Source organism: Haliotis asinina, chromosome 7, assembly GCF_037392515.1.
Source record: "Haliotis asinina isolate JCU_RB_2024 chromosome 7, JCU_Hal_asi_v2, whole genome shotgun sequence".
Lineage (NCBI taxonomy): Eukaryota > Metazoa > Mollusca > Gastropoda > Lepetellida > Haliotidae > Haliotis > Haliotis asinina.
Genome location: NC_090286.1, coordinates 2471005 through 2530087, shown reverse-complemented (window position 1 = coordinate 2530087; position 59083 = coordinate 2471005). Strand labels below are relative to the sequence as shown.

At 41.1% G+C, this 59083-nt stretch overlaps 2 protein-coding genes across 4 annotated transcripts in view; both read left to right on the top strand.

The window, feature by feature from the left end:
• The window catches only part of LOC137292170 (receptor-type tyrosine-protein phosphatase epsilon-like), a 20093-nt gene extending 738 nt beyond the window's left edge, over positions 1-19355 (top strand). For 2 of the 3 annotated variants that reach the window (XM_067823725.1, XM_067823727.1), the window contains exons 3-27: positions 3162-3332; positions 4788-5000; positions 5588-5722; positions 6201-6347; positions 6749-6895; positions 7038-7172; positions 7460-7594; positions 7898-8000; positions 8551-8627; positions 9195-9541; positions 10032-10119; positions 10850-10926; positions 11226-11262; positions 12767-12864; positions 13889-14014; positions 14310-14455; positions 15003-15138; positions 15543-15686; positions 15902-15935; positions 16209-16273; positions 16575-16700; positions 17252-17377; positions 17465-17607; positions 17891-18026; positions 18506-19355. In XM_067823725.1, the coding sequence (XP_067679826.1) occupies positions 3162-3332; positions 4788-5000; positions 5588-5722; positions 6201-6347; positions 6749-6895; positions 7038-7172; positions 7460-7594; positions 7898-8000; positions 8551-8627; positions 9195-9541; positions 10032-10119; positions 10850-10926; positions 11226-11262; positions 12767-12864; positions 13889-14014; positions 14310-14455; positions 15003-15138; positions 15543-15686; positions 15902-15935; positions 16209-16273; positions 16575-16700; positions 17252-17377; positions 17465-17607; positions 17891-18026; positions 18506-18577 (3164 nt within the window). In that variant the 3' untranslated portion in view covers positions 18578-19355. The remainder of the gene's footprint in view (positions 1-3161; positions 3333-4787; positions 5001-5587; positions 5723-6200; positions 6348-6748; positions 6896-7037; positions 7173-7459; positions 7595-7897; positions 8001-8550; positions 8628-9194; positions 9542-10031; positions 10120-10849; positions 10927-11225; positions 11263-12766; positions 12865-13888; positions 14015-14309; positions 14456-15002; positions 15139-15542; positions 15687-15901; positions 15936-16208; positions 16274-16574; positions 16701-17251; positions 17378-17464; positions 17608-17890; positions 18027-18505) is intronic. The other variant, XM_067823728.1, reaches the window with a different exon arrangement.
• A 6259-nt stretch (positions 19356-25614) lies between these two features.
• On the top strand, positions 25615-56765 carry LOC137292171 (receptor-type tyrosine-protein phosphatase alpha-like). Its single transcript, XM_067823729.1, has 28 exons — positions 25615-25666; positions 35759-35893; positions 37421-37627; positions 39383-39613; positions 43217-43351; positions 43473-43619; positions 43742-43888; positions 44001-44150; positions 44404-44541; positions 45771-45873; positions 47060-47121; positions 47320-47381; positions 47448-47588; positions 47961-48048; positions 48664-48740; positions 48865-48901; positions 50015-50112; positions 50582-50707; positions 51008-51156; positions 51740-51875; positions 52169-52312; positions 52411-52447; positions 52582-52646; positions 53123-53248; positions 53638-53763; positions 54678-54817; positions 55286-55418; positions 56234-56765. Exons 1-28 carry the CDS (start codon positions 25615-25617, stop codon positions 56303-56305), a joined length of 3264 nt encoding a protein of 1087 aa, XP_067679830.1. The 3' UTR covers positions 56306-56765.
• The last annotated feature ends 2318 nt before the right edge of the window (positions 56766-59083 follow it).

Genomic DNA, 59083 nt, shown 5'->3' with positions numbered 1-59083 from the left:
CGCCGTGGTAGCAAGATACATACGAGCAGTGTATGTGGGACATGCTTCAAATTGCTTACAACTGATCCATGGCTGACAAAATGGCCACATGTCTGGCGTTCTTGTACTTCTTGAAACTGCATCCAGCTATTTACAGCTATTACCTTTATTAATATTCAAGCTGAATATTTCAGTCCACGCCATACCAATATATCAGTAAAACGTATCACTACACAAATTGGTTTGCCAACCTTACTTGACCATAAATTCAAATTGCAATGACGTTTCTTGGTATGATTATTTTGACCCTTCGGGTGCTCCAAGCTTTGGTTGTGGAGACACAAGTGCTACAATCAAAGGGGAACATCATGTGCCCGTCGTTAGTCAGATATCAAGTTTCAAGATACAGTTCATACAGCTCGTTAACTTGAACCATTTGGTTTCATCGTTGAAATATGCGACTCAACTGACAGCTGCATAAAGATGGCAACCTACTGGTATGCGGGATGGCGGCGTGTCCCCGGGGGTTGCTGCAAGAGTCGTTTGTTGTCATCCAGAAACTATCACAACACTTCATTCGTTCATGTCAAGTGGCATGTTAAAATGTCGTCGTTTGTCCAACAGAACAGTCTGATATTGCCTAATATCGGACGCGTACAGAGTGAGGCACCCTATGAGAAGTCCTTTGTTACCCTCAGTGCTTCAATGCAGGACGAATAGTTTGGCGTGAAGCCTTACGTCTTTGGATTTGACGTCAAGGGAAGGGTCCACTGGCCGGACCCAAGTCAATGTGTTTGTTCAGTACTGATGTCCCGTTTGGTGGGGGTCTATTGATGGTGTGGGGTGCCTCTCACTATTACCATTACCTATCTTTGAATACCTCCCCAGTCGTCATGTACGTTCCGCTGCAACTCAACCTCGGTAAGCCAGGAGTTTAGATCTCAATCCTTTTTGGACACTGTGGGTCGGGGAATACGACAGAGATTTCTTCAACGTGACCTTAGCTATAACACATTGCATGTACAGGTTGCATCCTAGTTTACGTGACCTTAGCTATAACACATTGCATTTACAGGTTACATCCTAGTATACGTGACCTTAGCTATAACACATTGCATGTACAGGTTACATCCTAGTATACGTGACCTTAGCTATAACACATTGTATGTACAGGTTACATCCTAGTATACGTGACCTTAGCTATAACACATTGCATGTACAGGTTACATCCTAGTATACGTGACCTTAGCTATAACACATTGCATGTACAGGTTACATCCTAGTTCACGTGACCTTAGCTATAACACATTGCATGTACAGGTTACATCCTAGTTTACGTGACCTTAGCTATAACACATTGCATGAACAGGTTACATCCTAGTATACGTGACCTTAGCTATAACACATTGTATTTACAGGTTACATCCTAGTTTACGTGACCTTAGCTATAACACATTGCATGCACAGGTTACATCCTAGTTTACGTGACCTTAGCTATAACACATTGCATGTACAGGTTGCATCCTAGTATACGTGACCTTAGCTATAACACATTGCATGTACAGGTTACATCCTAGTTTACGTGACCTTAGCTATAACACATTGCATGAACAGGTTACATCCTAGTATACGTGACCTTAGCTATAACACATTGCATGTACAGGTTACATCCTAGTTTACGTGACCTTAGCTATAACACATTGCATGTACAGGTTGCATGCTAGTTTATGTGATCTTAGCTATAACACATTGCATGTACAGGTTGCATCCTAGTATACGTGACCTTAGCTATAACACATTGCATGTACAGGTTACATCCTAGTTTACGTGACCTTAGCTATAACACATTGCATGTACAGGTTGCATCCTAGTTTACGTGACCTTAGCTATAACACATTGCATGTACAGGTTGCATCCTAGTTTACGTGACCTTAGCTATAACACATTGCATGTACAGGTTACATCCTAGTTTATGTGATCTTAGCTATAACACATTGCATGTACAGGTTACATCCTAGTATACGTGACCTTAGCTATAACACATTGCATGTACAGGTTACATCCTAGTTTACGTGACCTTAGCTATAACACATTGCATGTACATGTTGCATCCTAGTTTATGTGATCTTAGCTATAACACATTGCATGTACAGGTTACATCCTAGTATACGTGACCTTAGCTATAACACATTGCATGTACAGGTTGCATCCTAGTATACGTGACCTTAGCTATAACACATTGTATTTACAGGTTACACCCTAGGTTACGTGACCTTAGCTATAACACATTGCATGTACAGGTTGCATGCTAGTTTATGTGATCTTAGCTATAACACATTGCATGTACAGGTTACATCCTAGTATACGTGACCTTAGCTATAACACATTGCATGTACAGGTTACATCCTAGTATACGTGACCTTAGCTATAACACATTGTATTTACAGGTTACACCCTAGTTCACGTGACCTTAGCTATAACACATTGCATGTACAGGTTACATCCTAGTTTATGTGATCTTAGCTATAACACATTGCATGTACAGGTTACATCCTAGTTTACGTGACCTTAGCTATAACACATTGTATTTACAGGTTACATCCTAGGTTACGTGACCTTAGCTATAACACATTGCACGTACAGGTTGCATCCTAGTTCACGTGAACTTAGCTATAACACATTGCATGTACAGGTTACATCCTAGTTTACGTGACCTTAGCTATAACACATTGCATGTACAGGTTACATCCTAGTATACGTGACCTTAGCTATAACACATTGTATTTACAGGTTACACCCTTGTTCACGTGACCTTAGCTATAACACATTGCATGTACAGGTTGCATGCTAGTATACGTGACCTTAGCTATAACACATTGCATGAACAGGTTGCATCCTAGTTTACGTGACCTTAGCTATAACACATTGTATTTACAGGTTACATCCTAGGTTACGTGACCTTAGCTATAACACATTGCACGTACAGGTTACATCCTAGTTCACGTGAACTTAGCTATAACACATTGCATGTACAGGTTACATCCTAGTTTACGTGAACTTAGCTATAACACATTGCATGTACAGGTTACATCCTAGTTTACGTGACCTTAGCTATGACACATTGCATGTACAGGTTGCATCCTAGTTTACGTGACCTTAGCTATGACATATTGTATTTACAGGTAACATCCTCGTTAATCTCACCTTACTGGAGAAAGTGTCAAATAAAACAGACACGGCATCGTCTGTGTGTACTGTAACGAAGAACACCAGTGGCGACTACACATGGTGGCAAGTCGACCTTCTTAACGTCACCTCAGTGAGTGACGTCATCATCGACCTTAGAGCTAACAGTAAGTGCCACTGATTGTTACGTCACCGGAACATCAGGGAAACGTCGGTGAGCTGCCTGTTTGGCTGTAGTATATGTTAGATTAATCCAACAGAGGTTGGCGTTTGTTAATCCCATGAAATAGTCTACACCACTGTATTCATCTTAACTTGGTCTTGTGTATTTCAAACGTACCATATTTTCTCTAAAAACCTCTAGCCTCTAATAAGCGCCTGGAGTAAAGCAGTTGTTTGAAAAACAAGCGCCGAGTGTCTGAAAACAGCTGGTCTGTTTTGAAACAAATGTATACTTCCTTCGTCCAGATTAATTAAGAAATAGCATTCAAACTTGATGCAACACTCTCGAACAATTAATCACGGGAATCTAGTAAGCACCATAAGCGCCGTTCCTCTAATAGGCGCAGGGTCTACAATAAGTGTCGGGCCTCGAATAAGCTACGGGTCAGGAAGCCCATTGAAGAAACAAGCGACCGAGCGTTTATTAGAGCAAATAGGGTATGTCTGTTTAAACCACGACGACATACACCTCTAATCAAAGCACATTCGGGTGTCTCTAAGTGCTAAATCGAAGATTGTATGCAACTCTATTTATTGATGCACTGATGGATTATGAGCTGTACATCTTGACACGGACCAAGAAGTCCAAGGCCATATATAAAATGTTGTCGTTCCGATTACATCCGTTTAAAATTTAGCGCAGGTATGTAAGATTGTTTTACATGTATGTTTGAAGTAAAGTGCGAGTTCATCGCTAAGCGGGCGTATTATTGCTGCATTTTGGCGGTGTAAGTCTGTGTGATCCTCCCCATCGCCCCAGACCATCGCTCATACAATTAAAGTGTGGATGTCCCTCCCTAACTATACGTGGACTAGTTTCACCGATTCACTCAACCTGAATTATATACATAATTATAATATAATATTATAATTTATTTTCTAATTAAATACAACTGTCTTCTACCGGTGTGTAACAGCCATTTATATTGAGAAAGCTCCAACCAGACAAAGCACATGGAAGATTAGTATTATTTACTAGATCGATAGCATGTACTAGGTGACAACAGCTTGGAGAGTGAGTCAGAGAGTTAACATATATAGTCACACTGGCAATACTTCGCCCACATCGTGACGTCAACAGTTATGAACTCATAATAAACACAATCATCTTGTAAAACGAACTGCCAACGAGGGCGGTAAATGTGAAATAACTAGAATAACATAGATACAGAAGTAAACCTAGTCTACAACTGTCACATTCGATAAACAATAATAGACAATACAAATATGAAGACAAACAGGCTGGCGATTACTAACAACTAAAGAGACGATGCGGACTTACAGTACTTTTGAACAGCTTGTGGAACAAAACGATGCATGACATATGACTTTTTGAATTTTACAAATATCTGTTACACATAATATCTTACATCATTTAACTGTGTTGAAATTTCTTGTAGATACAGTAGGCCTAAATGGGACCCAGGTACAGCTCAAAAACACCAGTAACTCCTCCGTCAGTGGTGACAACTGTCACGTCACAGAGTTGCCTGAAATACTGCGTGCATCATGTGCCAATCACGGACGCTTCATCCTCGTGAACACCTCTTCCAAGAACGACGAACCAAACAACTCAACACACATGATGGTCGTATGTCAAGTGGAAGCTAATGGTAAACACAACACATACTGGTGAAAGGAAAAAAAAGTAAAAGTAACTAAATATCAATATAAATATTAGATATATATACAGCTACTGCGACAGCTTTTTCCTTACGTACCCATAGGGGACAAACCCGTGTAAGACTGGTATCACACATATGTGTGAAATTGACTTCTAATTTCTAATTTCGTGATTGGCTGGCTGGTGATGACCTATGGTCAAGTGATGACGGACAACTTTCCTGATTACGATTCACTGATAGGTTATCCGTGCTTCAGTTGAACAAAAGCATGTGAAAATTACCCCAGCCCCTCTCCCCCCGCCACATACACACACACACACACCACACACCAAAAAGAAAAAAAACGTGACACGATAAAAGGTATTTAATAGACACTAGCTTAGTAATGTCTATGTCTGTTGCAACAAACTTGAATTGTCTCATTTATCACATGAAGTTGAAGCTGTTGCAGCCTCTTTTGATAATTGACAAGAAACTTGAAACTCAGACGGTTGAGACTGTAAATGTTGTCTGCATTGCAATAAATCCACATTCGCCCGAGTCCGATTCTGACAGATTCCATTGTTACGTTCCAGTGTGTGCACCCGGCACCTTCGGAAACGACTGCAGCAACTACTGCCACTGTGCTGAGGGCGTGTGCAACTACACCAACGGAGACTGTCGAACCAACGTCTGTCAGCCTGGTTGGCAAGGAAGCACATGCAGTCAACGTAATGTTACCTCATGTACACTCTTGGGAGCAGGCTTATTGCTTTGGAGTGGTGTTTACCACTGTAGTTGTTTGTTTGTTTGTTGCTGTCTCTGAGGACATCTAGAACATCTAGACTAAATTTCCACGAATTCAGTGAGTTGAGTTTTACGCCGCTTTTAGCAATATTCTAGCAATGCCATGGCAGAAGACACCAAAATTGGCGTCACACATTTTGCTCGTGTGGGGAATCAAACTTGGGTCTTCGTCGCGACGAGCTAACACCATACCCACTAGGCTACACCGGTTTTCAACTCTACGTGTGTAATATCAATACATGTGTATTTGGATTTGAAGTTACGTGTTGGTACTAAGGAAGTCAACGAGGGTGACATAGTTCCAGTTTGAGATCTTGAAGTCTGATTTGGCGGGGCTGGGTTTGGGTTTGAATACTGGAACGCTGTCAGTGTAATTGACTGAATATTGTTTTCACGTTACAGATTGTGGCAATGGAACGTACGGAGTTAACTGTTCAAGTCAATGTGAAAACAGGAACTGCACGGGCGACAACTCTACCTGCGATCCCGTGACCGGGGAGTGTGTTGGGGGATGCAACCCGGGGTGGAACGGAACGAGCTGTACACAGAGTATGTCAATATTGTTTTCATGATATCTCCCATTCTTTAAGATTGAACCAAGGTTATCTTTATGACTTACGATCACCTTAGTGCTCTGTGAAAGGGGGCACTGGTTGGTTTGCTGTTTAACGCCGCACTCAGTAATATTCCAGCTATATGGCAGCGGTCTGTAAATGGTGAATGTGACCAGACAATCCAGTGAACAGTACGAGTAGCGAACTACACTCTTGGGATACGAAACCATGACCTGCGTCAAGACACCCTGACCACCCGATCAAATTAGGCGAATTTTATGCAAGCATACGATGCTGAAGATCAATTTGATCTGAACGGCTCCATCCCCCAGAAAGCAGATACATATATCATCAAAATGGTTGATTGTCAGTACAAAACGTATTGTCTGTACATAGGATGTGAAACAGACATGGAATATGGTGTAGGATGTGCCAGAAACTGCAATGCCCGGATGTGTAAGATGAACAGCAGCTGCTCCGTGGAGACAGGGCATTGCGATGGAGGATGTGAGCCAGGGTGGAAGAGCGACGATTGCTATGAACGTGAGTAGGACTATTGGATGATGTTGATCTGTTTAACAAAATTTTCAGGTACTTTCAAATTACTGGAGGATCTTTGGTAGTCGATGTGAAGTGCTGATATGAATGCACGCTATGTCATAGCAGGTCGCGGATCTGATTTCAGGATGTGGTTTCAAGACGTATGGTCTGAACTGTACCGGAAAGTGTGGACAATGTGGCAATAATACCACGTGCGATTACATAACGGGAACATGTACAAGTTGTGCTGCAGGATGGACTGGGGACTTCTGTAATGAAAGTAAGGACTGTCTTCTCCGTCTCCTAAAGACGTCATATATTGAATCTTGCGAGAGTCACGCTGTTTCACAGCAACAGTCGAATTCATTCCGATGTGTATCCCGAACAGGGCCTAGATTTCGAAGTTATCTTAGCGCTAAGATAGTCGTATGGCACTTATATGACTATCTTAGAGCTAAGAGAGCTTCGAAAATTGTACAGACAATCTCGATAAAACTCTAAACAGAATTTATTTCCGACTTAATCATTTTAAGCCATGTTTTTCTCGAATATATTTTTACGTTTAAGCGTGTAAAAATGGTACTTACGGCAAGAACTGTGAAGAACGTTGTGGCATGTGTATGGGAGGCGAGTGTAATCACGTCACCGGAACATGCACAGAGGGCTGTTTGACAGGGTACACGGGAGATCGATGTATGACAGGTATGTTCACAAAGCAATCAGCCTGATAGTCAGTGTTAATTTTATTTGCTGTATAACGCCTCACTAAACGGTATTCCGGCTATATGGCAATATGTAAATAATCGAGTGCGGACCAGACAATCTAGAGATCAACAGCATGAACATTAATCTGTGTAGTTATGTCAACTAAATCAACCAGCCTGACCTTTCAACCTGTTACGACAAGTATGGGTTACTGAAGGCTAATTCTTTTCCCGGATCTTCAGGGGTCCAAGTATTGACCACAAATACTATCTACATATGCACATCTGTCTGTAATTCCAGTTGCTGGGCCGTCACAGGACAGGGTCATCATCATAGCAGCGGCAGCTGGAGGAGGTGGTGGTGTTCTTGTAGTTGTACTGATTGCAGTGGGAATATGCCTGAGGTAGGGGACTGTACAGATTACAGTAGTAGCATAAATAGGGTGGGTGACTTATTGATTACAATAGTAACGTAAATAGGGGAGTAGGGGAGTGGCTTATTGATTACAATAGTAACGTAAATAGGGGAGTGACTGTATTAATTACAATAGTAACGTAAATAGGGGGAGTGACTGTATTGATTACAATCGTAGTGTAGATAGGGGTAGTGACTGTATTGACTACAGTAGTAACGTAAATAGGGGAGTGACTGTATTGATTACAATCGTAACGTAAAAATGTGGGTGATTTTATTGAGAAAAGTTGCAAGGTGAGTAGGGTCGATGGACGATTGCAGAGATCACAAATATTAGTGTATGACAACTCACTGTAGGTACTGGACCAGCTTACTGGGGAATGGAATGGAAATATGCTCGTGTTTGTTTTCCGCTGCTACCAGTTGACAATCCCAGACGTTCTTCTCTGAGTTGTATTTAAGAGGGGGTCATTTGGTTGAAGTGTTTGGCTCATCTGAAAGACACAGGTTTCTATGATGTATGCTATTTTATACAACAGAAGACGCAGGAAGAGGAAAAACCCTCATCCAACTTCAAATGGATACACTACAGTTTCTTCAGAAAAGGCACCTGAGGGTATGCACTTGTTTTTGCTGCTTTTCCTGGAATGTCATTTGTCAACGTATCGTGCTACATTGTTAATGCCTCGCGTTGCCATACCACATCCTCGATATCTCCAGGGTATACGTTCCAATAAGTCTCCACTATGCCCTGGACGCATCTACAGCTCTGCCCGATAAATTTATTACCTTCAATTGCTGGCTCCACATTTTCACAGTAGCCAATCACCTAGGCCGCCGTTATAACCGAGCTTGCCAGTGTCAACAAAGGTAGCGGTCGCAACTGCGAAGGTTTGCAACCTCCCCTTCGACATCGACAGATATTTCGGAAATGGTGATTTCATTATATAAATATTATTAACTTCAGACAGCCTTTCCGGAGAATGTCTGACATTGCTTGTACACATCTAGAGGCTGTTTTAAGCTGTTAGTAATAAGCCGTGCCACAAATATTCAAAAGACTAATGTCCGTATCGCCGTGAACGCAGGCAGCATCTCCGCTTTTCAGGAATAGCTAGACTCCGATTTGCCGTATTGATAGAATAATGAAACATGTATAATATTAAGGTTCCCCAATCTGTAGATGTCCCGCCAGTCGTGTACACCAACGTGGCATTCAAGAACGGTGAAGTGGAGCTAGATGACCTCGTCAAAGAGGTGGTGGTGGAACAAGGTGATGCTGCTCCTGACTCAGTTGATGATGTTGACGAAGTTGTTGGGGTAGGTGTGGTTGAGGCTGAGGTGGAGGATGCTGAGGTGGAGGATCTTGAAGGTGACGTGGACGAGCAGGAGATGGAGGAGCCGGAAGAGGAGAGCACCTACTACAACCTTGAGAGTCCTCTAGTGAATACGGAGCTGGAAGTGGACCAGCTTGGAGACCGGATCAGGAAGATACAGGCTACTAAATATGGCTTCCAGAAGGAGTTTAGGGTTTGTGTTATATCTGTTTCCTACACTCACAGAGAAAGATACTACTGAAATACTAACTGAATCAATCATTGGATAATGAAGATTTGATTATCACTGCAACACATTTCAGCATAGCAATTAAATCAAAACTATTTTAACTATAGATAAGCATACAAAATAAAAACAGGCTAAAGATTGCTGACAACTGAATATAGATCACCATGCTAGGGACCAGGGGGACTTGAGGTACATTTGCTTCCATATATAATGATACACTGAGCAGTCCAGCCAGCCTCTTCCTTCTGTGATTCATGAATTCATACGATCAACACAGAAGATTTACTTGGAGAAAACTGACAGCAAGATTTATCAAGGAAATCACTACCAAACACATCGGAATCAGCTCGTCACTCACTGTTTGAGCAACATATCTGTTTTCTTCGTGAGATCGTTAGCTCAGTCTTCATTACAAAGTTGTGAAATACTTATAGTATGTGGGTCTTCTTGGCAGGTGTTATTCGTGGGGTTCACGAGACCGTATGGAGAATCGCAACAAGAGGGCCAGCAAGGGAAGAACAGGTTCCAAAGCTATTGCCCTTGTAAGTGATCAATATATACTCATGGGAACAAATAAGGGAACACTTGAAAGTACACGTAATGCTTTATTCTTTTCCAGGTTTCTTCACAATGAATGTTCTACTTTGTGATTGAAATTCTTGAAATAATTATAGGAACACTTGCACGTTCATGTTTAAGATGATTATTAAGCATCCATATCCTGTGCTCAAAAATAGTCATAACGGAGCGTTTGATACAGAAACGCTGTAATAGTCCTAGGACTTCAAACACTTCTGTTATAAAGGTCGTTTATTCAGAATTCATATGGCCAGCAAATACAGAGATGCCATGAGAGATAAGCCTACTGACATATTTTACACTGATGCTATATGTTTACGACTATTCATACCTTTAGCGAACCTCTGTTAGGTATGTTGAGTACATGTCTCTACAGACTGGTTGACAGTCTCCTTCTACTCAGTACTCTCCCCTTGTCTCATAACCGGAAAACATTACAAATCTCCAGGATAATCCCGCCAGTTACCCACCTGGTGAATCTGTGTACCGAATTAAAGTGAGTGAGTAAGTTTAGTTTTACGACATTTTAGCAGTATTTGAACAATATCATTTAGGGAGACAGCAGAAATGGGCTTCACACGTTGTAACACTTCACACGTTGTAACACAGAGTGAATTAGGCATACGTTCTTGATTAATGAGCTTTTTAGCGAGTGAGTTGGTTTTCTGGTATGAAATACCCGGTGTGTTTCAGATGACTATAACCGGGTACTGCTGTCCAAGTCCCCGGAAGATCCACACTCTCACTACATTAACGCCAGTTACATAGATGTAAGCAGCAAGTGTCACGAACACATAAACAAAAATTTATGTACCAATTTATGTAAATGCAAGTAGGTTTAAGACAATAATGTCAAATTCATAATTCATAAATGGAAGCCGATGGGGCCGTGGCAATGTGTAAGCTAATACTGTGCCTCAAAGGTGTTCATTGGTGAGCACATCATTTATCCTGTCAGTACATATCATACAGTCCTGTTGATGGTAATTCCCTCAATAGACAGCTTCATTGTATAACGATTGCATGTCTTATTGTGTACTTTGTACTGACTACAGCCGTTTTCGTGCAGGGGTTCACACGGAAGAAGGCGTATATTGCAGCACAGGGTGAGTCATTTAAAATGATGTATTCACGTGTAACAAGAGTCAGTATAATCATCGGGAAGTTGGATGTTAACACCACCAAGAACAATATTGTTGATTCGTGTCAATATGTACTTTTGTACCAAAGTATAGTCTGGTTCATAATTATTGAGAATTTTTCTTCTTACTTTGAGCTATCCTAACACCTCAACTGATTCACTGATACTTAAAACTAAGTAATGGTATAAGGGAGGTAACTTATCTTGGCCTACTGAGTATAGTACAATTAGAGTTACCTCCCCTGAATTTGTAGCAGACGTCATTTTCCTCAGCACTGTCAACAATGTCTGCTGAAGATAAAAGAAGGTTGATTTTTGAGTTGTGTAATCAAGGAATTGATGATGTAAATACATTGGCAGAGAGAACAGGAACTGCTCTTTCTACTGTGTATAGGATTAGGAGGAATTTTAAAGAGGGAAAGGATTTTGGGCACCAGAAAGGAGCAGGGAGACCCAGAAAATTGGACTTCTCAGATCGCGTCCGGCTGGGAATTTTAGCGTCTAAAAAGCAAAGGGCAAGCATCTCCAACATCAGGTATGAAATGATAGAAAGGGGATCAACAGTTGTATCAAAATCTACAGTTAGAAGAAATTTGATTGATCTTGGATGGGAGAAAAAGACTGGAAACAAGAACATAAAGACAGGCGTGTTGAGTGGTGTTTGGCACATGAAAACTTTGACTGGGAAAATGTGATTTTTACTGATGAAAGCTCAATATGGGTATATCCCAATAATGTGAAAATATGGACAAAGTCTGCATCAGCGCCGTTGTATCAACGACCTAAATACAGCCCAAAGTTTCATGTATGGGGAGGGATATCCTTATTAGGAACGACCCCGCTGTGTGTGTTTGAGGGAAATCTGACAAGTCAACGCTACACTAACATATTAGATAATTTTCTCCTTCCAAGTGCACATGTGTTTTATGGAAATGACTGGATTTTGCAGCAAGATAATGATCCTAAACACATCGCAAAACATGCCAAGCAGTGGTTTCAGGAGAAAAATGTGACTGCATTACCATTTCCTGCATATAGTCCTGACTTAATCCCATTGAGAACATTTGGGGGATGATGAAGGAATGTGTGAATCAAAAGGGGTTGACAGAAATTGAAGACATGAAGAGAGAAGTGGTCCGATACTGTGACAGCATAACTCACGAAACACTAACCTCTCTGATAGGAAGTATGCCTACCCGTCTTAGACTGTGCCGTGAAGTTCAAGGAGACTTGATAAAATATTGAATTGTTACCTACACAACATGAAAAGGTCAGTTCACTTTCACAATACATTCAATTTTATCTGATTTGTTCTCGTTTAATAATATGAAATGCTTTAGCTATTCTCAATAATTTTGAACCATACTGTAATTTACATGTACGTTTCTTCTGTTTCAGGTTGCTCGTCACTTGTGGACGGAAGACTCAAATTAAATATATACACACAATTATGATTTTCGTGTTCCCAGCGCCGAACGATCAGACTCTTCATGATTTCTGGAGGATGATTTGGGAGATCAACTGTTCCAGGATCGTGATGCTCACCAACCTTGTCGAAACCGGCAAAGTGTGTACCCAGGCAAAATTATTGTTAAAACGGTAACTGTATTAATCCGTGGAGACAGACAGGGCGGTTAATGTATCCAATAGATCTAGAATGCTGCATGCACTATATATATTCCTGTGATTTTCTCTGTCTGAGGTATGTAATACATGTGGCACTTTGGAATACCTTTCAGTCGACACACAACACAACTGGACAGGTTCATCATATATCTGCAGAGCACTGGTTACCGTCATTTCGATTACTGTAATAGTATCGTCTGTGGCGCTCCTCCGTCCTTTACAAACAAAGTCCAATGATTGTAGAACACCGCCGCTAGAATCATCTCAAAAAGTTAGAAACGAGACCATATAACATCAATTTTATGGCTTCTATCCTGGATTCCAGTCTCTCACAGAATCACATTCAAGGTCCTTTGCCTAACCTACAAGTGCCTCAACAAATCAAGCTCTCTATGTTCATGCTGGAACTGTCTTCCTCGCATGATCCGTATTCCAGGAACTCTAACAACTTTCAAAACAAGCCTTTTGTCCACTGAATATTCTCTAAACTGTGCGCCTTGAACATAAATTTAGCATAGAACTAGCGCCGAAGATATGGACTGCTATGCTATGCTATGCTATGCCATGTTCATATGCTGTGTGTTTTATCCAAGGTGGCCATGTGATTTAAAGCTTCCGGTTTTCACACAAAAGTTTGATAGCGGCTTCCTACGAGGAATGTGTACCTCGTTCTGTCCTAAGCCTAGTAATTACTGGGATGCTACTAAAGCCTGCTTTACAGTACTTGTTCGTTGTTTACATAAATACGTTTATAGATTGTCGTGTAATTATGTAACAATCGAACGTACTTGGCAAGTGACAAAATACATATATGCCAGCCACTGCATAGCAATGCCCTGCTATTATCCATATAGTATTTGATGTTTACCACACTTAAGTAACAGGTATGTAACTATTTTCTAATCCATAATATGCAACAAGCGTTCTGTTCGACATTCTGACCTGCACACCATGGCATATTTCAGGTGAAATGTGTACCCTACTGGCTGGACAAGTCTGACCTGGACGCTGGCCTGTTCACCATCTCTGTGACCAACACATGCTGCAGATCGCACTGGGTCATCAGGGATCTTGAAGCCAAGTCTAAGGAGGTGTCTATGATTTTAGCTTACGTCGGGCTCCCCTCTAATATTATCCGGGTGGTTATACCATTTACTCGTCAAGCTGTGGACAGTTGATCGATTCCCGGATTAATAAAGTATGTGACGTTAATTTATGGTGTCAAGCATATGTATTGTTAACAGCGCTTCATTCCACTCTTCGGACGTCTCTCATTAACACACGATCTTCCCGGCACGTTCTTGGACATTTACAGAAATCATATGTCTCTAATGCGACAGTCATCCCTGTAAAGAACCGTTGCTTACTCATGCACTCACATTCCAGACCGGAAACAGTCGTCACTTCCGCCAGTTCCACTTCGTCGCTTGGCCCGACCATGGCACCCCGGACAGCACAGCTCTGACGGAGTTTCTGTGGCTGGTCAGGGAGACTCCCAACCCACAAGACAGTCCTCTGCTTGTCCACTGTAGGTAGGGCAGCAATCTTGCCTCTTAACTACATGCTGCAGTGCCACAGCAGAACGTATGAAACTGCTGGTTGGACACAACAGGAAGCATAAATATATTTGCCATAAACGTGTAATATTTATGGCTGGTTAAAATGATCGATAACTGGAATCATCTTCAACAAGAAAAGCGATATGAAATTTGTGTTATAGATAATAACGTATATTAACTTTTGTGACTAAAAACAGTTTCACACGATATGTTTTTGAGTCATCGTCTGCTTCTAAATCATGTTCAGGATGTTGTTTTGTTAGCAATGTCACCACTCATACGTTATATGAAATATATTAATTTCATTTTAAACTTTGACCATGCCCTATGTCTCTGATACAGATCGATAACCGATCGATATGCAGTTAACGATTATCTAGTCACCCCTACCTTGACTGTGCAATGAGACGTGTTCTGCAATGGATAAAGCAAAAACAAAAAATGTCATTTCGTTGAAATATATTAATTGTATTCAATTACGTCATTCGTAATGAATGATTGAGTGCCTTTCCATGTCCAGCGCTGGTATTGGCCGGACAGGGACGTACATCGCCTTGGACTACCTGCTGGACCGGGTTGTGTCTGACCAAAAGGTGGACGTGTTCGGGTTTGTGTCACAGATGAGAGATCAAAGGAAGGGGATGGTGCAGACGAGGGTGAGAAGCACTTCGTCTTGTTCTTTGTCTCAATCAGAATCGGGCAGACAGGCTCGTTTTGGGTTTTTGTCAGTGAGTCAATTTTCATGATCACGGGTCGACTTATTAATGGCTGGTGTCCTACTGGTAGTGTTGTCATCACTGATACCATTCACTAGTGCCGACACGAACAGTCACAAATCTGCGTCATATAGCAGCGACGATTGAGGCGGTCAATGAAAAGAACTAACACACCAAACCGAAATTCAACATGCAAAGAGGACGGAAGAACCCAAAGAACACCCCACTCTAAACAAGCACATAAGTGACACTGAAAGTAAAGCATTGATGTTTATGAATTCATATATACATATTTCATATTTCTTTCTGTAAGAAATACATGTACTCTTGTCTTGTTTCATCAGGAGCAGTATGCGTTTATATACACAACTCTCCACCAGGCTCTGACATACGGAAACACAGCCATGGATCCATCAGACTTCAGCCACAAGAGGACCACAGACAAGACTTTCCCTATGGGTTCCATGGATATAAGACTCTTCCTGGAGGTACAAATGTGACTTTGTAGATAGGGATAACTGACGTTTTTTAAAAGTGTTTAGCATATTTGTAAATTTTAATATCTATTTCTGATCACAAGTGAAAAGAAAATAACCTTCACGCGTGCAATAAAACTGCTTCCACCTTCTCATTTGTCCATTTTGTAAGTGGGACAATGTGTTGATACTGTCCGTGTTCCATATTGCATTATTGGTTATTTCAGCACACAAATCAGGAAAGAAGGGTCGCTTCATCAGGTAAACCACTATTCATCCCAGTTGTTTTGAGTTTGTCATTGTGGTTCGCAGCCGTGATTTGTAGGTCATCCACATCTGTCAGTATTGGACGTTGTTAACTGGCACGGACTTTCTGTCCTTCGTGTTAGTGAAACTGCGTTTGTTACTAAGTTCGGGCTTCGTTGGCATGGAAACGTACACTATGAGATATAGTTCCTGACTTTTCATACTAGCAATGTTGCCAATATTAACCAATATAGTTTTATGTGTGTATTTTCCGGCGTCTTTATCCAGCCAAGGAGACAAAAGGCAGGATATGGTTGGATGGGAAGACAGAACTCTGGGCCGTCTTGTCACCAGTGAGTAGCCATGGCAACAGAGATACATGTATTGTACATGAGCTACCTTAAAACCAGAATAGTCACGATATGGCTGAAATATTGCCAAAGTGACTTCTAAATTGTAACTCACTCTTCTAAACCAGAACATGTATCTGAAAAAAAGTCTATACAACACAAGTGTACTTTAATGTTGATAACATAATATACTTTCTACAAAGATGTACTGGATGTTACCGTATAGTCATTCTGATTTTGACATGAATATTTGGGCAAGTGCCCCATGTACTCTATCTAAACAATCCTCTAAATATTCCTCTAGTCCTGGCTCCGTGCCAGAGGATATGTCGTCATGGAGGTTCCATCTACTGCTACTGCTCCAGTGTTCTGGAGGCTCGCGGCGGACCAGGGATCGACCACTGTGGTGACAATATTGCTGAATTTCAAGGTGACATAGTTTTAGACTCTTTCAATATCGCTGAAAGGGGAAGTTTTGACAATGTAACGTTTGGAATATGTTTAAACTCCTTCATCAGGTGAATGAAAACGTGTGAGCAGATAAATGTATCATTATACGATATCGTCAGCTAGTCACAAATATCTACAAAACATATTTGATTCGCAAAATGAAAGTTAGTAGTGAAAATGCTATCAACGGATTAATGAATAGCTATGAGGAATTTGTACGCGACAAAAGAGGAATACATTCCTCTACCACCAGCCAATCACTTTCATTAAAGAGGTTTAATTGGCAAACGCGGCATACCCCCGTCACGCGACGGCTGCTTGTAAACATGACAGACAATATAATGGTCTATAGATCAGAAAATGTGAGCATTTCGCTAAATGTTTACACACCTCAGTTGCTTTACAAGAGCAGAAATTCTGCTGCGTGGAAATAAATGCATATTTTTAACAGTTTATTCAGCATAACACATTGTGATAAACTTTCAGAAGCTTTGAAATAGGTTAACAATCTAATATAGTGATATGTTCCAGAATGTTGGACATTTCCTCCCTAACGCCGGGAACAACGTTGACCTTGACCCAGTCAAAGTCAGTTGCAGCGCAGAGACAAACGTCAATCCTGACATCACTTGTAGGAATTTCAAGCTAGAGACGAGGGTAAGAACTAGTGTGGAATTAGCGATCAAAATATGTTTGACATAGCCGATAATGCAAAGGATTCATATAACACATTATCTCATGCAGGGATCTTCAAGACCGACGTCTGTGCAAGTGTACCTCATGAGGCCTTTGTCAACCGTAACCCATTCCTCTCTCCTTGAACTCATGGAAGCTATCGACCTTTCTGCAGGGGGAGATAACTCCCATCCTGTCACGGTTGTCTTCAGGTGTGTAGTGGTGTTGGTAACATAGAATATTTTACGAAATGTATGTGAATGAGTGTGGTTTTACGTCGCACTCAGCAATATTTCGGCGGTCTGTAAATAATCGAGTCTGGACCAGACATTCCAGTGATCAACAGCATGAGCATCGATCTGTGCAACTGGGAGCGATGACGTATCAACCAAGTTAGCGACCCTGACCACCCGTTAGCCGAAATGTAAATGACGATGTGATGATACGACCATACAACCGACCGTTTTAACTATCCTAATTGTGTCTTTATTTCAGCGAGGCAACACGGCTGCAAGCTGTTCTGTTCTGCATCCTCAACACCATCATTCAAGGCGTGAAGCACGACAGCACTGTAGAGATCTATAACAACATCAGAAGCATGGCTCACCTCCTCCAAGACGACCTCACGACGGTATGTTGACGGTATGACCAATATACCGGGAACTTATAATTATCTGGTGCAACACGACCCAAAATACACAATGAGAGGGCACTGGGATTAAAACCATTTTCTGGCGGCAAATACCAAATGTTCCTAACACTATGTATTCCTGTGAACAACGGAATAGTTCGGAGATACCAAACGATTTAGCCACTGGAAAAATCATTGTGTTTGTCGTTTTAATTAAGCCTGGGAAAACTCGCATTTTTTAGAAATAGTTTATCGTCATTTGTTGATTTCTCCCTTTGCACATGTGTTCTATTCTCATACTGCAGTTACAATCGTGTAGTCATGTGATCATATTGCGCTCAAAACGTATAGAAAGGCTGTTTTGCTGAGGAATATCTAGTCACGGAAGACACGGCCATGTGTCATTTGTTTAGCACCACTGACCTAGTTTGAGACGAAACTCGAAAATGTGTTGTTCATGTTTGTACCATCTTTTTCAGGAAGACGTACAGTTATGTTTTGACGTTGCCGCAGCCTACCTAGAGCCAGAGGGTGTCTATGCCAACCTGTAAAGTTACAGCTGCCAACTCACACACATCTTCTATTCTAAACTGTAAAGTTACATTCATGAAAATACACTGATACTGTTTATGTTAGCTGGAAAGCTACAATCATGTACACAGAGAGTTGTACGCAGACATGTATGGAGATCTGGACAACTATACACATATATTAATTTGTGTGTGTAAATCAGCACACATGTAGATGAAGAGTTTGCGTGCTTATCTGTAAAGCACACACGTGCACAGAGAGTTTGTGTGCTTACATGTAACGTTACACCCATGTACAGAGTGACTTTGTGTGCTTACCTGTAACGTTACACCCATGTACAGAGTGACTTTGTGTGCTTACATGTAACGTTACACCCATGTACAGAGTGACTTTGTGTGCTTACCTGTAAAGATACAATTATGTACATACACTGAGAAATACAAGTACTGTTTACGTGTACAACTGCTTACAGAACTGCCGTCAACAGGAATGTATTCTACCTTGTTCAGGAACTCTGTCTTACATATCCATCATTTATGTGAACACTGGAAAGGAAAATCCGAACAGGCCATTTTCTTGAAAACATTTCTATTTGCTGAGACGAAACAATTTCGTCAAATGTAAGATGTTAGAAAAATACGCTTTTTCTCCAAAATGTCCAAATGAGTGTACAGCGTCGGTTTTATGTACAAATACATCTTTGGATAAACTGTTTGGAGGTACGCGAAAAAAATCTATCAATTGAATGTTTCTGCATACACCTAATATTTGTAAATAATAAAAAAGCTTTAAATCCGACTGTTGTTATCTGGTTTATCTATACTCTATGAAACGTGGGCTGTCATGTAACTGAAATTCAGCTCTTAAAGTTCCCCTAGACACACCTAGACACACCTAGACACACCTAGACACACGTCTTTTCTGATTTCAGTTCTTTATGATTAATGAACTTTGTACAGGACACCTTTATGTGCACGATGAACATGATTCACCATGTCAGCAGAAGGTGATTGACTGCTCACTGTGTTGTACAGGTGGTAGAGGTGTATCAAATTTTACAAGGCGGGTCGCTATCCTAGACAGCGATAGTCAGGATGTGATGTATCCGACATCAGCGGAGAACAAAGCTATCTGCGACATTCCTGGAGTGTAGGCCAGATTCTTCTCATGTTGATGGGTTTGTAAAGGCGTGACGATATCGTATGTCTAGGGCGTATTACTCACGGATCACGCTTGTAGCACCCGGAGTGATGTATGGTGATGTGCACAAGTGTAGGTTCTGGCAATGGGGACTGTACGTTTGCGGAGTATTATTATTATGATAATTATTCTTTTTAGTTTTAGCACAATCAGGAAGTGCGGTATCCAATCACTGGGGTTCTGCGCCGTTACTAGTGCCTCGTCTGTTCACATGACGCCGTCTCAAGAGGGGCCTACAGAGCGCCAGGCAACAAACAAACAAACAAACTAACAGACAGACAGACAGACAGACAGACAGACCGACATTTGGGACAAGCTTCCTGTTTCGTGGACGCCTGATATCATCACAGACTTTAAATCCTATGTTTAAATATATTTCACCTGCCAGGTTGTAATCATTTGACTATCATAACTGAAAGTTTCTATTTTGGACTGTGTCGTCTCCCAATGAGGAAGTCTTTCGATTCGTTGCGTCCATTATGTAAGCTCTATTCTAAAGCTGACATGGCGTCTGAGAACACGACAAACCTGCCAACAAATGTGATTTGCACTTTCAGCTCTGAAAGAAATAATACGGCTCTGGACGGGGGACATTAAAAACAATTTTCACAGCCAGTAAACACGGTTACACCGATAACATAACGACGGCTATCTGCTCAAAGGGACCATTACCTTTCAAAACACTCACGGTGCACTGTTGCGGAAACAAAATACAAACTGATGCTTTACGGGGGAGAAAATTAAAAGTAATATCAGCAATAATTAAGCCATGTCGTGACTAAACTGGTGGAACAGAGATATTTGTGAATTGTATAAATAAAATGTGTATTTATCCATGGATGTAGAATACAGAATATCTATACACCTTGACATGTATGTACTTATCCTGACATTTATCAGTAAATCCTGCCTCGACCCTGCAGCAATGTAAATCGTATGTTAATTATACTAAAGAACTGTTGTGTTTGGGTTTGAAGATAACCGGTCGCTGATTATGAAAATGTTTTAAAGCCACGGTCAACACCCATTCAGTATTAATGGTCTTCAAACAGAAATAAAGCGACAGACAAACAATGCGTTATTTGTTTGACAGGAAGAAGAGACCCTTTTCTCAAGTTGGGCATTTTAATATCTACATCTAACTCTAACTTGGTAATAAAAGATACACGCATATATTCATAAACACAAGTAACTATAAGGATCCGAAAAGTCATTTATATTTACAGAACACTTGCCTTAGGTTGTCTAAGAGCCGAAGCTTTAACTGCAGCATTACCCAGCTTGCCTCGTACTAATGACAGTAAACACAGTGCACAATGATAAAAGCTTCATTTTTACATTTTACAAAAAGAAAACAAACAAACAAATGGTTATTCTGTGGTGATGTAACTTGAGGAAAGGTGATAAGGAGAAAGATCAAAGTCAAAGATAAGCAAATGTCGTTGGTTACTTCTTCTGCAATGGGATTTGATACACAGATAGATAGATGATCAGCAAGTCTTGATGGATCTCTGTAGTAGGTGGATATGAGTGCAAATACGAAGTGCTCTCTATTTAGAGGGTAGGAAGAATCACGATTCCGGATAGTAAAGACTAGGATAGTCCAGACTGGAGATAGTTCAGAGGTTGATCGTGGATAGTCATGACAGAGGGCTATCAAGACAGAGAGATAGTCATGAGAGAGGTAATCAAGACAGATGATAGTCAAGGAGGAGGGTAGTTAAGACAGAGGATAGTCAAGACAGAGGGTAATCACCACGGAGGATAGTCAAGACAGAGGGAAATCAAGTATGGAGTATTGTTGTGCAGTAATTTCCAGCACATGTAGGTGGTGTGAAAGTCAGGCGGTACCTGGAGGGCAGGACAATGTCATACTTTCACTTTTCACAAACACTGATTTTAATGAAGCATTCATGAACGTTGCATTTTTCCTTTGCACTAAGAGTTATAAGGTGTCATGTTATATTTAACTGATGGGGGACTCTACAACCTATCCATATTCATTAACCCAGTTACAAGAGATGTCTTTGGACCGAGACTATATTGCTGACCTTCAACTCTGTTGGAATATAAAATAGAAAAGACAAAAGTCTGCAGATCCTTGGTGCAGAAATATATTTTCTATTCTATATATAATCTCCAACCGCTAAGAATACGTAGTCTCTACTATGCTTAGAAAAAGACTTGATGTAAAATGCTAAATAGCCGTGACAGAAAAAGGGTTATGGGCTTTTTGTTATCTTTATCGACATTTAGAATAATTATATCTGAGCTGTTCATACGACATTTATATGACAGATCAACCAATTTCAATGGGTCAGTGACAGAGGAACCAGAACACCCAGTCTGTCTGTGACAATTGTTGGGACACTTCTATGAAGGATGACGATTTAACTAGTGATGTTCAGTGTGATCTACAGTAGTTAAAGTAACAAAACTTCATACTTTCTGATATCCCATGAGTTCCACTAGAGTAACAGTAACATCGCATTACGAATATAGTACTGTAACATTTCAGTGGCTGAGTGAGTCAATATTTAAGGTCACATTGCCAAAATTGCGGCCATGTCGTGACGAGAACAAACTTGACATAGAATGGAATATATCTATATAAACACCTGTCGACGAAGGACAGAAAAACAACAAGAATATCAGAATTAGGATAAAAACTAGCGTGGTAAAGGTAAAACTAAGAGCACTATTTGGACAGTACAATATAAAACCTGGTTATAGATCCACGAAGTCTAGGCTACTAGTTGGCCGTCTTTCATTTTATTTAAGTCGCCCTGGCTGAGCGGGCTAGGCGGTTGACTTTGTGTGCTGGCGATTAGATCGCCAACAACAGATGGTAGATCACCATACTAGGGGGACATTCGTATCATTTCAAAAATACACATTGGTATTAATTCCCTGGTGAATTACATCATACTGTTCAGTTTAGCATGGAAGGGGTACGCATTTCCAGTTTCCCGAAAAACATCCAGACGTGAGGAGGGATGCGTCAAAGACATGTTCAAGTACCAAGTCTGCAAGCAGATATCTTCTGATAACTGAATAAGAATGCATTTGAATGTTTACTCTTTACCAGCATTTAGGCACAATACAGTTGATTAGATGATACTCCGTTATACTGCATACACACCGTATTATCTGTGAATTCCACACATTGTGCTGAAGGGTTAATCAAGTGCCTAGGTATTTTCAGGTTTGCACTATGCCGCTCAACCAAATATACTGACTGAATGATTTGAAATCAACATACTAACAGATTGAAATGGGTATGTAGCCAATAACATCCGACACTCACACACACAAACACACAAACACACAAACACACATACACACACTAACACACACACACACTAACACACACACCTCTCTCTCTCTCACTCTCTCTCTCCCTCTCTCTCTCGGGCTTTCTCTCAGTTAAGCTTACTCACTGCTCCATTGCCTATATTTCAGCCTTTATTGAATTATATCGGGTCATCGAAAGAAGTAGTCGACTGGAGTCCAAAACAGCAGGGAAAAAAACCCTACACGAAGGATGACTTATTACACCGGGACTTCGCGTGGTTATATTTAGAGTTACAAGCCATTGTGTCATGGTAGTAAGTAGGGCTGAGGCTGTTTCTCACACTTTCTCTGCTTGGAGGTCAGGGGAACGGTAATACAATCGAGAATTAAATGAAACACTTTATGTTGACAGTTTTATGCTTTTATTTCTTGTCATTATAACAAGACAGGTTGAACAATGATACGTAGATATGACCAAAGCTTCCCTTGAATCTTTTCCAGCGATGCAGTGCTACATGCACAACTAAATGTACACCCCTTCTCACGAACAACGTAGTTTGTCCGGGTGACAGAGAGCACACATCCCAGCGCAAGGGAATGGTGTACAGTTTAGACATGTGCCTGTAGACACTCTGCTTACTCCCAGCCCTCTTATAATTTCCCCGGTCACTCTCCACGCCATCAGTTATTGATGGGTAGCACTGCCTCAAGAAATGGACAGGTCAATCATGACTTAGCTGCCATCTATGCCATGGACAGCTTTCTCCATTGGAACATCTATTTTGTTTATCTGACATATCGGTTTCCATGGCTTCACTCAACAGTTGCATCTTTTCCAAACTTTTGCAAAGCACAGCTCAATGTTGACAGTCATCTTGCATCACACAGTTGTTGTGATTTGTTTATAAACATGCAAAGTTCACGTCATACAACAATCATTTTTCACGTGCGATTACTGTACAATCCGTATGGTCACGAGCAACTGCAAGTGGTCATGCACTCTCGAGACATCCGTTATTATCATATTAACATTGATTGTCCGCGATATATCTCCCAATATTCTTTTTCAATCGTGAATCAAAAATGAAGGTGCTTAACTTATTTTTGAAGAGTATACTTGTAATACTTGAACAGTCAAATTGGCAGTTCACCAATACTTCCAATCAGTGTTTCAGAATTGAATGCTAAACTGACAGTACACCGGAGCCTGTGATTAACACAGCGCGAATCTATTCTTTAGTTGTGTCACTGCACATTTGTTTTGGTCCATTGTTTGTTCTGATGGTTCATAACTTGCTAAATAAGTCATCTTTTTTTGGTCCAGGGGTGTCTCCCACATATCGTCTGTAACACTAGTACTCTTACTATCTGCTGTTCCTTTCAGTTCTTTAGAGTTCAGTAGCTTAGAAAAGCAACCTAATACAATCCATTCTCAAAATACTACAAGATGCTTTCCTGATGACCGATCAGTGTAGTCCAGTGCACCTTCGTCCAAATGAATTGCTTTTCCTCCTGTTGCCAAGATGTGTTTCCTAAACACATTGCATCTTTACCGTGATTATGCTTTGTCTGGTTTGAGGAACCACGATTAATACATAAGCCAATATAAGCATGACGAACCTGTATGCGACAGATTATGCTTGATAAGGAAGTATAACATTTTCGTGCACCCGCCAGTGAGACAGTTTCCTGTTCCGTGTACTTTGAACTTATAGAGAGCAAGGAAGGTATGCTGCTGCAAAGACGAGCTGATGGTGCTATAAAACGCACACAATCTGTTGGGGGCCACTTCAATACAACGATTTAGATGGATCAAACAAGCATACGCTATGACACAACGTTTATACTCGCAGTGAAGCTTTCTCAGTAACTTACAGAACGTTACGATACTAAACTTCACAGGAACTTGTGTGAGTAACATCCATTGGCGACGTACACATGTGCCTGCTCGCGACGCTAACACGTATTGGCGGGTGCTTGCCTTGAACCAAATTATTATGTCTCAGGAAGCCTGCTTGATGCCATTGACTTCTACTTCTTACTGTGTGATATTCACTCTACGAAGACACACCCTACTATTCTCTCTAGACTGTCATAAGATATCCTCAGGAAAAACATCTCTAACTAGTTACTTGATAATAGTAAGATTTATAACCAGGTTCTGACTGCCAGGTCAAGATGAACACGTCGATATATTTACGACCAGTGTCGCAAGTGAGTGAAGTAGTTAGACATAGCTATACCACAGCCAAGTTTGTAGGTCACAGAAATATACATGCCTCGCGTACTTGTAGATAAAACGAAGAAGTCTATAGTGATACCGGTACAGCGTATATGTATATATATTCGGCACATGTAATGCAACGACCGGAATGGACGTAGATAGGGGTCGTTGCGCCCGTAAAACGATCATGAAGAACGTGTTCTTCTGAGAGGATGGTTCGAGTGGATGTTTATTGATCACTATGAAAGAAAAGTGAAAATGCAGAGCTCTTGTTGATAACGTTCGTGTCCTGTTTACGAGGACTCAGCAATAAGCTTCCCGGTTTGTTTATTGTGTAACATGGAGGTGCTCGGGGTGCTGCTTTGTGTCTCCATGCTGAACATGGCGTCAGGTAATGTCTAAAAAATATTCGAAGGGATCGTGGTACAAGTGTTTACAGTGTTTTACATTGCAATATCATATGTTTCATATTTAAACCTCGTTTTCAATGAGAATGTGTTATGGTCTGAGGATTTGTATTTTCATTTCGAAATATTCAGATGAACTAGGTCTTGACGTCCTCACTGAGTTATGTAAATGTTTTTATCTTTGTAGACTAATGCTTCTGTTGCAGACAGTTGTCCTGGTGGTACATACGGTTACCAGTGTCACTGTCTACCTCTGATGTAATACTTCTGTTACAGACAGTTGTCCTGATGGTACACACGCCCACCAGTGTCACTGTCTATCTGTGATGTAATACTTCTGTCACAGACAGCTGTCCACATGATACACACGCCCACCAGTGTCACTGTCTATCTGTGATGTAATACTTCTGTTACAGACAGTTGCCCTGATGGTACACATGCCCACCAGTGTCACTGTCTATCTGTGATGTAATACTTCTGTTACAGACAGTTGCCCTGATGGTACACACGCCCACCAGTGTCACTGTCTATCTGTGATGTAATACTTCTGTCACAGACAGTTGTCCTGATGGTACATACTGCTACCAGTGTCACTGTCTATCTGTGATGTAATACTTCTGTTACAGACAGTTGCCCTGATAGTACACACGCCCACCAGTGTCACTGTCTATCTGTGATGTAATACTTCTGTCACAGACAGTTGTCCTGATGGTACATACTGCTACCAGTGTCACTGTCTATCTGTGATGTAATACTTCTGTCACAGACAGCTGTCCACATGATACACACGCCCACCAGTGTCACTGTCTATCTGTGATGTAATACTTCTGTCACAGACAGTTGCTCTGATGGCACACACGCTCACCAGTGTCACTGCCTATCTGTGATGTAATACTTCTGTTACAGACAGTTGCCCTGATGGTACACACGCCCACCAGTGTCACTGTCTATCTGTGATGTAATACTTCTGTTACAGACAGTTGTCCTGATGGTACACACGCCCACCAGTGTCACTGTCTATCTGTGATGTAATACTTCTGTCACAGACAGCTGTCCACATGATACACACGCCCACCAGTGTCACTGTCTATCTGTGATGTAGTACTTCTGTTACAGACAATAGTCCTGATGGTACATACTGCTACCAGTGTCACTGTCTATCTGTGATGTAATACTTCTGTTACAGACAGTTGCCCTGATGGTACACACGCTCACCAGTGTCACTGTCTATCTGTGATGTAATACTTCTGTTACAGACAGTTTCTCTGATGGTACACACGCCCACCAGTGTCACTGTCTATCTGTGATGTAATACTTCTGTTACAGACAGTTGCTCTGATGGTACACACGCCCACCAGTGTCACTGTCTATCTGTGATGTAATACTTCTGTTACAGACAGTTGCCCTGATGGTACACACGCCCACCAGTGTCACTGTCTATCTGTGATGTAATACTTCTGTTACAGACAGTTGCCCTGATGGTACACACGCCCACCAGTGTCACTGTCTATCTGTGATGTAATACTTCTGTCACAGACAGTTGCCCTGATGGTACACACGCTCACCAGTGTCACTGTCTATCTGTGATGTAATACTTCCGTTACAGACAGTTGCCCTGATGGTACACACGCCCACCAGTGTCACTGTCTATCTGTGATGTAATACTTCTGTTACAGACAGTTTCTCTGATGGTACACACGCCCACCAGTGTCACTGTCTATCTGTGATGTAATACTTCTGTTACAGACAGTTGCTCTGATGGTACACACGCCCACCAGTGTCACTGTCTATCTGTGATGTAATACATCTGTTACAGACAGTTGCTCTGATGGTACACACGCTCACCAGTGTCACTGTCTATCTGTGATGTAATACTTCTGTTACAGACAGTTGCCCTGATGGTACACACGCCCACCAGTGTCACTGTCTATCTGTGATGTAATACTTCTGTTACAGACAGTTGCCCTGATGGTACACACGCCCACCAGTGTCACTGTCTATCTGTGATGTAATACTTCTGTCACAGACAGTTGCCCTGATGGTACACACGCTCACCAGTGTCACTGTCTATCTGTGATGTAATACTTCCGTTACAGACAGTTGCCCTGATGGTACACACGCCCACCAGTGTCACTGTCTATCTGTGATGTAATACTTCTGTTACAGACAGTTTCTCTGATGGTACACACGCCCACCAGTGTCACTGTCTATCTGTGATGTAATACTTCTGTTACAGACAGTTGCCCTGATAGTACACACGCCCACCAGTGTCACTGTCTATCTGTGATGTAATACTTCTGTTACAGACAGTTGCCCTGATGGTACACACGCTCACCAGTGTCACTGTCTATCTGTGATGTAATACTTCTGTCACAGACAGTTGCCCTGATGGCACACACGCCCACCAGTGTCACTGTCTATCTGTGATGTAATACTTCCGTTACAGACAGTTGCTCTGATGGTACACACGCCCACCAGTGTCACTGTCTATCTGTGATGTAATACTTCTGTTACAGACAGTTGCCCTGATGGTACACACGCTCACCAGTGTCACTGTCTATCTGTGATGTAATACTTCTGTTACAGACAGTTGCCCTGATGGTACACACGCCCACCAGTGTCACTGTCTATCTGTGATGTAATACTTCTGTTACAGACAATAGTCCTGATGGTACATACTGCTACCAGTGTCACTGTCTATCTGTGATGTAATACTTCTGTTACAGACAGTTGCCCTGATGGTACACACGCCCACCAGTGTCACTGTCTATCTGTGATGTAATACTTCTGTTACAGACAGTTGCTCTGATGGTACACACGCCCACCAGTGTCACTGTCTATCTGTGATGTAATACTTCTGTTACAGACAGTTGCTCTGATGGTACACACGCCCACCAGTGTCACTGTCTATCTGTGATGTAATACTTCTGTTACAGACAGTTGCCCTGATGGTACACACGCTCACCAGTGTCACTGTCTATCTGTGATGTAATACTTCTGTTACAGACAGTTGCCCTGATGGTACACACGCTCACCAGTGTCACTGTCTATCTGTGATGTAATACTTCTGTCACAGACAGTTGCCCTGATGGTACACACGCTCACCAGTGTCACTGTCTATCTGTGATGTAATACTTCTGTTACAGACAGATGCCCTGATGGTACACACGCCCACCAATGTCACTGTCTATCTGTGATGTAATACTTCTCTTACAGACAGTTGCTCTGATGGTACACACGCCCACCAGTGTCACTGTCTATCTGTGATGTAATACTTCTGTTACAGACAGTTGCTCTGATGGTACACACGCCCACCAGTGTCACTGTCTATCTGTGATGTAATACTTCTGTCACAGACAGTTGCCCTGATGGTGCACACGCTCACCAGTGTCACTGTCTATCTGTGATGTAATACTTCTGTTACAGACAGTTGCCCTGATGGTACACACGCCCACCAGTGTCACTGTCTATCTGTGATGTAATACTTCTGTCACAGACAGTTGTCCTGATGGTACATACTGCTACCAGTGTCACTGTCTATCTGTGATGTAATACTTCTCTTACAGACAGTTGCTCTGATGGTACACATGCCCACCAGTGTCACTGTCTATCTGTGATGTAATACTTCTGTTACAGACAGTTGCCCTGATGGTACACACGCCCACCAGTGTCACTGTCTATCTGTGATGTAATACTTCTGTCACAGACAGTTGTCCTGATGGTACATACTGCTACCAGTGTCACTGTCTATCTGTGATGTAATACTTCTGTTACAGACAGTTGCCCTGATAGTACACACGCCCACCAGTGTCACTGTCTATCTGTGATGTAATACTTCTGTCACAGACAGTTGTCCTGATGGTACATACTGCTACCAGTGTCACTGTCTATCTGTGATGTAATACTTCTGTCACAGACAGCTGTCCACATGATACACACGCCCACCAGTGTCACTGTCTATCTGTGATGTAATACTTCTGTCACAGACAGTTGCTCTGATGGCACACACGCTCACCAGTGTCACTGCCTATCTGTGATGTAATACTTCTGTTACAGACAGTTGCCCTGATGGTACACACGCCCACCAGTGTCACTGTCTATCTGTGATGTAATACTTCTGTTACAGACAGTTGTCCTGATGGTACACACGCCCACCAGTGTCACTGTCTATCTGTGATGTAATACTTCTGTCACAGACAGCTGTCCACATGATACACACGCCCACCAGTGTCACTGTCTATCTGTGATGTAGTACTTCTGTTACAGACAATAGTCCTGATGGTACATACTGCTACCAGTGTCACTGTCTATCTGTGATGTAATACTTCTGTTACAGACAGTTGCCCTGATGGTACACACGCTCACCAGTGTCACTGTCTATCTGTGATGTAATACTTCTGTTACAGACAGTTGCTCTGATGGTACACACGCCCACCAGTGTCACTGTCTATCTGTGATGTAATACTTCTGTTACAGACAGTTGCTCTGATGGTACACACGCCCACCAGTGTCACTGTCTATCTGTGATGTAATACTTCTGTTACAGACAGTTGCCCTGATGGTACACACGCCCACCAGTGTCACTGTCTATCTGTGATGTAATACTTCTGTTACAGACAGTTGCCCTGATGGTACACACGCCCACCAGTGTCACTGTCTATCTGTGATGTAATACTTCTGTCACAGACAGTTGCCCTGATGGTACACACGCTCACCAGTGTCACTGTCTATCTGTGATGTAATACTTCCGTTACAGACAGTTGCCCTGATGGTACACACGCCCACCAGTGTCACTGTCTATCTGTGATGTAATACTTCTGTTACAGACAGTTTCTCTGATGGTACACACGCCCACCAGTGTCACTGTCTATCTGTGATGTAATACTTCTGTTACAGACAGTTGCTCTGATGGTACACACGCCCACCAGTGTCACTGTCTATCTGTGATGTAATACATCTGTTACAGACAGTTGCTCTGATGGTACACACGCTCACCAGTGTCACTGTCTATCTGTGATGTAATACTTCTGTTACAGACAGTTGCCCTGATGGTACACACGCCCACCAGTGTCACTGTCTATCTGTGATGTAATACTTCTGTTACAGACAGTTGCCCTGATGGTACACACGCCCACCAGTGTCACTGTCTATCTGTGATGTAATACTTCTGTCACAGACAGTTGTCCTGATGGTACATACTGCTACCAGTGTCACTGTCTATCTGTGATGTAATACTTCTGTTACAGACAGTTGCCCTGATAGTACACACGCCCACCAGTGTCACTGTCTATCTGTGATGTAATACTTCTGTTACAGACAGTTGCCCTGATGGTACACACGCTCACCAGTGTCACTGTCTATCTGTGATGTAATACTTCTGTCACAGACAGTTGCCCTGATGGCACACACGCCCACCAGTGTCACTGTCTATCTGTGATGTAATACTTCCGTTACAGACAGTTGCTCTGATGGTACACACGCCCACCAGTGTCACTGTCTATCTGTGATGTAATACTTCTGTTACAGACAGTTGCCCTGATGGTACACACGCTCACCAGTGTCACTGTCTATCTGTGATGTAATACTTCTGTTACAGACAGTTGCCCTGATGGTACACACGCCCACCAGTGTCACTGTCTATCTGTGATGTAGTACTTCTGTTACAGACAATAGTCCTGATGGTACATACTGCTACCAGTGTCACTGTCTATCTGTGATGTAATACTTCTGTTACAGACAGTTGCCCTGATAGTACACACGCCCACCAGTGTCACTGTCTATCTGTGATGTAATACTTCTGTTACAGACAGTTGCTCTGATGGTACACACGCCCACCAGTGTCACTGTCTATCTGTGATGTAATACTTCTGTTACAGACAGTTGCTCTGATGGTACACACGCCCACCAGTGTCACTGTCTATCTGTGATGTAATACTTCTGTTACAGACAGTTGCCCTGATGGTACACACGCTCACCAGTGTCACTGTCTATCTGTGATGTAATACTTCTGTTACAGACAGTTGCCCTGATGGTACACACGCCCACCAGTGTCACTGTCTATCTGTGATGTAATACTTCTGTCACAGACAGTTGCCCTGATGGTGCACACGCTCACCAGTGTCACTGTCTATCTGTGATGTAATACTTCTGTTACAGACAGTTGCCCTGATGGTACACACGCCCACCAGTGTCACTGTCTATCTGTGATGTAATACTTCTGTCACAGACAGTTGCCCTGATGGTACACACGCTCACCAGTGTCACTGTCTATCTGTGATGTAATACTTCTGTTACAGACAGTTGCCCTGATGGTACACACGCCCACCAGTGTCACTGTCTATCTGTGATGTAATACTTCTGTTACAGACAGTTGCTCTGATGGTACTCACGCCCACCAGTGTCACTGTCTATCTGTGATGTAATACTTCTGTTACAGACAGTTGTCCTGATGGTACACACGCCCACCAGTGTCACTGTCTATCTGTGATGTAATACTTCTGTTACAGACAGTTGCCCTGATGGTACACACGCTCACCAGTGTCACTGTCTATCTGTGATGTAATACTTCTGTTACAGACAGTTGCCCTGATGGTACACACGCCCACCAGTGTCACTGTCTATCTGTGATGTAATATTTCTGTCACAGACAGTTGCCCTGATGGTACACACGCTCACCAGTGTCACTGTCTATCTGTGATGTAATACTTCTGTTACAGACAGATGCCCTGATGGTACACACGCCCACCAATGTCACTGTCTATCTGTGATGTAATACTTCTCTTACAGACAGTTGCTCTGATGGTACACACGCCCACCAGTGTCACTGTCTATCTGTGATGTAATACTTCTGTTACAGACAGTTGCTCTGATGGTACACACGCCCACCAGTGTCACTGTCTATCTGTGATGTAATACTTCTGTCACAGACAGTTGCCCTGATGGTGCACACGCTCACCAGTGTCACTGTCTATCTGTGATGTAATACTTCTGTTACAGACAGTTGCCCTGATGGTACACACGCCCACCAGTGTCACTGTCTATCTGTGATGTAATACTTCTGTCACAGACAGTTGCCCTGATGGTACACACGCTCACCAGTGTCACTGTCTATCTGTGATGTAATACTTCTGTTACAGACAGTTGCCCTGATGGTACACACGCCCACCAGTGTCACTGTCTATCTGTGATGTAATACTTCTGTTACAGACAGTTGCTCTGATGGTACACACGCCCACCAGTGTCACTGTCTATCTGTGATGTAATACTTCTGTTACAGACAGTTGTCCTGATGGTACACACGCCCACCAGTGTCACTGTCTATCTGTGATGTAATACTTCTGTTACAGACAGTTGCCCTGATGGTACACACGCCCACCAGTGTCACTGTCTATCTGTGATGTAGTTCTTCTGTTACAGACAATAGTCCTGATGGTACATACTGCTACCAGTGTCACTGTCTATCTGTGATGTAATACTTCTGTTACAGACAGTTGCCCTGATGGTACACACGCCCACCAGTGTCACTGTCTATCTGTGATGTAATACTTCTGTTACAGACAGTTGCTCTGATGGTACACACGCCCACCAGTGTCACTGTCTATCTGTGATGTAATACTTCTGTTACAGACAGTTGCCCTGATGGTACACACGCCCACCAGTGTCACTGTCTATCTGTGATGTAATACTTCTGTTACAGACAGTTGCCCTGATGGTACACACGCCCACCAGTGTCACTGTCTATCTGTGATGTAATACTTCTGTTACAGACAATAGTCCTGATGGTGCATACTGCAACCAGTGTCACTGTCTATCTGTGATGTAATACTTCTGTTACAGACAGTTGCCCTGATGGTACACACGCCCACCAGTGTCACTGTCTATCTGTGATGTAATACTTCTGTTACAGACAGTTGCTCTGATGGTACACACGCCCACCAGTGTCACTGTCTATCTGTGATGTAATACTTCTGTTGCAGACAGTTGCTCTGATGGTACACACGCCCACCAGTGTCACTGTCTATCTGTGATGTAATACTTCTGTTACAGACAGTTGCTCTGATGGTACATACTGCTACCAGTGTCACTGTCTATCTGTGATGTAATACTTCTGTTACAAACAGTTGCTCTGATGGTACACACGCCCACCAGTGTCACTGTCTATCTGTGATGTAGTACTTCTGTTACAGACAGTTGCCCTGATGGTACACACGCTCACCAGTGTCACTGTCTATCTGTGATGTAATACTTCTGTTACAGACAGTTGCCCTGATGGTACACAAGCCCACCAGTGTCACTGTCTATCTGTGATGTAATACTTCTGTTACAGACAGTTGCTCTGATGGTACACACGCCCACCAGTGTCACTGTCTATCTGTGATGTAGTACTTCTGTTACAGACAGTTGCTCTGATGGTACACACGCCCACCAGTGTCACTGTCTATCTGTGATGTAATACTTCTGTTACAGACAGTTGCTCTGATGGTACACACGCCCACCAGTGTCACTGTCTATCTGTGATGTAATACTTCTGTTACAGACAGTTGCCCTGATGGTACACACGCCCACCAGTGTCACTGTCTATCTGTGATGTAATACTTCTGTTACAGACAGTTGCCCTGATGGTACACACGCCCACCAGTGTCACTGTCTATCTGTGATGTAATACTTCTGTTGCAGACAGTTGCCCTGATGGTACACACGCCCACCAGTGTCACTGTCTATCTGTGATGTAATACTTCTGTTACAGACAGTTGCCCTGATGGTACACACGCCCACCAGTGTCACTGTCTATCTGTGATGTAATACTTCCGTTACAGACAGTTGCTCTGATGGTACACACGCCCACCAGTGTCACTGTCTATCTGTGATGTAGTACTTCTGTTACAGACAGTTGCTCTGATCGTACACACGCCCACCAGTGTCACTGTCTATCTGTGATGTAATACTTCTGTTACAGACAGTTGCCCTGATGGTACACATGCCCACCAGTGTCACTGTCTATCTGTGATGTAATACTTCTGTTACAGACAGTTGCCCTGATGGTACACACGCCCACCAGTGTCACTGTCTATCTGTGATGTAATACTTCCGTTACAGACAGTTGCTCTGATGGTACACACGCCCACCAGTGTCACTGTCTATCTGTGATGTAGTACTTCTGTTACAGACAATAGTCCTGATGGTACATACTGCTACCAGTGTCACTGTCTATCTGTGATGTAATACTTCTGTTACAGACAGTTGCCCTGATGGTACACACGCCCACCAGTGTCACTGTCTATCTGTGATGTAATACTTCTGTTACAGACAGTTGCTCTGATGGTACACACGCCCACCAGTGTCACTGTCTATCTGTGATGTAATACTTCTGTTACAGACATTTGCTCTGATGGTACACACGCCCACCAGTGTCACTGTCTATCTGTGATGTAATACTTCTGTTACAGACAGTTGCCCTGATGGTACACACGCTCACCAGTGTCACTGTCTATCTGTGATGTAATACTTCTGTTACAGACAGTTGCCCTGATGGTACACACGCCCACCAGTGTCACTGTCTATCTGTGATGTAATACTTCCGTTACAGACAGTTGCTCTGATGGTACACACGCCCACCAGTGTCACTGTCTATCTGTGATGTAATACTTCTGTTACAGACAGTTGCTCTGATGGTACACACGCCCACCAGTGTCACTGTCTATCTGTGATGTAATACTTCTGTTACAGACAGTTGCCCTGATGGTACACACGCTCACCAGTGTCACTGTCTATCTGTGATGTAATACTTCTGTTACAGACAGTTGCCCTGATGGTACACACGCCCACCAGTGTCACTGTCTATCTGTGATGTAATACTTCCGTTACAGACAGTTGCTCTGATGGTACACACGCCCACCAGTGTCACTGTCTATCTGTGATGTAATACTTCTGTTACAGACAGTTGCTCTGATGGTACACACGCCCACCAGTGTCACTGTCTATCTGTGATGTAATACTTCTGTTACAGACAGTTGTCCTGATGGTACACACGCCCACCAGTGTCACTGTCTCTCTGTGATGTAATACTTCTGTTACAGGCAGCTGCGTTGAAGGAACATACGGCTATAAGTGCGGTTACCAGTGTCACTGTCCTTCAGAAAAGTGTAATCCTAGCAGTGGCTGTGTTCCTGGAGATTGTGACACAGGTTGGTCGGGACAGACATGTCAAAAAGGTAAATTACTTTGACAGAGTATGCAAATGTAACAAGTTTTTAACGACAAGTGATTCTTGGTTATTTCTGCAATAAAAGACACAACAAACATGTCTCATGTATTGTCTAGAAACTTAAAAATTCTAAGAGACATTCAGTCTGACATGAATTCACAATTTAACTGTGTGCTGCACATATTTATTCTATTCAGCAAATACTTGTCATAATTCTGCTTGGATAGTGAGTGAATAAGCTTAGTGTTACTCCGCTTTTAGTGACACTGCAGCAACATCACAGCGGGGAGGCCCAGTTATAGGTTAACACATTCTACCCATGTGTCACCCCTAGGCTACCCATATCGCCCCCCCGTAACTGACGTGACAGGTGAAACAAAGTTATCGGGTGTTATTAAGAATGTAACAGTCAGTATATTCCCGGAAGTGTCATTTTGTATCACAATATATCTGCGATATGTTCGATGCCAGTGTGCAATGGAGGCAATGAGGCTGCCTAACACCTTGTGAGTATCTCTAGCGACACGACAGAGTGTCCGGATTATTATGACTTGACTCCAGTTCAGCAATGGCGCGGATAAGAACATGAAGCGTCCATGGAAAATAATTACTGCAGTCTGCAATGTTGTGGAGTCTACACGGTTCGTTAATTCAGCGATTCTCGCAATAAATCCGAGTTGTTGATAATCTGTATGGAGTAAATAAGGGCCCTTAAATGAGGATAATCCTGATCAGCGTGACTATGCAAGGATCACACGAATCCTTTTCTGTAAACATTGAAAATATAATATATCATGTGAAGCAGAGTCGAGTTGTCTTATATATTTATATGACATATATTTTAACATTTATTGACAAATCGTCGTTGACGTTATAATTTTGATACACCTTGCGACATGTTGGACTTTGCTTTCAATGAATATCCTTGTCTGTTATAACGAACTAAAGTGGTTGGACTGATATGAAACAGGGGGAGATTGCTTGATTAAGAGATTCTAAAATGCATATAATATCCCTTGCCCCCAGTCGTATTTTGATGCGAACAAAAAGTCCTTTTAATCTGTCAATCACATTGGCTACATTTCGTACACATACCTTAATTGGTTAATTGAAGCGACTCAAATTAATTGACCAAACTCATTAACGCTTTAAGCAGTCTTGTAATCCCAGAAAGGATAACACATGTGACAATACTTCCTGACCCCTACAACAAGTCCCTAGACACTATGATTATCTAGCCTTTCAGGGCTCATGACAGGAGGCATGAGGTCTGTCACCTTCTTGACTCCATAGTGCATCTGACCGTCCTGCCTATTTATAATGTCACCCTGGACATAGTGCCACAGTTTCTGCTCTACAAACAGTGGCATTATAACCAGGGTACACTGTTGAAGACAATTAACTTTAGACATAGGTCACAACACGTATATGTTTTAGTCATGTGTATTTTGGTGTCAAGTATATTGTAGCATATCTTTGTCACCGCACGATTTAGAGCAATGGTTCATAAATGATTCCCTCTATTTTGTCACAGGCAATATAGCACTCAACAAACCCACATCAGCCAGCTCAGAGCATCAGCATGCATACAATGCTGTAAATGGTGACAACAGCGCTAACAACTATCAGCAGTGCTTCCATTCAGAGTGGAATGACAACAATATAACAGAGGCATGGTGGAGAGTGGATCTGGGGGAGATCGCCAGAATACGTCATGTCACAATATACTTTAGAAGAGACTGTGAGAAAAAGAGATGACATTTGACACCATGTTTGAGTTATATATACGTTAAAGGGTACAAATCTCTGATTTCGTTCCGGTTGTCTGACACTGTTAAGGTGAGGCACTGTGAGGTTGTTCGCTGCCTAACACAAATGAACGTGACAACAAACTAAACTACCGCCTAAGAATTGAAAGAAATGTAGTTCAACATATGTAAAAGTATAGAAAAAACTCGCATCGAATTTCTTATACCCCGCCTTAGAAGTGTGACGGGCGAGCAAAGTTTCTTTAATCTTGCAATAACCTGTCAGTTTGTAGGCAGTTTGGTGATACGGAATATATTCACGAAATATACCAGTATTAAAGTAAGTCAACAACTTGTTCAGGATAATTATCAGAGATCAGTACCCTTTATGTCGATACATCATTTCCATTATTGCTCACATGCAGCGACACAAACGGTACAATCAAGTGTTGAAAATTCACAATGATTTGTGCCAGACGTGTATATTACCCTTTTCGATCATTGGAAACACCGTACGTACATTTATTAATGTCTCATGAAGTTTGTCATGTGTATAACTTGTTTTCTTAATGTATCTAATCTGCCACTAATGAAAAGTAAATTCATTATATTAGGGTTTGGTAAGATATTATATATTGAACATATTCCTCCCTCCTTATTTTGTTTCACACAATTAGTACGGTGGGCGTTTTCGTATTTCAAACATTCATTCTGTTTCAACTGGTAAATTGCGATTGCATGCTCTTAACTTGAGTAAATCTCTCAGTATCAATTTCAAAATATGTACAGTATTTTGTTCCGTTTTTACACATCGAAAATGTAGCAGATTTATCCTCATGCAGATGTTAAGTTTCATTTCTTATAGTGCCTTGACTTGAGCATTTTGCCATGTCCGTATGGTACCAAGACCATGTTTGTCTGTTTACCAACTATGTGATATTTAGCAGCTTCAAACAACTGTAAAGGTGTGCAGTGCAGGCCCAACTTTAATATTAGGTGTGATATACATGGCGTGACATACATGGTGTGACATTCATGGTGTGATATACAAGGTGTGCTCGCACTGCTTGACACCCAGGGTGCACTGCACTCGCTCAGCTTCGGTCTTTCTGAATGCACACATGTTTGTACTTGTCAGAGTGATGGAGTTTTATTACAGGTCACACAACTTTGCATACTCTGATACCTTTCGGTATGCACTTATAATTAACGAAACATATCATCAAAAATGCCAATTCAACCTAAAAGTTGAAAAAAAACGCGCTGAAAAAAAGCCCGCGAAATCTGAGTTCAAACGATTGACTAATTTTCCCCCAGCACGGATGGAAATAGCTTTGAGATCATAACGCATGCGCAGTGAACATGTATATATGCTCGGGGTATGAGCTTATGAACACACCCATGGGCTCTGACTGGGTTCGGTATCGTGGCTGCTTCGTTTGAGGGAGGTACACCCTAGCACAGAATATTGCACTTTTGATTTGCGATTATACGCTTTTGTTTATTTGCTTTTTCTTGATCGGAAATGCATTTTGTATACCACAAATACTTGATAACTGTGTTAATTATGTTTGATTTTTTTGTTGCATGTGACCTTTGACAAACATCTACAACATCGTTCAATACTCATATAAAACAGATCCACATGCTTGTTTCTTTGTTTATCGCAAAAGGCTAAGCATTTGACTCATCAGTGGTGACCTTTGATAAGTACAGAACACTAATATTGAAATATTAACATTGATCAGATAAAGTTCGTCGGAATGGTATCCAGATCTACATAGCTGACACTGCCACCTCCCCAACTGATGGAGTCAACTGCTACAACGTGACAGGGAACAGAGACGGGACAGACATTCCTGATGTTTTGAACGTCACGTGTTGTGGTGACCGGCGCTACCTGGTGTTGTACACAACAACTGTCAACAACGAAAGTGTGAAGGAACCAATCATGGATTTCTGTGAAGTGGAGGTTGATGGTAAAAAGCAAAATGTGTCACTGACCACCACGTTTTGAAACTGCATGTTTTCACATCACACGTTTTCTCAACTACATAACTATTGTATAACAATATCTACTTGCATAATAATTCTTGTGACTAAATCATTGCAATGCATGCAACAGAAACATTGTAATCTTGATTTCGCCGTATCTTCTTACTCACACTTTTAGAACAGGTTATTTCATACACTGACAGGAACAGAAAATGTCAAGACATGACTACTAGTCCAGTGGATAATGGTATAATTGTGCATTTTCCCGTTATAAGCATTAAAATTGTCTGATATGTTGCTTATACTATAAAAATAAAATACAGATAGAGAGGCTTTGAACATTAAGATGGCCGCCAATTTTGAGAATTCCCACTCAAAATTACATCGTCAGTGACTTAGTCTCAATCTCATTTCCACAATTTCCACATAATATGTATGAAATTTATGTTGGTTGTACCATTCGACATATGTCGGAGTCAGCGTAAACCTAATAAGGATTCCCATGGACAATAGTCGTCTGGGGATTTCCTCGCTTACCTACTCAGAGTAACATATGACCATATTACTGGGCAGTCTCCACCACAAAAACGCAGTGCAGTGCACTTTGGGGCAGCTTTGGGACACTTGCATCTACCACAACATCATTGGGTGCCGCGACACTTCAACTGTTGTAGACAGGTCTTTGACACGTCTGGTATTGTTAAACATGTTGGATGCACTGCGTTGCAGATCAGGACAACAGATAATTGACTGTTCCCATTTATGTCCTCCCTGATAAACTGCTATCTTAGCATGTTCCCTGAAAGCTGCTGACATTCGATGTATATTTTCTATTGCTCTACCCTTCGAAGAGAACATTTACTTTCTTTCTTCGTTCAGATTCACAGGGTCACTTGTTCACCGTACATCAAAGTTGTGAATATTGACGGAATGAGATTCAACTCACTTTCGCAGTCCATGGCCTCGCCTACTCCTTGCATTCTGTCTTGTACACATCACAGACAATATCAAGTCTTGTTGTGTTTTCCAGCTGGTTTTCTAAATACCTGGTAAACACTCACTGACTGAAGGATGAAAACACCTTATGTTCTCAAGGTTCCATCATAATCACAACTGTTGGTCCATCTAGGATTGTTACCTCAACTTCTGGTCTGTTCACGGTTGGACAGGAAACATCTTCCAGATACTGAAGAATCTGTGATTTAACAGATGGTCGTAGCATATCAAGATGAATTTGAGTCTCAAACTAGGAGAATCCATCTAACTTGTCTTCTCTAGTTTGTAAAGGCGAGAGAACAGATTAGTTATTCTTTAGGCTGATAACTTGCATCTTTTAGGATGACTGTGATTTCGTTTGCGGTGATGACATGAGTGACAGTTTGTTCTTCGTGACAGGCTCGGATAGTGCAGTACCTTTGCTGAACCATTCCTTGACAAAACATTCGCACTTATCATTCCCAAGGCGTTCAATGTTATTCAAGGTTTCTATAACAGCTGAGGCAGCAATGTCCCTTGTTGATTTCAAAGGAAGATCATGCCCATGCTCAATAAAAGGACTTCCAAACTCTCTGTAAGAACATTAACATCTGTGTAAAAAGATTCCTGCGTTCCTTTGATATGTTTATGGGATAGAAGAAATACTTAGAACTTTGAAAGGGGCATCAAATTCTTCAAGAAATCTGTTCCCTTCTGGACCGCCAACTGTTCAAGGGAGATGCCTTCTCTATAGGACCAATGACACCTCCGTCAACTTGTATGCTTGCATTATTCCTTTCATGAGCATGATCCCATGGGATTGCAGAATAAGCCCTCTCTGTCTTGTGAACAACAAAACTCCCTTTGTTGAACTCTTCAGTTGTGTTTGGTTGAATATGACTGAGATTTTCAGGACGGAACACTTCCAAAACAACTCAAATTTATTTCAATTGGCAGCTGTTTAACTTCAGAAATGGCTTGATAACAGAATCTGTTTTGCATTTCTGGCAAACACCAATCCATTTAAGTAGCATCTGTGGACTGCGTTTGAGTACTCATCATCCATGGAATATCGAAAAAATAAAACTATTATTTTCTGGAGAACGGAACAAAATAAAAATTAATTTCATCACACAATACTATGATCTATTTATTTGTAACAATCATTCTCACAGCTTATTTGTCATGATTGATTTTTGAGAATGTGAATAACTTGCTGTACTTGTGCTGATAAGAGAAATACTACATGTATTAATTACAATACAAGTGACATTATTTTGTTTAAAAACCAGTTGGCCTTTAGGAAAAAGTAATCTGTACCATGTATCTTGTACATTTTTGAAACTATTTTCTGAAACTATACACCAATCCGGATATATATATATATTATTTGTCTTGTCAAGTATTTAATTTCCCTGCAACTTGTTAGTGAAGAATTTCATCATGCAATCCCTGCAATCTGAAACGTGTTAGAATATCATTTTCTTAGTATTTTAACTAAACCTTCACTTGTAACATGAAAATGTACAATTTCACACAAATCATGCCATTGTCCGCTGGACATTACTGAGGTATTTTAATATAATGTCTGTGTACAAATATGGAAGTGACCAGTCTGTTTATTCAAAAGTTATCATTGAATTGAATCAAGATTATTCCAACTGTCTCTGTGAACACGGGTATGTAGAATACAGTTGTCCTCTTAGTAAAACTGGTCATCAGTCAAGTATAGAATAGTGCTTATCTGAACAAGGACAGCAGAGTGGAATCTAAATACCAGCTGTCTGTTTTCATTGAAACCGTAATCGAAAACATGGATCTTAAATTGTCCATTTACACTGTTAATTCAAGAATATAATGTAGAATCAACCAGGTAAACGTTTACTCATCATCTCAGACATGTTGTTCCTCCAGCATGGTTTATGTTTCCAGAATCTTACCAGAAACCAAATACGGTGCATAACGAACTGGGAATAAATTATAAAGTAATCATACCTAAACAAACGGAGGAGATTTCAGGATAACCGTATGTAAAGCAGCATCAAAGTATTATAAAACCGTTCATGGTATGGTTACATCTATAACAGTGCCTGCCACTCTGGACTATTACAGACACTAATTCCCAGAAACTGCACCGTCCTTACTACAGGATATGTTCATCGTCATGCGGTCACGTGTCTTACTTGTAGTTACATTGCAATAATACAATAGAGCAAATGAGTGCAATTTATTATAGGTCTCCTTGTTTAAAGCAATGGGTATTACACATAGTGGGATTTTGTACAGTTCAGTTCATATTTAAAGCTCAAATTGAAACCCGTGAAGATCAGGATTAGGACCAGTCTTCAGAAAGACATACTTTGAGAAAAACGGGACAATGGGCTCAGGTTGTCATACTTCAGTTTGTTGGTGCACGTCATCCCAGCTGATGCGATAACAATAATGTCAGTCAATAATATGTCTAGTCCAAATACCTGGAGTTGGACAACAAACAAACAGACATCTAGTTTGAGGGTAACAACGTTTGCATTGTCTTATGTTCGCTTTGAAACAGTTACACTTGAGTACGTTGCTTTGTTCTTCTTTGTTTACGATTAATGATTCAATTTCAGTGTGCAGCAATGGTACTTTCGGCGATGACTGTGACAACTACTGCCACTGTGACGGCGAGGTGTGCGACTACGTGGACGGCATCTGCCCCAGTGAAGTGTGTCTACCTGGATGGACAACAGAAAAGTGTGATACAGGTCCATGCTGTTGGAGTGTTTAAACCTGATGTGTGATCTTTTAGCAGATGTTTATGTACTCTATATATGAATGGTCTTTTACTTCACAATATCTTATCAGTATCACTGGTTTGCATTTCAGCATGTGAGTTTGGTTACTATGGGGCCAACTGTAACAAAGACTGCCTAAATAGGAACTGTAACGGAGACAACGCTAGCTGTGACCGTGTGACTGGACAGTGTGATGAAGGCTGTGCGGCAGGTTGGAATGGAACAGACTGTACACGGGGTAAAATATTTAGTGAAGATAATTTTCAAGATCTCAATATCCACTAGAGTAAGTACAAGTAAAACTTGACAATATTTGTGTCTACACATTCTCCTATTACTGCACGTTGCATTTATTCACAGAATGCCTACATTCCTACGGCGAAGGCTGTTCCAAATATTGCTCTGACAGGAAGTGCGTCGAGTCCTCGTCAGACAGTTGTGATCACGTGACCGGGAGATGTGAAGGTGGCTGCAGAAGAGGTTGGAAGGGTACAGACTGTACAGAAGGTTTGATGTCAGCCATACCAGTCACAACTGGATCACACTTATATTTTTTTCCTAAATTCTTAAAAACGTTCGTAAGCTAATACCTTTCTATTATATGCTTTCCTGTCCACAGTCTGTCCCTTAAATGTTGAGTATGGAGCTAATTGTGTGGGTAAATGCAGTACCCGGATGTGTGAGGGAGGGAATGACACCTGTCCCCAGGATACAGGTCGATGTGAGTCAGGATGTCGATCAGGATGGAAGGGAGAAGACTGCAGTGAAGGTAACCTACAACTACAAACATCAAGGCCACAATAACATTCAAAATTCTCCCATACAACCCACCGATAATATCGGCATTGTTATAAGATGCTCCCACACAACCCAACCAAATGCGGTGATAGGTGGACATGAATGAGAATTTCTTTATGATATTCATTTAAGAATTATCATACTGATGCTACCTAGCATAAGATTTTCATATCGTTTAATGTTGCGTAAACGCACAACAAAACATTTGAATCTTCTGCTTTCAGTGTGTAGTTTTGGTACGTTTGGCGCCAACTGTACTGGAGCTTGTGGTCAATGTGTGGACGTTAACGCCTGTCACCATGTCAACGGTTCCTGTATGAGTGGATGCAGTGACGGATGGACTGACCACAACTGTACACAAAGTAAGTGGAGGACGATATTGTGTAATTTGCTTAATATGTTTAAATCTTTCAACACGATGAAACCGGAAGCATGTGCTGCTGTGTCACAAAGACTCTGGGGTGACAGATGAAGCATACATTTGTAAAGAAGAACTTAAAATACCATAGCTCCTACATGCCATTCATCATTAAAAGGGCTACTCCTACTGGTAATACATAAAGACAAAACCAATTCACGTCCAAGCTAAGCACAGCGTAAGCGAAACTAGTGATTTTTGCCAGTTGTAAGAAACCATGATATCTAGATCTTATCAAGTTATATTTTAGGCTTGCGTACTCGGAATATTATGATGGTATTAAAACAAAGTGTGTGAGTAAGTGGGTGGGTGGGTGAGCGAGTGAGTTGATAACTAACGTCAGTGGAAATTGGGTTAAAAAATTAATCTCTACGAAACTGAAGTTTTAGTAATTAGACATGCGGGCATCGAGGGAAACGTGAGACGTGGACGTTACACCTCTCAGGGTTTCTACACATTATAGCTATGTAGGAATTGTGTTTTCCAAAATAGATTGTGTTGGTCGAAAGCTGTTCTTCCATGGGTATCCAAAGCTAGTAAAGACATTATACCTATAAATTAACTTAGCTGCCAAATATTCCTCCAAAGGCGTTGTTCACAATGTACGATATTTAACATTGAAGCTAATATTATCTTGGTGTTAGAAATCGGGTGTTAATGAATGGTTGTTTGTGGAAGGTTTCCAATTTTTGAAAAAATACTTGAGGAGTTGGCTCAAAGGCTACAAACGCTGTAATGTTAGGTACGTGGTCGCTTTGGTATTCTTCCCTGTATGTTCCTGTGCTAGTCCGTGGGATAGTTTAATAACAGTGTTGCAGTCCTTTGACAGATTAAGCAACTTATATTTAAGATGTCAGGAATCTCTGATCTTAAACTGTAAGTGTATGTTTTATTTAAAATGTTCTTTTTGTATTAGCTGCAATCGTTAATACCGAAAAAGAAATGAACATGTTATTCTCTGAGAACTGACCCATCTTTTTTGTTTTGCGAAACTAATATGATGGTGGAAATTGTTTTGATTGGAAATGCCAGTTTTACAGCAATAATATTCTACCAAACAATGTGTGCAGTATGGTGATTTATACACGTGCAATAGTCACCCTTATTAGAGGAGATAATTCTGGACCAATCTCTTTGTACCATTAATTTTCCACAGAAGATCTTCTGTTGTAGAGCTTGTTGAAGAACCGCCGACGAATGCAAGCATCATAACTGGATCTGTAGTTGCCGTCGTCGTTGCTGCAGTCATCGTCATCGTGGCCGTGGTCTTCGTGAGGTGATGAACGCTAAATGCTTATGTACACATGACGAAGTATTAAGTACTTTATTTATACATATTGCTGTAAATGTTTTAAGAAATATGCCCAGATTTTTAGACAATCTTATCGATTCCCCACGTGGAAAGAAACAAGATGATCACCCTTTCTACCATGTTATATTTTATATCATGTGATAGTCCGAGCAAAGGGTATCATCAATATATACCCATGACCATTAATAGAATATTTCATGTTGAATGAGAACGAAAAAACTTAGAGTTGTTGTACATACCTTGAAAACTAAATTCAGGGTTATTAATCAAAATGGTAATTGCAACATATACTTTGAGAGAACTACCTGTGCTAACTTACATCCTGTTGGTAACGTTGACCATTGGGTATCCCAGGTACTGTAATCATATCAGTAAACTTTATGCGAAACACAGCCCCATCACTGAACCAGTACTAAAACGCTCAGCTACACGGATTACCTGTAGGTGAAACACCACGTTAAAACAACAGGGACGACGGCCATCTTGGACGTTTTCAAGAATGTCATCCAACCAATCCACGTCCTAAAGGTGCGGTTTAAGACTGCACCAAGCTAGACGTTCCTGGTAGTGTCTGTCTGTAAGGAAAGGACATCTGATCAGATGACGGTCCTTCAGGCCGCAGCTTCCTTCTGATGCAGCTAGTGGATTTTCTGACTTCTTCTCTTCATTGCCATGAGAATGCCTGTTGCCAGATGAATTTGAGCATCATTAGTCACTGATCTCGCTCTATCTTACATCATCAGTGGCTTAAAATCGTGTAGTATGTTCCAGTATGCTGCCCCAGACTTTTCTTGCGTTATTCTCACCAGTATCAATAGCGTTATTCTCACCAGTATTAATATCTTGCCAATTACAGTGTGTTTTGCCTCTTTGCAGCACGTGAACATGTAGCATACAGCTTATGCCATATTGTCTGAAGCACGCCCTTGCAATGTGCAATCCAGTGTATTTGGGTATAATCGCCCATTTGGACCAAACTTCAAAATAATGCCCTTGGATTCAAATGCTGCTTAGTTGATGTTCGTGATTGTGTGTCCATAGATAATAGGTAGGTTCAAAGGCAATTACCGTGAATAATACTGCAAAATTATATGTTATCATTTAACAACTTTGTATTGTCATAGTGTTGAAAATAATCCTTTTTTTGCAGACGACGAAGAGGTCATCATAAAGAGTCTGAGAGACACGCTAGTATGGCTCAAATCCAGACAGGTTAGTTTGGGAATGACATCACGCATGACTGTATCCAGCATCTACGTAATCAGTCAGAAATATGCACCTGGAACCTAAACAACGGGTATTATTTATAGGGCCGTGTATTACGTCATATACGGCATTGTGTGCTGTAATATAAAATGTTTGAGCAATTGACTGACCTAACAAACAGGTACGTCTCTCTTCATGCAGAAGAGGCCACAGAGGAGACAGGAGTGGACAACCCTGTGCCTGTCCTTAGACAGGCTGAAGACGATGTTGAGGGGGAGGCCACTGAAGAGACGATAGTGGACAACCCTGTGACTGTCCTTATGCAGGCTGAGGACGATGTGGAGGAAGACCACAACGCCACGTACTACAACATAGCGAGAACTCCTGCTTTGACGGTGGTGTCTGTAGATCAGCTGGGGCAACGGATCAGGGAGCTGTATATGCCCGTCGGGGGATTCCAGGCAGAGTATCAGGTAAAACTGATTTAAAGTGGAAAACATCCTTTTTACATGTTAAAACATGAGATGATGTCCAGAAATTCACTGATTTTCGTAATTACAACTTCAAATAGATCAGAAACAGAGTATCAGGCAGAATATCAGGAAGACATCCTGTTTACATGTTAAATAATGTCCAGAAATTCACAGATTTTCGTTACAACTTATATAGATCAGAAACATAGATTAAGATTTGAAGTGCGTGCAAAATCAGCTAGTACATTCTTCTTCTGGAAACAGTGGTTTAATGGGTATAATCAGCATTATCAATGGCATTTCTTTCACACGTGAGAGGGTAGATATGATATATGATATATGATATGCATACATGATCTATATATTTGCCAGAAATTACCCTCTGACTTCACCAAATCTCACACGCATTCGCAACTGCCGGAAAACAAGGGGAAAAACAAATACAAGGGTTATTATCCATGTGAGTATACACTGACTTTGTCTGTAGCTTATGGAAACTCTTAGAATGAATTGTTTATTTGCGGTGCGTCTGAATGTGTCTTTGTGCTTAAACGCAATATATCGATCTGTATCTAAATAATCGAACCTGGTCCCCACAGCCACCATGTTCATCGAATTAAGCGACTGAGATACAACGACATGCTCTCGGTCAGAGAGCCATCAGCCTCATCCCCGAGCAATTAAATAATATTGAGATGTTGAAAGACATGGTCGTGGTTGCAAGGAAGACAAATCTAGCTCCAGATATATCACCACCTGAGAGTAGCATGAACTAACACGGTTGCTTCCGATTCTTTGCAGTAGTGGTAATGAAGTAATATTTTAGTTATCTTAAAACGGCATTCACTTAGTATCATTATGTTTATGCTACAGTGGCACATGTATACATTTTTCGGCTCTCCTAAAATTTACACTCCACAAAATGAAAACTAGTATGTGTTGATGAGCTCATGACTGTCCCACCTTCCATGTTACCCTAAATTAGACCTAATCTGGATATAACCTTGAGAATCAACATGCTGAACTATGACTCTAAACACTTGTTCACGTGACTCTGTTGTGTGTCGTTGTACAGATGACGATACCAGGGTGGTGTTGAAGGAGCTGCCAGACCAACCTGGTTCTGACTACATCAACGCCAGCTACATCGACGTAAGTAGGATAATGAACCAATACAATTACTACTGTGCAAAACGTCACACAAACACGACTTTCAGTTTCACTACATCATTTCGATTTATTAAGAATTCTCCTTTTGTTTGTTTTCGCTATACAGGGCTACTCACGACCCAAAGCCTACATTGCAGCCCAAGGTATGATAATCTATATTCATACTGATTTGAGACGAGTCTTACTGCTTTATCTGGTTAAATCTGACTGACATGAATACATGTTGGAAACATATTATTTACACAGGGGACAGTTACTAATATCACGTTTAGACAAGACAACACTTTCATTAAACGATGCTTCAGTTCAAGGATCACGTAGAGCTATGTAAACAGATGCCATTATTTGTAATGCATTGATAAAGAGCAGACACGTAAATGATTAAATGCACGCGTATAGCACAATATATGACTTGCATGGGGAATGGTTCTGATGCCTCGATGATTATGAATACATTTCACTTACAGTTGCACAAAACAATCACAGAACAAGGTTAATCAATTGAGTCTATGACCATCCCTATAGGTCTACAATACAATTGTATTTTGTGATTTGGAATAAACAACCAGGTTGAGGAATTTCTGTATCCCCATAAATATATATGCATACATCCATATTTGTTGAATATTTTCAAACACCTTCCGACGCTTATGGGATCCAGTTTGCTGACCAATCCGTCCGTCCCAACATTTCAATCTCGACCTTCAGTATGGTAGTTTGTTTGTTTCGTCATGATCATCATCCGCGATCATGATTCTTTCCTGAATCTGAATATAACACCAACATTTCTGTTAACGTCTCCTGTGCACAACCAGTAATGAAAAAGTAGCGCATAGACTGACTATTTCTATTCTTTGGTATGATTACGATGAAATATTTTCAGTTATCTTTAAACGACATGCATCGTTATGTTTCTGTTAGTTACTGTAGCACAAGTATATATATTTTCGATTGCCCTTTAAGCTTGTTTGTTTTCATTGCCAGGTACATATCACTCAGAAAATAAGGCGATGAAGTCAGACCAAATGTGGAATTAGGTTTTCTTGCTGAAGAAATAGTTTAATATGAGAGAGTGAGTGTTGTTAACGGAACATAGTTGTTATGAATGCTATTGTAGTCATTCGGGAAGTGATGCACCTTAGGAATTGAAACGGATGCTAACTCTAACGGTTAGTAGCAAGTACACAGTGGACAGCTGCCGTAGAATTGCATATTATATATCATATCATAAAGCCTTTGCCCTGTAATACGCACAGCTCCTAACGCAAAGACATTACCAGACTTCTGGAGGATGATCTGGGAACAGAACTGTACGAGAATTGTCATCCTGACAAACCTCATGGAAATGGGAAGGGTGAGTTCTAACAGCAATACATTAAGGTTCTTGTGTGTTCCAAATTTTCAGGTAAACTTAAGTAATTCGTTAAAGCTGAAAATGGTAAATCACCTGGAATATACAGGTCCTGTAAAGGTCTAAGTCACAGCAGCATCAACAGTGACAACTTCAGGGTCACACTCCAGGAGCGACGTGACATGTATATTTCCTTTTGAAAATAACCTGATAGTTACTCGCGATAACGTTTGCAGAAAGTACCGAACCCGGTATTAGTCAGAAAGCTAAATATATTGAAAGAGTAGCCAAGGTTGAAGACGCATACTTTCCTTACTAGAACGTCGGGCTTTTTAAGACAAAGCGCTTGAACAGCCAGAAGCTCGGTATTGCTGAAAGACATGAGTTAATAAAGAAACGTGGGAAGTTTAACAGAATGACGAAACTTCCCCACATATTCATGTTTTCTCACCTGAGTGCTGTTGTCTGCCAGGTCAAGTGTGAAGCATATTGGTCAGACACATCGGACATGCTGATAGATGACTTCACGGTAGCTGTGACCAGCATCAGCGTGCGAGCTCACTGGATTGTCAGGGAATTACAAGTTACACAGAGAGAGGTGCGTACACTCAAATACATGATTCTCTGAATAGCATCGTCAGTACATGTCAAACATTTATTGGCGAGAGTGAAATGTGAGAGCCTTCGACCATCGGATGGAGAAGGGGAAGACTTCTCCCCACCCTTCGGTATCGGGTTTTACTTTCCCACCCTCGGAGTCATGCTTTATCATACACGTAATGTTTAAGTTTCTTATTCTGAAATAGCTGTTGCAAGCACACTCCTAAAGCATCTCTTTTGTCAGCTTAATGTACAGTGTGATCTGACGACACAATATACTTGTTACGTGCAACTTCAGACAAACACAAGTCGATGTTTCCATCATTTCCACTTCACAACATGGCCGGACCACGGTGTCCCTGAGGATTCGGCCTTGACTGAGTTTCTGTGGCTGGTCAGGACATCATGTGACACACAGGATGATGATCCGCTACTGGTTCACTGCAGGTGCGTGTTTTGGTTCATCATGGATGAAGACTTCTGTGTATATGTATGCTTCGGTTTTACGACAATTTGTGGTAAAAACATACGCAAGAAAACCAATCGACATGTGTTTGCAGCGTCATTCCAGTTTTGTGCCGTCCGAGAGTGACACATGTCGTTTTGTAAGCATAATTCATTATTCATCTACAAACTTGCATTTAATATTCGTGGAGGAATTTACGGCTACACATGTGGAATACAAACTGCAACTATCATCAGTTGACTTCTTTTATGTTTGAAGAATCTTCAGTTCATCATCAGTTCAACGTCACCAGAAGGACATGGCGTCTATTTTCTAAGGTCATACGCATGGCAAACAGATCCCCTTACTTCTAACAACTGTAGTTGTGTTATGTTTATATTCCGGTACTTGAAAGATAGATTTTATTCTTCCTTCCCGCAAATCACTGTTTCAAACATAATTCATTATTGGGATGGCATTCTAGAAGTAAGTAATTGGTAATTCAGAGATGATTCGTTGAATACCTCAAAATTTGACACTTTTTACGTTCTTCGGAAGTAAATGAACACATCGTAAAATGTGCAGTGCTGGGATCGGCCGTACAGGAACCTACATCGCCCTGGACTACCTGCTGGACCAAGCTCTGGCTGAAGGTGTGGTGGATGTGTTTGTTTGTGTCTTGGGGATGAGAGACCAGAGGAAGGGCATGATACAGACTAAGGTAAGACACTATAACGACATATTGCACTGTCCTTGATGTTAGTGTGCCCAAATTGCCAAACAATATCTTGAACTTTGACATTGATCCATCTCAGATTTTTCTTCCATCATTAAAGAAACTGGACCATGACTGACAGGAACGTAGGGTTTTCGTACTCAACGATACATGTGACATTACACTGGTTAATTGGAAGAATTTGTGTGTTCTTGGCCAAAATACCCGATACGTGTACACATATGTCGCTGTGAACAACAGTTACTGTTTTATACAAATATAACTTGTAATTCCCCCAGGAGCAGTACATGTGTGTTTACTTCGCTCTGTATGAAGTTCTGGAGTTTGGAAACACAGCCTTGGAAGCAGACGAATTTAGGAGAATCGGAAATTTGAAGAAGCTGTTTGAAATGGGACGCATGTCTATAACAAAGTTTATACAGGTATTTTACAGTTTCGTTGAAATAAAAATACTCATCATTTTGCGTCCAAAACCCGGAATCAGATACCAGTACATTTACATGTCTCTGTGTCTTTTTAGAATTTGAACAGACAAAGAAACTCTCAGTCGAAAACCGGTGAGTACTTCAATCATCTGGTATAGCAATATATTTTAAAGAGATTTACTCATAAACCAAATCATCAATAAACACATTCAGTTACCGTTTTATATAATTCATATAACAGGTATTCTTATGCAATCAAATTTCAGGAACCGTTGTGAAGGGCCGTGTGTGGGTCAATGGTCGCTCAGACATCATGGCTGTGATGACGCCGGTAATGACATCATCTATTTCGTTGTGAACACACTACTTACGAGTAGCCTGTTTGAAGGAAGGGTGTTCTTGAAAGAGCTTCTGATTAATTGGTACTCTATGAAACACTGTTGGGAGAAACTATCTGCAGTCTGAGCGTTTCTACTGCAGTATATGCTACTTTATGATTTTCTTAAAACATTTACAGAGCATGTGTTCTTCATCTTAATTTGAAGGGTATCCCTCTATCCATATCTATTCTTGTCCATTGACTCTCCTATGTAGTCTAGATCAAGTTATTAAGCATCCACACTGTGCATCTGTCAGCTCGGTATGATGCATCCCATCAGCTAATAATAACCTAACATACAATTTCACTGTAACACACAGGAAGCTAACAGAATCCTGACACAAACACAGCTTCTCTGCATAGTCTTTCTTAACGACCATAGGTTTACAGAAGAAACATCCAACTTCATTGTATGTTGTATCATTTAGTCCCACCTGTCCATGAATGGCTACCTGTTAACTGAGGCCCCATCCGTCACCACGGCGTCTCTGTTCTGGAACCTCACAGAGGAACAGGAGTCTTCCACAGTCATTGTCCTGCCAGACTCGCACCAGGTAGCAAACTGCCATTTCTAATGCCCACGTTCAAGGATGATGTAATACTGTTCATGTAACTTCCAAGCATGCGCAGTTGATCCTATTTAAACTTACCTACACGTTAATGATATAAAGTTGTAATGTGAGATGTAAATACAAACGTAGATAGAAACTTCAGAATGAACTTGCTGACTTGATTGTGAAATGAAGTCGTGCATAATGACCAATGTAACATTGTAACGATGGCACAAATAGGTGCAAATATCCCATGACAATCTAATAATTATTTTATTTGTTTGAAGCGTGTTTGGTACATAAGTTAGAAGAAAGAACACGACTGATGTTGTGACATTTCAAGATACATATAAGTATGAAATCAAATGGCAGTTTTGATGACGCGGTTGCAGCGTCTGTCCAGTTTTGTCCCATCCGAGGGTGACAGCTTAGATCTGAGTCCTGTCACAGTGAGATGTTCCACGGAGAGCACCATCAGTCCAAGCATCGTACTCAGAAACATACACAGGCAGATGGAGGTAGGTTGTCATTAATTCCTTTACATGACTGAACGATACATATCTATATTCCTTACAAACGTTGGGGAATATAAACTTTTTAAGGATCAAAGCTAATTGCAAAAAAGGACATACGTGCTGACTACAAACATCATATCCAAGACCGTTTATGTCTGTGATGCGTTACACCTCAGCCCATCCCACTGCAGCCACAGTGTACACGTACCGAGTGTCGTTCTCCATTTCGATATGGGATGCACGAATTTAAAAATATAGAAAACATAGTGCAAAGAGTATATAGTCTTGGCTTTATTCGTCTTTGAGATGCATGCTTAGAGTGAGTGGTTTAAAGAAACTTTGGCAATATTCCAGCCATATCGTGACTTAAACAATATATAGATTAACAATACTTACAGATAGATTATACATTCCTGTCAAGGACAGTAAAACCACTAGAATAATACAGATATATCATGTAAAATAGTAATTAAATCTCAAACATTTAAACTGTAGGGGTGCAATACAATAGAAAATCCCGTAATAGATCGCCAGTGACTGAAGGTAGATCACCATACAAATCAGAAAAGGACAAACTTTATGGATAAAGAACGTCTTCATTCTGTTGATGCACCAACGATACAAGAATCTGTATCAGAACAAAAGATCACATCCAGAGGGTTTGTCCTTATTTGACTGTCGTGGTGTAATGGAAAGCAAGTACAGCTAATGAAGATGATATGAACGGATCATTGAAAATCATTAGGAACACCGGTGTTCCCGAAAATAATAGGCGTCCAGAATAAGAACAAGATTAGAATATAGAACATCCAGTAGTTGGTTGTATTTGCGTCACCTGAACAAAGATCCAGTTGAGGTAAGATTGCAGGTCTACTTGTTAAATAGCCAAAACGTATGAGTGTATCACTTCTCAACAGAATTCTACGTCTGTTCTGGTCGATGTATACATCTTAAACAAGTCGCCAATGGAATCGCAAGACACTCTATTCAACCTCTTGGAACAAGTCGCCATTCGTACAACAGGCGCCAATACGAGCCCAGTTACCATCGTTTACCAGTAAGTGATGCGTTTCAAACAAACACTGCTTCAGTAAGCAATGCCTGTCTACTTTGTCATCGCTGATACATGTTAAGAACCAACACAGCTCTAGAGTACATATCTTTTGTAAGAAAAGTGTCATCACGTCAAAATAGCTATTTTGGTGAAACTGGTATTTGTAAGTATAGTAAAATATAATTATCATCGTTTGAGAAGAATAAAATGTATGAAGAAGGTTAGTTTAACAGTTTCCATTCAGTTTACTATTCAGTTTAGTGAGTCACAGTACTTTCTCTGTAGTAAACGGGAACAGTTCATATACGTTGACAATGCTTCCATTGTTTATCGAAGTTTTCTCTCTTTTGGGAAAGAATTACACATGAGTAGTCATAATCAAACATACAACTTTTTTTATAGAAGCGATTTCTTACGGATATATTGTCGCATTTATTTTCATCACCTTAATAATTACTTAATATGTTACAGAGATAACAGACAGAATGCCGTCATGACGTGCATCCTAAGCAATATCGTTCAAGGTCTGAAGTATGACAAACGAGCTGAGATCTACAACAACATGAGAGCGATGGTTCACTGTCTGGATCAGGAGATCACACACGTATGTCGATGTTGTTACAGATGTCACGGTGGGCAGTGTTGTATGGCCCATTTGACAGTGTTGTATGACCCATTTGACAGTGTTGTATGGCCCATTTGACTGTGTTGTATGGCCCATTTGACAGTGTTGAGATTCCTTCTGCCCACGTTGCGAATGTGTACACACCCTTCAATCGAAGATGCAGGATTTCATTTTGTATACGCAGTAATTATTGAATCACTGATTCAGCACATAGAAAATGACTAGTAATCCACTCGTGCCTGAAACGTTTACGGAAGCCATTTGCAATCATCACCCATTCTTGTGCCTGCAATACCATTATATTCGTTGCGATGAGAAGTGAGAAGCTAACGGCATATTTGTCACTTGTTTTTCGTAAAAATAAAAATTTGGTAATGGTGGCATTAGTGGTTTTAGGGCAGGTTATCTCATTGTTGTACAATTAGATTTAGAGTGCTTACGTGTAATGCAGAGATTCGGAAAATTTTTGCCAGTGAAACCTGGCATTGTATGCACATCAAAAGTGCCACTTCGTGACGTCAGTCGCGACTTTATATACAAGCGTATGTGATAATTAACGCAATCCACGAAACACTGTTATCCACGAATTTACGTTACGGTTCTGTACCCATTTACCGTTAAAGATGCGTGGATGTTCTATTAACATGATGTCCAACCATAAGTGTGACGTCATAGCTGTCCTCGTGCATGTTCATGTACAACTTACAAGATGGTCAGACAGCATGTTGATGTGAAGACTATTGGTTCGATTTCATCCTTTCACTCAAACTTACTGCACATGCATCTCCTTCCAGGATGACGTTGTCCTGTGCTACGACGTGGCCACAGCGTTCCTAGAGTCCCAGAACATCTACGCCAACATGTGATGAACACGGGCGCTTCTCACACTGACAGATGTATATATTGAAGATTTGTATGTTTTTCTCTCATGAGATCTATCCTTACTCGGAGATTTCGAGGTGTATTTACGTTAAAGTAGTGAGTCCATTGTGTATATTATGTAAATATATTGTTTACGAGCCTCAACTATTTTACAGATCACACGAGCACACCACCTAAGTCCTCTGGTACTGAATACCACGCTTTAATCAATAACCACCTGGTACCAGATGACGGTAGATTTATACATACATGTTGTCAGTACGTAACACCACCTGCTGACGTTGCCTGCCAAGATTCAGTATTGCTGTACTGAACTATTTGTACATTCATCAGATGTTATAGTGTACCAGTGAATATCTCAAAATATTACAAGACACGTGTTATGGATGTACAATAACAGGTGAGTGTGATGCACAACATGTTTAGACAAACATTATTGTTCAAGGAAACAATGTTTGTAAGTATGCTATTTCTAATTGTATCGGTTGCATGTGTGATGAATGAAATACATACTCAAACTGAAGTGTTTACAATCAGTTACATCTATCGATGTCTCTACGTGTCTTTACGTGTCTCTTCGTGTAGTCAGCAGGTTATTTCACTGAACAGGAAGGTCAGTCCGTAGACGTTTCGTCTCTTGTCTGACATCACCTACGGAAAAGACATAGCCAGGGAGGACGGGCAAAATGGGGTGTTGACATCTCACGCACCATAGAGTCTAGAGTGAACGTTCAATGTCTGACGTTCACACCTCTCTCCTCGTATGGTCTACTGGCTACAAACCAGAGTGAACGGTCAATATCTGGCGTTTACACCTCTCTTCTCACATGGTCTACAAGTTAACAACAAGAATGAACGGTGAATATCATTACACTTCTCTTCTCAAATGTCTAGAGGTTACAAACCAGAGTGAACGGTCAATATCTAGCACATCTCTCCTTACATAATCGACAGGCTACCAAATACTTGAATGGCGATTTTGATATGCGTTTCTAGTAGTTATTTAATGACTACACACCAAGTATAACCATCTTAGGCGGTTTCATAAATATCCACTGGTCTCACGACTGATCCTAAATGGTGCATGAATTCAAGCTTGACTGTATTTCAGTCTGAAAATAATCCTAAATATGAGATGAGCAGTCGTTTTTCATCCTCTCAATATTATCAGAGCTCGCCACTGAAACGACAAATAAAATGAACAGACTACATCTTTTTACACATCTGGGATCTAACTTCCGATCTGCTTGCGGGCACTCGCTCTATCAACTAGGCCATGGAGGCGATTTGTATATATTTGTACATGTTGTTTTGTTCATACTATGTTCATGCCTTATGAGACATTACAACTAACACACAAAGGATTCCGTTATAGGTATGAACCATTTACGTCGTTCCTGAACATCGTGATTGGGAACTTGCTCAAGGGCTCAACTACAATCTTGTCCGTTTTAACAAGTAAGCATGTTTCGTGGTGATACCAAATTGAAAGACACTATCCATGTTTAACTAAGATATCGAGACTAATTTATGAAATAATTAACCTAACAAGATCAAGGAGACAATCAATAAATAATACCGAAAAACACAAAATTAGGTTATTGCCATTACAACATCAACTCAACATTTTAAACGTTTGACAGAGCAATAAACAAAAGTTGTTAATTTATCACGTTTCAAGAATGTGTCAAAAGAATGTTGTAATAAAGAAAGAGTGTTATAAGCAGGCAGAAGGAAAGGCGATTCTATAAACGTACCCGGTCCGTCCTTGGAAAAATAGATAACTAGCATTTCCGATGAGGGAAGGAAACTCTTTCCGTCTTGTGTTCTACATTCGTCGACGATATCAATAATGTTCCGATAACTTTAAGAAAGCTTCTAACAGACAGCTCTCTGTATCAAGAGAGTAAAAGGTCTCAAACTCGGACAAGAGAACTTGGTTTCTGCAACATTACACGCAACATTTTCCCAACTTCTTGGTGACAGTCTGGCCTTCTTCTTGGCCTGTCAGTCCAAGGTCTGTCATCATAATCATCGATCTATGTCACCGAGATATGTGCATTAACCAAGCTGGCGATCCTGACACCTGACCTCGCTCTTCTGACAAACACGGATCATGGACGAGTGTGTGAACGTGTGAGTGTGTGTAATTTGCTTTTTTAATAAAACGCCTCAAAAGAGATACGAGATTGCTGTTTAAAGTCGACACCTACCTCGGACCTAGTGTATTTCATCCTGCCGTGCATGTAGTTGTGTTACCCATTTCTTGACCACACACACTATCGTTTCAAGACAGAGAAACAGATAAACGATTCAACCAACACTGTAAACATGTCATGTCTGTGAGGTATTGTACATGTTGGCCGGGTGACGTGGAATTACTGTAACACCACATCATTGCATTGATCATTATGTAATGTTATTGCATTCTCTGTCCTGCTGTGGGTGTGTGTCTGTGTGCTGGACAGTGTAGCAGGTGGGTGCTGACAAATCTACAAGGATTAATTCTTGAAAGATGAAAGTGTAAAGTTGAAAATGATGTGACTGGCTCACTAGCATAAAGACAGACAGTCAAGATCATTTTTAATTGTCAGTTGTCACACACTTGGTGCTGTTTGACAATAATATGTTACATCAATTTGTTTCACTTATCATCTGACAAAATGAATATGTATGCAGCGTTCTCAAGTCAGATCAATTTCTTCGTATTGATAATTTGTTCTTTGTGAATTACGCTATAGTTCCTCACAATACATACTGGT

What these genes read in the sequence shown, in the direction of transcription:
- LOC137292171 (XM_067823729.1), top strand. Translation starts at nt 25,615, where the DNA reads ATGGAGGTGCTCGGGGTGCTGCTTTGTGTCTCCATGCTGAACATGGCG. An exon ending in TATGGCTCAAATCCAGACAG is followed by an intron (nt 47,122 to 47,319) that starts GTTAGTTTGGGA and finishes TTCATGCAGAAG; the next exon opens with AGGCCACAGAGGAGACAGGA. An exon ending in ACCTCATGGAAATGGGAAGG is followed by an intron (nt 50,113 to 50,581) that starts GTGAGTTCTAAC and finishes GTTGTCTGCCAG; the next exon opens with GTCAAGTGTGAAGCATATTG.